This window comes from Biomphalaria glabrata, chromosome 8, assembly GCF_947242115.1.
Source record: "Biomphalaria glabrata chromosome 8, xgBioGlab47.1, whole genome shotgun sequence".
NCBI lineage: Eukaryota > Metazoa > Mollusca > Gastropoda > Planorbidae > Biomphalaria > Biomphalaria glabrata.
Genome location: NC_074718.1, coordinates 836,631 through 908,719, shown reverse-complemented (window position 1 = coordinate 908,719; position 72,089 = coordinate 836,631). Strand labels below are relative to the sequence as shown.

Here is a 72,089-nt window from a genome sequence, read left to right as displayed (position 1 = left end):
AAAAAAAAAAGTTCTAAATATCTGTTCCCTTAAAGACATAAAATTTTTTGAAAATGTATATGAACAATAAAAAACAATACATTGGACTTACTATTGTTTTTTTTTTCTAAGAATATATTTATATATTTAGACAAAATTATCATTATTTACTTACGATTTCGTTGTACAGATTTTTGTTTTTTGTTTTCGACAAAAAAAATTTGTATATGTTTATGCTTACAGAGAGATTTGAACCTCGTACCTTTGGCTCCAAAATCCACCATTTAACGGACAAAGCCACACGTCCTATATGAAAATTTAAAATTTGAGTCTATATAAATTACTTTCAAATAAATTTTCTTTTTGAATGATAAATCTTAATCTTCTTTTTCGGCTATACTTCATAAACATTTTTTTTTAAATCTGTAACTTTAAATAACTAAAACGTTATAGATTATTCTAAAAGAATAAGCAAAACATAAAAAAAAAGGTTTTATGTGTCATATTTTCTTACGGTTGACCTTTAAAATTGTTAGTCTAGTAATACTTATACATATTAAAAATAGATAAACCTTTTTTCCAACAGTTATCTACCTTTGAAGGTTGACCTTTCCGTACATTATTTTCGTAACAGAGTGAAATAGAGAACTCTATTGACATTTTCTAAAGAAAATTTTTGCATTTTTCATAATAAAAAAATATTTGTTTTAGTTTTAGAATTAAATAGGCATAATAATTAGATAAATATTTTACAATTGTATATTATAAAAAATCTAAAGCATCCATTATCTTCTAATTATTTTTGAAACCTACAATTAAAAGTTAATAAAACTTGTACGTTTTTATAAACAACCAAATATACGTTTTATACGTTCTTTATATATCTTGAAGAACCTGATGTCCATTCTTTTGCAGAGTAATACTACATAAAGAGTAACCAGTCAACCGTTTGGATCCCGACACTGAAATCTTGGTTTGATATCTCGACAAAGTTATTACAATTTCATAATTGTCCTTAGCTATTCTAAGTCCATCCAAACCCAGTATTGTATCGTAATTTGGGTAAAAAAAAACACTTTCAGACTGGTGCTGGCAACATTGTTCGTTAACGAAGCAGATGATCAGATCATTTTCTACTCTATAGATCGCAAATTCTGAAAGGAAATCCAACTACTATAATTAATAACCAAACAAAACAAGTCGTGTGTATTTTCGAATGACTGTAGAAGGGCCACTAGTCTTAACTTTTTACAAACATGGAATGTGATTGATTATTTGAATACAAAACAAAGACTGAATCTTTATAAGAGTATACTTTAAAAAAACAAGTTGAAGGGCCAATCATACTTGAAATATACAATTTTCAATACGTTCAAAATACAATATCTCAGATACACTTGTATTTATTACGATCTAACTTCTTGTTCCACAAAGAGATATATAGATATAGTTCGTCCATCGTGGTTCGAGGATGACCACTTTGTCATCCAGGGGGCTGAGGGCTTTGCACTGGGGTTTCATGCCTCCTCTTGTGGCTGGTGAGACCTTTGTAAGCCCGGAATGTTCGGCCGCACACTTGGCAGGTTATTCCAGCTAGAGCTAGTGTCGTTTGACTTGCTTTTCTTCTCTGGCGTTTTTCTTCTGCCAGATTATTCTTTTTTCCTCAGCAACCTGTGAGCCAGTTTTCACAGCGCGACGCCATGATGCTCTGTCATGTGCCTCTGTCTCCCAGGTGGCTGGGTCTATGCTAAACGCCTTTAGAGAATCTTTGATCGTGTCCCTAAAGCGCTATCTTTGACAACCCTGAGAGCGCTTTCCTTCGCTTAGTTGGCCATACAAGAGTCGTTTAGGGATGCGGTGGTCTTCCATTCTGCAGAGATAACGAAGGACAAGCATACTTACTCTTTCTCAAACACATAGAAAGAAAATTAAGAAAATAAGTTTACATCACGTGCAGACTTATCACATTCATAACCTCAAAGTACATAAAACATGGATATAACTCATACCAAAGTTACAACAAATAAACAATGCATTTTATTATTCCATATATAACCCTGACATTAACTGAACACACCAATAAACTTTGGACAATGTTCAACGTCTGTTTAAACAATGAAGAAAATAAGTTTGAATGTAGTGGTGTGTGTGTTTGTATAAGTAATAACTATTAAAAATGTGCATGTGTATGTATTTAATACATCATTTATTTGCTTTAAAATTATAATTACTAAAAATTACCTATAAATTATTTATAATTTTTTTTTTCAACAAGAGAGACAATTAGGACTGGAAGATGCAAGCTGGCAATTTCTTTTGGTTAGATCCCTTTGACCAAATTAATAAATTTTCAAGACAACCCAAACAGGACAGGATTTTATAAAAATGGACCAAATGGACTACTAAATTGTTAAAAACAATAAAACAGAAACAGAAAATTAAAAAAACAACAACACTATTACAATGAATAATAATAAAAATAAATTTTATCTTAAAATGAGTTATATGCCAAAATGAAATAATTTTTTAAGCTCTTCATACATATTTTTACTTTCAGCTCTGTACTTTAATAGAAACCAAATTGCTTCATTATATGTACATTTTTATAAATCTAGCAGACCCCAGTAAAATTCATAAGGATATAGGATGGAGGTCGTTTGTCTTAGGTTTTAAAGAAAAAAAATGTTGCAAAAATAATATAAATAAAAATGAATGCTAATAACTTATAAGTCTATAAAAAAAAAATTAAAATATAGTTTGGCATCACTTATTTTAAGGAACACTTTCAAAATATTTTGTGAATGTTTTTTTCACCAATTTCTGGACATTTGCTGTCATCGTTTTATGGACCTTTGCTGTCACCTTTTTCTGGACCTTTGCTGTCATCATTTTTTTGAACCTATTCTGTCATCTATTTCTGGACCCCTTGCTGTCACCATTTTATGGATCTTCGATGCAGCCTACTCCGCGATCATACTGTAAATCCTGGAATATGACTTTGATAAAAATGTTTTGTTTTTTTTTTAATGAAATTTTCCTTGCGTTATTATTAATTTAGAATGATGCTTTGTGTGTTTTCTTTGAAGAAAAATAATAATTAAAAAAAAATAAAAAAATAAAAAGAAGCCCAATAAAGAGGCCAAGAGCCCAAAAAAGAGGCAACGCCCAAAAAAGAGGCATAGAAAAGAGGCAAAAGCCCAAGGATTCCTAGGATGTACTAAGCTAGACAAGAAAAGTTCTAGATATCTGTTCACTTTAAGACATAAAATTTTTTTGAAAATGTATATGAACAATAAAAAACAATACATTGGACTTTCTATTGTTTTTTTTCTCAAAGAATATATATATATATTTAGACAAAATTATCATTATTTACTTATGATTTCATTGTACAGATTTTTTATTTTTGTTTTCGACAAAAAAAATTTTGTGTATGTTTATGCTTACAGAGAGATTTGAACCTCGTACCTTTGGCTCCAAAAGCCACCATTTAACGGACAAAGCCACACGTCCTATATGAAAATTTAAAATTTGAACCTATATAAATTACTTTCAAATAAATTTTCTTTTTGAATGATAAATCTTAATCTTCTTTTTCGGCTATACTTCATAAACATTTTTTTTTAATCTGTAACTTTAAATAACTAAAACGTTATAGATTATTCTAAAAGAATAAGCCAAACAAAAAAAAAAGGTTTTATGTGTCATATTTTATTACGGTTGACCTTTAAAATTGTTAGTCTAGTAATACTTATACATATTAAAAATAGATAAACTTTTTTTCTAACAGTTATCTACCTTTGAAGGTTGACCTTTCCATACATTATTTTCGTAACAGAGTGACATAGAGAACTCTATTAACATTTTCTAAAGAAAATTTTTGCATTTTTTATAATAAAAAAATATTTGTTTTAGTTTTAGAATTAAATAGGCATAATAATTAGATAAATATTTTACAATTGTATATTATAAAAAATCTAAAACATCCATTATCTTCTAATTATTTTTGAAACCTACAATTAAAAGTTATTAATTTTTTTGATATCGAATCAGGGGGAAAACGTCTTTTTATTCAGAGATATAATTGTAAGTGTGGAGTTTTTCCCTTCAGAACAGGTCTGTTGTTGTTGTTGTTTTTTTCTAAAGGATTTTTTTTTTGTATTTTCCTTGTTTACAGCTTCATTTCTCACTTCTTGGTACATAGTCATTGGTTATAAGGTTACTTTTCGTTGAAAGATTTGAGCCCATTGAAGTTTACCTGTTACGTGAACGGCAGTTTGGGTACGAGTATGTTGATGATAATCGAAGATACATACGGAATTATTGATTTCACCCCCTCTCTTTGTCTCTTTCTCATGCCCCCTATCTCTTTCTCTGTCTCTCTCTATATCTCTTAAATTCAGCCCTACGCATCAAGAGTTATGGTATAGGTCCCCTTTTCACAGCTAAGAAGACATGTTGATAAAGTCAATACAGGGGCGTAGCTAGTAATTTTTCCATCGTTTGCGGGCCCAGGGGGGGGGGGGGCTTGACCTCTTTGGGGACCTGCTTGATGCGTAATATTGTAATTTTTAATGTTAAAAAACCCCCACTCATTTTGCCCCCCCCCCTTTTCAAGTGGGGGCCCGGGGGGATTTTCCAATTTTCCCCCTCCTCCCCCACCCTAGCTACGCCACTGGGTCAATCTACCCTAATCTATTGTGTATTAAAATGGTGTTTAACACTTTGTAGTATGAATGAGCACGACATGTTATATACAATTACAGCAGCACTAAGGTACCAAGATTATTGAGAAAAGAAGCTAAAGAAAATATGAGAAAAAAATAATAAGCCCCCCCCCCTTTTTTCATTCGCATTTGGGGGCACCGTGAGTCAAAGTCTGGACAGAATGGTGCAGAGACGATATAAGATAGAAATATCTCTTTAATATGGAAAACAAATAGACGGCACAGCACGTAACGTGACAGTATACAGACGCATCAAACTGTATCCCACATGCATTTAGTTACGATTTGAATAACAGACAGATCGGTTAATGTGACGTCACTTCCTGGGGCTATAACTCTAAACAAAAACAGCATTCATGTTACTATTCAGGGCCGGCCTTATGTAATTGGAGGCCCTAGGCAAAGTGAATATGGTGGTCCCCAAATGAAATAGAAAAACAAATGAATTATAAACCGCACTGTATCTATATCTACATTAAGAAATAAGCTAAATTCATATAGCACCCATTGCACGAATTTGCTTCATTGACGATTCATGATCACCAGACTAGAAATAACGTTTCGACATATCACCAAAAAGAAGAAACATTGGTCTTCTAACATCTGTAGTCTAACAAGTAGATCTAAACATTTGTGGATAAACCTTGAACCATAGTAGTGACTTAGATCTAGGCTTGTAGACGTAGACCTCTGCTATGTTTGAACTTTGATCCATGTTTCCCAATTTTTTCTGTAAAAAAAATATTTCTTTGAATCCTGTGCGAGGCCCCCACTAATCGGAGGCCCCAGGCAGCTGTCTAGTTTACCTATGCCTAAGGCCGGCCTACTATGGCAGCCAATGTTGTTATTGATACAGTACACATAATTCGAAACATACAAACAAATTATTGTGTTGACATTGAAAAAAAAAAGTTTGGCACCACAAAACTTAATTAGACACAATTTAAAGTTGCAATTGAAAGTAAAATAATTAATAATACATGTACCACTAGGACATAGCAGGATACTATAGACTCTCCTTTCTAAACACATACAAAGAATTATTGAATTATCTATAACTACCACAGTCAAGAAATCAATAACATAAATGTACGCAGTGAGACTAGCTCGATAAAAGACAGGTCTTAACTCTTTCTCTCCGTAATTATTTACCACATTCTGGTGGAATCAACGTTGGTATCGTCAGTTAGGAGAGAAAGAGTTAAAATTGATTGCATACTACTGTGTCATCACACTATAAGTGTATAGAAGAAATTTCTATAAATCAAGTAAGAACATAAAACTAAAATGGTATTTAACCTTGGTTAGGCTGATAATAGAATGCATCCTCTGTTTGGGACCCCTCAACTCAAGAAAACAGAAACTGGAACAGACACAAAATAGAGCAGTGAGATTCATAACAAACGAATATTCACATTTGACTAGAGTAACACCTTTTAGTAAAATCACTAAATTTAGAAACCATTCAGGAGAGAAGACTCAAAATTAAAGTAGCAATTATGCATAAAGCACTGAACCATAATCTTCAAATAGATAAACAAAATTTAATAAAATACTCTAAAAGACACAAAGATAGAGCCAAACTAATGGTTCCGTATGCTAAGACGCATTTTTACAAATGCTCCTTCTTCCCTAGTGCTATAAGAGCATAGAATGGGTTGCCTGAGCCAGCCAGAAGACTGTAAAAATGTCAATGGGGCGCGGTGACTGAGTGGTTAAGCCGAACATGGGGTGCTGGGTTCGAATCTCGGTGAAGACTGGGTTTTGAATTTCGGGATTTTAGGGCGGCCCTGAGTCCACCCAACTCTAATGGGTACCTTACTTTAGTTGGGAAGGTAAAGGCGGTTGGCCTTTGTGCTGGCCACATGACACCCTTCTCATTAACCGAATTGACATAGAAACAGATGAATACTAGTGTTACATTTTTTTTCTAAAACTCTGAAGACTCTCACATATTGGCCTGCTCCATTTCTAGCATAAAGATTTTCCTTCAGTAAATATGATAGATTTGAGGTCACTAAGCTGCATACTCTATACACTGAGCCTTCTCTCTCCCCCTTTCACACACACACACACGCACATCAGCTCATAGATGCGCTTATTATATCACACACAATAGCTGTCAAGAAATATGCTATTTTGAAATATTTTATATAATATCCAATGTTGATGTGGCTTAGTTTCTTTAGCCCCAAGTGCATTAAATGCTTATCTTGAACATAGGTCAAGGTCAAGGTCAATATGACGACTAGGTTAATTGTTATTCTTAGTTTATTCCGAACACACATGACAAACTTGTTAAGGTTTTTGAGATAATTGTATATTGTTCATGATCATTTACACTGTTCATTGTAATATACACGCTGGAATTTATCTAAGAAGATAAGATAAGATAACTTTTATTGATCCAATCTAATGGAAATTCGGTTTGACTACAATTGACAACCGCGGTGTAACTCCTGTACAATAACAATATAGATGCACGATATAGATGCACATACGAACAACATTCACACACGAAAAACACATACACACTCATAACCAGCGCTTTATAAATAGACTTCTATGTACTTCTCGATGACAGAATGTTTATTTTTAATGTTGGTCATCCAGGGTCTATTATTACTGACTGTTTTAATTTTCTTCTTTGGTACAATCATGTTTTCACAGAACTGGATGAACGAATTAACAGTTGTGGTAACTTCATCTGTCTGGGCAGTTGTTTACAGACATGTCCCAATCTGTTTGCTCCAGGCAACTTTATAGCGTCGTCAGACCATGACTGGATGGACTGTACTTCGGGTTTTGTTGTTTTTAAAACCGGTTTGTACGTGGGTGTTAGATGGATTTATTTTACACCATAGTCGCAGATATAGGAGCATAAGCGAGTGGTCAAAACAAGATCAGTTTTGATGTTCATTTCAAACAACTAAGATCCAAAATTGTTCGTAGTTAATGATTCACAGGTGTACTTGTAATTATTGATTTTTTTTTTTTGTAACCGTAAACTCCATGTTCTCACAACAGTTAATTTAACATCGTTCTGAAAAGGTGCAAAACTTGACGACCATTAAGTTGTCTATTGTCCCCTGTTGTAGACACATTGTACGTACACGAACGAAGTCCTTGATACTGGGATTCTTTCGAAAGGAAACTGTCTTTAGTTTCTATGGAAGCTCAAAGGTGCCAACATTAATGTTTTTGTAGGTGCGTTTACCATCCGACACGCATGAATTCTTATTGTAGCAGATTTTATGTACAACAAAGTGTACTTAGAACCGAGCTAATCAACGCAGAAGATGTTCCTGTACATCACTCAGTCACTTTTTTTTACTATGACCGCTTTTTAGAAAAATCACTAGTAGAGAAACCTCCACAAGTTGACTTAGATGCATCAGTTTCCATTTTAACTTATCATCAAACCAAGATTGAGGCTAAAAAGCATAGCAGTGAGATCATGAGAAATAGTGAGGACTAGATATAATCTAAGTTAATTATGCTTTCTAATTTCTAGTATGTCTGATCTGATCAGTTGACACCGAGAGGTCCTGGAGTTCTGTCAGAGTGTAAAGATACAATATAGATAAAATATAGTATCTGTGAGTAACTATTTTTTGTTTAAATAGTGTCCAAGTGCGAATAAAACTCAAAGTGCCTTTCAGCCTTGACTATAAATCTCACACAAAGGAAAATTTTTAAAAAATAATAAATTCATCACCATGTAACGCCTCCATTGAATCAAACCCTTACTTGACAAATCATACAAATAATAATAAACGTTATAATTTACAAGCAAATAAATAATATTGACACCTTCAGAGTCAGAAATATGATACTAGGATTAGCATATCAACAACTAAAGGATAACTAACCGAGAATAAAAGTAATCACACACCAATACTTACACACTAATACAGGCATGACCGTACACACATACTAAACATACATATATACACACAATTATCTTATGACCCAAAGGGCCACCAAGCAAGGTGACGAAGACTTCTGAGGGCAGTCTGTCAAAATAGGTAACTACCCAAGAACACTTAGAAATACATCCTAATAGAAGCACAACATTTACTATATTACACAAAGATAAAGGCACATTCCTCTTCCCATATGCTAGGACAAATTTGTGCAAATACTCCTTCTTCCCTAGTGCTATTAGAGCATGGAATGGGTTGCCTGAGCTAGCCAAAAACTAGTGACTTGGCAGAATTTAAGTCATTGGTTAATATGCATGACTAAATGCATGACGCGTAGGACGTAGTCATCTTCTTTTTTGAAGTAACGTCTGTATTATATAAGATAAGATAAAATGTAAATAAATCCATTAAGTCAAATACATTTTCAATTAGAAAACCACTACTGTAATACTAAAATATACATACATATATATCCCACAAATTATCATCCAGCATACATATATTTGCATAAATGTTTTTACATATTTCGGATGTTCCTTCAGAGTTGAAGATAGTTTACTTCCTAGTCCAAACCTCCCGCAGGACGACGGGGGATGGGAGCGGGCAGGGTTTGAACCCTCGACCGTCGATAAATCCGAACGACAGTCCAGCGCGCAAACCGCACGACCAGGCAGCCATCCTACATACATATACATATACCCACAAGCACACATATATATTCACCAATATACAAACCCACAAAATTCCCCTTGACCAGTAGCTAAGATATGAAGCAATAGCTTGTGCAGGGAGGTCTATCCCCCTCACCACCACCCATGATAATGTGTGGTCAAAATAAATTCTCCTTTTCTTCACCCCCCTCCTTTTTTTTTACAAGAAAAAAACCCTCTAAGCTAATTTGTTTATCTAATCTTATCTTATATAATACAGACGTTACTTCAAAAAAGAAGATGATTACGTCCTACGCATCATGCATTTAGTCATGCATATTAACCAATCACCTAAATTCTGTCAAGTCACTGGTTTTCCTGGCTGACTCAGGCAACCCATTCCATGCTCTAATAGCACTACAGATCTACATAGTAACGGAAAACAAAGGCTCTATGGCCATATTAAAAGGCCTTTGGGGCTTGCAAGGGCGTTCCTTCATGGAAAAGTACCATGAAAAAAAAAAGAAAAGACAGACAGAGAAAGCGATTAAAGACAACATAAAAAATGGACGGGCCTGCCATTGAAAGAGTTTCTATTCAAGTCAAAAGATAGAGAGGAATGGATAGAGACGGTTGAAAAATCATGTGTGGTGCCCCAACGGTCCAACAGACTAAGGAATAGGTGAAGGTGAAGATAATATAGTATCCGAGATGATTCTATTGTCACGATGACAGTATTTAGTTCATAGATGTTCTACTTCTGCGTTGCAATGTCAAGGTTGTAGCACACCAATGGCGGATTATAATAATAATTTTATTTATAGAGCGCTGTTAACAAACAAAATGTAGGCTCAAGGCGCTGTAATAACATTACACACACAGTGGGTCAATGTGTGTTAAATAAGAATTAGTACATAGAGAAAGCTACGCAACTTGTGTAAACAAATTAGTTAGCTAAACGAATTATGCTACTCATTACAATTCCTCTTCTCAGCTGCCAACTTCTTCATTGAAACTGGAACCTGCATGGACACGGATCTCGAAAACGTCTCTAACGATTTTCATAGATTTGACAGTTGATGTTGGCCTGTATAAGAATAACTAGCTTATTAGTACCATTAGGAAAACTCTCGGCTAAGTGGGGTATTGTAAAAAGGGGTCGCCGAGCATAAAAGGTTGAGAACCGCTGATCTAGACCTAGTTAATCTATCCCACACTATGTTAGGTACAAATCGATCTAATTCTTTTAACCTTGTAGAAATCTTTCTCCAGAATAAAATCAGTAATAAGGAAGATGTTTCTTATGTAAATGTTATTGCACAATAAATTTAAATAAAAAAAAACACCTGATAAGTAAGTGTATATTTTTGTCTTGAATTAAAACCTTTATATAAGAAGGGTAGTGCCTACTTTTTTAAAAAATTATATTGATTTATTATATAATGGAAAACCTCACAGTAAAATTTAAAATCTCATAAAATAGCTAGATCGACAGTTTCTTATTTAGATCTAGTAACCAAAGAAATTAAAACGAAATTGCTGGAGTTTTCAGAAACATTTGACATTTGTAATTATTTTAGTCTAAAGATAAATCTACATATATGCTTGACTACCCATGTCCATGTGTTATTTTGATGTCTGACCTTATCTTGTCGTATCTTATATAATACAGACGTTGCTTCAAAAAAGATGATTACGTCCTACGCGTCATGATTACTGGACATACAACAAACACTATTGCATAAAGTGCAAAGGAAATACGCAGAGTAGTCTTGTCAACATTGACTACACACTACAGTACACTAGGACCACATGTGTACGTTTATCTGACCAGGTTGTTAAAATCAGCCGGACACACAGTCTATTTACTTTGTGGACAGAGAAGGGTGTGGATTATTTTTTTTCTCCCTTGAGTTGGTTTTCTTAATGCTCTAAGATCTATATAGGCCCAACAGTAGATTATTTAGACCTAGATCTCATTAAAGATCTACAGACTAGAATCTTATCTTGTCTTATATAATACAGACGTTACTTCAAAAAAGAAGATGATTACGTCCTACGCGTCATACATTTAGTCATGCATATTAACCAATGACTTAAATTCTGCCAAGTCACTGGATTTCCTGGCTAGCTCAGGCAACCCATTCCATGCTCTTATAGCACTAGGGAAGAAGGAGTATTTGTACAAATTTGTCCTAGCATATGGGACGAGGAATGTGCTTTTATCTTTGTGTCTTTCAGAGTATTTTATTAAATTTTGTTTTAGTATTTGAAGATTATGGTTCAGTGTTTTATGTATAGTTGCTACTTTACTTTTGAGTCTTCTGTCCTGAAGGCTTTCTAAATTTAGTGATTTTACTAAAGGTGTTACTCTGGTTAAGTGTGAATATTCGTTTGTTATGAATCTCACTGCTCTATTTTGTGTCTGTTCCAGTTTCTTAATGTTATCTTGAGTTGAGGGGTCCCAAACGGAGGATGCATATTCTATTATTGGCCTAACCAAGGTTAAATAACATTTTATCTATTATCTAGTATAGGCTTCGGCATCATCTAAGGTTTAAGCTATACAGAAAGTTAATGTTCCTGCAGTTAATAAATTATCGCTGAAATGAATTGATTAAAACCAGTAAATATTGATCTAACACGCTTATCATATTCCCAATATAAACCAACAGGTACTGAACACCACTAATTAGCTCTATAATAAGTCTTGTCTTAGAATCCGAAGATTAGTGAGGAGTGCAGTATTTCCTGTGGCTGCGCAGCCCCAGCTGTGACCTTCATATTTTGCCACATCCAAGGCAAGCATAACCATTGTCCGCAGGTGGTCGATTTAGATTTTCTTTTCGCCGTCTGCGAAATATAGAAAACCGCCATTTATTACATTCCATAGAAGCTTTTGGCAAAAAATAAAATGTTTTAACAAGATTTTATAATGCTGGTACGTTGAAGCGTATTGACTCCATAACGTCTGCCAGCATCTTAATTTACCGGTCCATCATTTTTTGTTTGATAATCAAAGTTGTTGATATCACGTGACCAGAAAACAGTGATTTAGGTTTTAGAGGTACCGCTTGTGGAAACGTTTTTAAAATTTTAACTGAACTTTATAGTTTGTAACTTTAAAAACATTCCATAAAATAAGAATGTAACTAAACTTTTTCTTTCCAATTAAACTTCGGCCTTAATTTTGTTGTTTTTTTAGCTAAAAACTAAAAGCTTCTAGGGTTAACTCTTGCCCGTCACTACATGCGTCTAGGCCTTATATTTATTTATTTTTTTAAATTGCTTTTTATATTTGCTGGGTTTAACGATTGCTTGTTCGTTTTGTTTTCCCTGATTGTTTAGTTGTTTGTTTCTAAGTTGGTGGCTGTTTTTGTTTGTCTGTTTTTGTTTGTCTGTTTTTGTTTGTATGTTTTGTTTGTCTGTTTTTGTTTGTCTGTTTTTGTTTGGCTGTTTTTGTTTGTATGTTTTTGTTTGTATGTTTTTGTTTGTATGTTTTTGTTTGTCTATTTTGTTTGGCTGTTTTTGTTTGTCTGTTTTTGTTTGGCTGTATTTGTTTGTCTGTTTTTGTTTGTCTGTTTTTGTTTGTATGTTTTGTTTGTCTGTTTTTGTTTGTCTGTTTTTGTTTGGCTGTTTTTGTTTGTATGTTTTTGTTTGTATGTTTTTGTTTGTCTTTTTTGTTTGGCTGTTTTTGTTTGTCTGTTTTTGTTTGGCTGTTTTTGTTTGTCTGTTTTTGTTTGGCTGTATTTGTTTGTCTGTTTTTGTTTGGCTGTTTTTGTTTGTCTGTTTTTGTTTGGCTGTTTTTGTTTGGCTGTTTTTGTTTGTCTGTTTTTGTTTGGCTGTATTTGTTTGTCTGTTTTTGTTTGGCTGTTTTTGTTTGTCTGTTTTTGTTTGGCTGTTTTTGTTTGGCTGTTTTTGTTTGTCTGTTTTTGTTTGGCTGTTTTTGTTTGGCTGTTTTTGTTTGGCTGTTTTTGTTTGTCTGTTTTTGTTTGGCTGTTTTTGTTTGGCTGTTTTTGTTTGGCTGTTTTTGTTTGTTTTTGTTTTGCTGTTTTTGTTTGGCTGTTTTTGTTTGGCTGTTTTTGTTTGTCTGTTTTTGTTTGGCTGTATTTGTTTGTTTATTTTGTTTTGCTGTTTTTGTTTGTCTGTTTTTGTTTGGCTGTTTTTGTTTGGCTGTTTTTGTTTGTCTGTTTTTGTTTGTCTGTTTTTGTTTGGCTGTTTTTGTTTGGCTGTTTTTATTTGTCTGTTTTTGTTTGGCTGTTTTTGTTTGGCTGTTTTTGTTTGGCTGTATTTGTTTGTCTATTTTGTTTGTCTGTTTTTGTTTGGCTGTATTTGTTTGTCTGTTTGCTATTTAACGATCGAATGTTTACGTAGAGGAATTCTCGTTTTACCTCCCCCCCCCCTCCCAGCCCCAAACTCTTTTCTTTTTGCATTCAAATGTTGCAGTAGGTGAAGATAACCCTTGATGCTCTTTGCAGACAACTGTGACACGTGTGTGTGCGTGTTTATGTAAGCTTGGATGTGTGTATGTCTTACGTGAGAATGAGAGAAAGAGAGAGAAAGAGAGTGGAGAGAGAGGAGAGGGTAAGAAAGAGATGGAGAGAGGCGAGAGAGAGGATAACAGATATACAGAGAAAAGAAATGTGGAAGTATGGAGAAATATAGAGGGAGAGAGAAAGACTTTGATGTTTGTAACAGTGTTATGGTTTTATTTTTGCTGCTCTAGAATTTTATTTGTATTTGTGTACATCTGAAAACTGGACGTCTGCATCTAAATGAAACAAGTAGCTTCCCCTGATTACTATAAATAGTTTTGAAAAAAAACAAAAAAAAGATAAACTGTTTTTACAAATAATTTTTACATGTAGATTGTTTCTTTCGTTAAAATATTATTTTTTTTATCTACTGCAATTTTTGTGACGTTTATAGATTTCAATGAAAGCCTGGCCAGCGAGTGTGAGCAGACGAGGAAAGGCACCATGGCGGATGAAAGAGATTGGAGGAAGTCTCGCATCTTACAGTCGGGTAGCGAATTGAAAAACCGGAAGCTCTGCGGAGACGCGCGTTTACGGACCATGGGAACGTCATGACAACGAGACACTTGCCTCGCTTTGAGTGCTTGGAAGCCTCGATCTGGATGAGTCTTGAGTTTTAACGAGGCATGTCTGGCTTAAAGTGAAGGCTTTGAAACACGGCATGGGAGTGGAGAGAGAGAGAGAGAGAAGGACAGAAAGAGTAAGAGAAAGAAGGAAAGACAGAGAGAGAGAGAGAGAGAAACTGAATGGAATCAGCTCACGCTATTTCGTTGTATCATTTGTATTCCATATAGCTTTTTGTGTTTTATGCATTCCGCGTGTCTAGTGTAGTTGCTATGTCCTATAGCCTGTATGTTATGTGTAGTTGTGTCCTATATTCTGTATGTTATGTGTAGTAGATGTGTCCTGTATCCCGTATGTTATGTGTAGATGCTGTGTCCTATATTCTGTATGTTATGTGTAGTAGCTGTGTCCTGTATCCCGTATGTTATGTGTAGATGCTGTGTCCTATATTCTGTATGTTATGTGTGGTTGCTGTGTCCTATATTCTGTATGTTATGTGTAGATGCTGTGTCCTATATTCTGTATGTTATGTGTAGTAGCTGTGTCCTATATCCCGTATGTTATGTGTAGATGCTGTGTCCTATATCCCGTATGTTATGTGTAGATGCTGTGTCCTATATTCTGTATGTTATGTGTGGTTGCTGTGTCCTATATTCTGTATGTTATGTGTAGATGCTGTGTCCTATATTCTGTATGTTATGTGTAGTAGCTGTGTCCTATATCCCGTATGTTATGTGTAGATGCTGTGTCCTATATCCCGTATGTTATGTGTAGTAGCTGTGTCCTGTATCCCGTATGTTATGTGTAGATGATGTGTCCTATATTCTGTATGTTATGTGTGGTTGCTGTGTCCTATATTCTGTATGTTATGTGTAGTTGCTGTGTCCTATATTCTGTATGTTATGTGTAGTTGGTGTGTCCTATATCCCGTATGTTATGTGTAGATGCTGTGTCCTATATTCTGTATGTTATGTGTAGTAGCTGTGTCCTATACTTCATATGTTCTTTGTAGATGTTGTGTCCTATATCCCATATGTTCTGTGTAGATGTTGTGTTATATACTCCATCACTCCATATGTTTTGTCTAGATGTTGTGTCCTATACTCCATATGTTCTGTTTAGATGTTGTGTCCTATACTTCATATGTTCTGTGTAGATGTTGTGTCATATATCCCATATGTTCTGTGTAGAAGCTGTGTCCTATATCCCATATATTCTGTGTAGTTGGTGTGTCCTATATCCTGTATGTTCTGTGTAGTTGATGTGTCCTATATCCCATATGTTCTGTGTAGTTGGTGTGTCCTATATCCCGCATGTTCCGTGTAGATGCTGTTCCAATACAACACATGTGTTCCCTGCTGAGGGTGCTTCCGATTCGTTTTGTTTTTCTTATGTATCAAGTTTTTTTCATTCTATAGAACATCTCTGTAATGAATCGTAATGTGATGACAAATAAGATAAGATAAGATAAGATAATTCCACAAACTTATCTACGTATGAAATATATCGTTGACTGTCTAGGACTTCATAATCTGATCACCATTTTACCTACGTCTTAACTTTTCGCCTCTTTATATATGAATAAGACTTTTGCCTCTTTACATGTGTGTGTATGTGTGTGTGTGTGTGTGTGAGAGAGAGAGAGAGAGAGAGAGAGAGAGAGAGAGAGAGGTAGGGTAAAAGATCTATATCATTTTTTTTTTCAATTTTTTTGTTATTTAGTGTTGATATATGTGATATTTGTTTCGTAGTCCGCGCGGTGGCTTCAAGACATGGATTTTTTTTTAAATTTTTATGTTTTGCTTTTTACTATCTTGAAACAAATAAGATAGAATGAGAGAGACATATATATATATATATAGAGAGAGAGAGAGAAAGAAAAGTAAAGTAGAAATCCAATAGAGTCCTGCTATGAGCCTTTGTCTCGCTTCAGTCTGTGTTAAAGATACTATTTAAAAGATGTGCACTATTTGTCATGGTCACTAAGTGCTCGGCACATCTTCTGCTGGTCATCTGGCCCCAGTCAAGGAACCCACTCTCAGCAGATCACGTCCGACGATTCCTAGACCGGAAGTCGTTCCTGATGAGGCAATCTACTTATTGTGGCAGCAATTTCTTTCTGAAGAATATCCTCAAAAGTGTTAAGATTTAGTGTAGAAAATTGTGTCTGTCGTGTCTGTCTTGTGTGTCTCTTGTGTGTCTCTTGTGTGTCTCTTGTGTGTCTGTTTATTGAGTGGCTAAGTGTTTAGCTTGTCTCTTGTATGTCTCTTGTGTGTCTGTTTCTTGAGTGGCTAAGTGTTTTGCGTGTCTCTTGTATGTCTCTTGTGTGTCTGTTTCTTTAGTGGCTGAGTGTCTTATGTGTCTCTAGTGTGTCTGTTTCTTTAGTGTCTAGTCTGTCTCTTGTGTGCCTATTGATTGAGTGGCTGAATGTCTTTTGAGTCTCTGTGTCTCTCGTGTGCCTGATTATTGAGTGGTTCAATGTCTTGTGTGTCTCTTGTGTGTCTATTTATTGAGTAGCTCAATGTCTTGTGTGTCTCTTGTGTGCCTGTTTATTGAGTGGCTCAATGTCTTGTGTGTCTCTTGTGTGTCTATTTATTGAGTGTCTCAATGTCTTGTGTGTCTCTTGTGTGCCTGTTTATTGAGTGGCTCAATGTCTTGTGTGTCTCTTGTGTGTCTATTTATTGAGTAGCTCAATGTCTTGTGTGTCTCTTGTGTGTCTATTTATTGAGTGTCTCAATGTCTTGTGTGTCTCTTGTGTGTCTATTTATTGAGTGGCTCAATGTCTTGTGTGTCTCTTGTGTGTCTATTTATTGAGTGTCTCAATGTCTTGTGTGTCTCTTGTGTGCCTGTTTATTGAGTGTCTCAATGTCTTGTGTGTCTCTTGTGTGTCTATTTATTGAGTGTCTCAATGTCTTGTGTGTCTCTTGTGTGCCTGTTTATTGAGTGGCTCAATGTCTTGTGTGTCTCTTGTGTGTCTATTTATTGAGTAGCTCAATGTCTTGTGTGTCTCTTGTGTGTCTATTTATTGAGTGTCTCAATGTCTTGTGTGTCTCTTGTGTGTCTATTTATTGAGTGTCTCAATGTCTTGTGTGTCTCTTGTGTGCCTGTTTATTGAGTGGCTCAATGTCTTGTGTGTCTCTTGTGTGCCGGTTTATTGAATGGCTCAATGTCTTGTTTGTATCACCAAATTTTTTTTCCTTACCAATTCAAATAATGTTCCTCTAATATATTCTCTTATCTAGACTCTTTCGTTTAGTATTTTCCCATTTCATTTCACTATCTAAAATTCTATACATGGGGCCCAGCAGTGAGAAGGGCCCTAAAAAATGTAATCAATTAACTTTCTCTTTATATCTACGCATCTTTATAATCTGCACCCTTGTCTGAGAAACACAGAAATTCGCCTATTTAGAGCTTTACTTTCAGTGCTACTGTTGAGAATTTATTGCAGAAACTGCGATCCAGTGCGCTAGAAAACTATCACCATAGTGCTTAGGCCTTCTGTAAAGATTGGTCTCGCTCTATCACACGGTTGGCCTATTTAGATTCACACAAACACACTAACAAAACGAACTCACAATTTATAAACAAATAACAAATACATTATTTTTATATGTGCAAGTGAATTCCTTTTTTTTTTGTACCTTTAATTCTCTCTTCGTTTTAATGTCTCCATAATTTGTACTGAAATGATACCAAATGAATACAAGTACTATTTCATTATCATCTGTCTTATATGACTTTGGTCGCAAGTGTGTTGTAAGAGTTCGCGTATTCAAATCCTTCTACTCTTCCAAGTCAGAAGCCGTTCTTATATCTTCTTCAACTGGGTGGCTGCCTGGTTGTGTGGTTTGCGCGCTGGACTGTCGTTCGGATTTATCGATGCTCCCGGGCTCAAACCCTGCCTTCCCACACAACCATTCGTCCTGCTGAAGGTTTGGACTAGGAAGTATTTGAAATGTACGTTTATTTGCGATGCTAATAAAGAAGATCAGTTCCGGGTCATCCACCGGAAAGCGTTGTAAACACTAAACATATTATTACAGTTCACGTAACCTTCCATATTCAAGAGCCAAGTCCCGACACCACAATTTTGTCATTAGTTAAATCTTGGGCTAATCATTTTAACAGAAGATGAACAGATTTTTTAAAAAGACAGATTAAATTTAAAAAAAAAATAATTTTTGCTTCCTTTATTATTATTTTGTTCCAAATATGTTTCCTAATGGACCTCATTCCCCACTCGTAAACAAACAACGTAAAGCCACGTACACAGGCTGTCACGTGATAGTTTGTTTTTTTTTCATTCTTTTATCAATATGATCACGTGGCTAAATGTTGTTCGCTTACGATTGGTGAATGAGGTCCATTCCCTCTCCTATAATGTAGTTCACACTTTAACGGTTAGAAAGATGTCTTTCTGTCTACGAACTTCTTACCTTGTCGTTCAACATGTACAAAGGAAAAAAAAAAAGGGAGGGGGGGGGGGTATTTTGTTTTTGACAGAGGCTCAATACGCTGTGAGACTATGACACCGACTTAGCTGTACTGGTCATAGAGATATAGTAGGCATGTCCAGTCCAGTCAAGCCAAGAAATCGTGTCACTATTTGACAATGCTTACAGAAACACAGACGGGAAACATGCTACCCAGAAAAAACATGTCACCCAAAGAAAACAATTTAAACATAAAATCAACATACAGTTCCCATAACTTCTGGTCTCAATGAGATGCGTAGATAAAGACAACAATTAAAAAAAAATGATAATGGTGTCCTTACGTTCATTATCTATTGTACAAGTTTCGTTTGTTTTTCCTTCGGAATTGAAGATAACTGCTTGCTCGGTACCTCTAGACGACAGCCCAGAGCGCGTAATACACGACCGCCATGTTCTCGCGCCCGCCTTACCCCTCACTCCCAGACCGTGACCTCCGTGACGAAGGTGCCGCCCAGACACACGCAGATAAAAGGGGATAAATAATTTACAGAGAAAAAAAAAGTTTACAAAGACAGTAAAAAATAAAAAGTACACAAATAAATTATGATCAGTATAGTAGTTTATAACAATGATAGTGTTGATCATAGCCCACAGAGAAATTTAATCTAGATCCTAAACCCTAGAACTATGTTGTTGTTTTTTTTATAAATATATAATATTCTATTGTCGTGTGTGTATTGTTGAGAAACTAATGGGATTTTATTCATCTGGTAGTGACCGTAGCCTGATTAAAGTCTGCTAGCTAGAAACTTTCAGAAATAATCTCCTCGTCTTGAACAATTACGACGGACACGCCGTTTGGGTTGATCACAGAACTAGACTTGAAAGTCTTTAGAAACTTGAAACCTTATTAATCAAACTCTAGATATAACGCACTCTGAATATAACAAACTCTGAATATTTTAATTTCTTATTTTCTGAGTATGACACTTAACTCTTTCTCTCCGCAATTATTTGTCCACGTTTTGAAGGAATTCTTCCTTTCGCTCATTACGATTTCACTTCCCTGTTATGATTGGGATTCAATAGCTTTGTTGTTTGTTATCAGAAAATGTTGTATTTTGTATATAATTAAAGGGGAATTGATGCTCTTTTTATATAATTCAAAGTCAAGTTTAAAAAATTAAACATTAATTTGATTTAATGAGGTCAAAATCAATGATGGTATCGTCGATTAGGAGATAAGGAGTTTAAGATCTAACAAAATATGGATATAGCAAACTGGATATCGTGAACTTATCATTAGGGTCAGAATTTTTTATTTTTTTTTTACATTTCAGTTTTCTATGCTCAATTGTTTATGTTTGAATTCATCTTGAAAATTAAATCATCCATATTTGTCCAATATTAATCTGTGATGTCAGCAGGAGAAAGAAAAAATGTAAGCCCATAAATACCTTTTGACAATCAAGAAAGTCTGGAATATAGCGTCGCAAGTTTTCCAAGTGATGTTATGCGCATAAAGAGAGAGAGAGCTTTCTAAATTCTTAACGGCTGAAATGCTGTGTTCAAGCTTTTGGAGAATGAATAATAGTGTCATAATAACAAAGTACAAGTGAAATAAAGAAGTGTGACGGGCAAATTGTTGCATAGAGGTGTCCCCAAGAGCCCACACTGAAGTGTGAGAAACAGAAACATGAAAACTGTTCCGCAAGGTTGCCATGGTCCGAAGTGATAATGGATATAAGTACTCCACTATCTATACATTGCTTTATAACGGCATGCGTTTCAAGTAGCTTCTGACAACCAGTCCAACTCCTGGCCTTCATGAGTTGAGTCCGGCGGAACTGCTTTCACTAACAGGAGAAGGGGCAAAAGCGAGTAACTGGCCTGTAAAACAGTAAGCCTCGGGCAGGAGGGGCTAGTTAGCCTTGGCTGGCTACACACCCTTTACCTTACCTTTACCTGCCCCTTAGTCTGTTGGACCGTTGGGGCACCAAGCAAGACTCGTCGACCGTCTATCTCCATTCCTCCCTGTCTTTTACATTAATAAGAAACTCTTTAAATGGCATGCTCGTCCATTCTTTAATGCTGTCCTCCCATCGCTTTATCTGTCTGCCTCTTCTTCTTTTTCTTGGTACTGTTCCCTGAAGGAAGGTCTTTGCGAGCCCCGAAGATCTTGTAATATGGCCATAGATTTTAAGCTTGCGTTGTTTGTTTTTTTTGCTATAGTTAGCAGGTTATCATGGGGTCGGATCGTTGCTAGAGGAAGGCTGGACTCTGAGAGTTCCAAGTCCTCTCAATCTTGATGACCCAGATACAGAGATATCCGTTCCTGAACCCTTTCATCCTATGGCACTAGTTAGTGGACAAGTAAACATCTTTTTTATGGTTTCTATGATTTTGTATAACGACTTGATTATTTTCAGTTTCTACCACATACTCATATACTATCTTGCTACCACTATTGTACTTGACTGACTTTTACTTTACTAACTCTTCTAACTAATTTAAGTCAACTTCTTCCACTAACTCTTCATCTCTCATACCTTACTTCCAGTCCTAACTAACTCATGTTCACTATTTACATTTTTCTGCTCTGTATACACTATATTCTCTAAAGTACCAGTATAATGAGGTACTATAAGTTATCTATTTTGTGTTTGTAAAATGTTTTACATGTTTCGGATGTTCCTTCAGAGTTGAAGATAGTTTACTTCCTAGTCCAAACCTCCCGCAGGATGACGTGGGATGGGAGCGGGCAGGGTTTGAACCCTCGACCGTCGATAAATCTGAACGACAGTCCAGCGCGCAAACCGCACGACCAGGCAGCCATTTGTATGTGACAATACTCATGCAGTAAATTAAAACTCAATTATTGATTTAAAAATTTGGTATCACAAAATTATCTTTCATTGTTTTCATTCTGGCCAGATTTTTCTGACTTTTGACATGCATTTGTTTTATTTTTATATTTAAAAAGAAAAAGTTATCATTTTGGTTTGTCTATACAGGACCAGTTTTTTTTTCATTAATTCAAGTGTAAGGTTTTATGTCAAATGTTCCACCATTAGAAAGTAATACTGTGTTTTTTTCACAACTAATGGCTGTCTAGTCATTTGGTATGTGTATCATTCAATGGGCTCAATGGTTCCAGGCTCAGTCCCTGCCCACCGCCATAACACCTTTAGTAAAATCATTAAATCTAAAGATCCTTCAGGATAGAAGACTAAAATATTTTTCAGCGCATTATGATATTAACAGGCTTATAATAACATGGAGTGAAATGTATTTATTTGTTAATTACTCTACATTCCCAACAGTTTTTAATTTAATGTAGACACATTAGTAGAATCTAGTGTTGTCTTAGACATTCTTCATTTGAACCTATACCAGTGTACCATTTTGTTGAGCAGATATTAAGAAAGTATTTCATTAAATTGTGCCATGGTTAACTAGGTACCTTTTGCTTTGGCTTATGGACAGTTCTGTTAATGTTAAGTATAGGACAATTCTGTTAATGTGAGTTTAGGATAATTCTGGAAATGTCAAGTTTAGAATAATTCTGTTAATATCAAGTTTAGGATAGTTCTGTTAATGTCAAGTTTAGGATAGTTCTGTTAATGTCAAGTTTAGGACGGTTCTGTTAATGTCATGTTTAGTACAGTTCTGTTAATGTCAAGTTTAGGATAGTTCTGTTAATGTCAAGTTTAGGACAGTTCTGTTAATGTCAAGTTTAGTACAGTTCTGTTAATGTCAAGTTTAGTACAATTCTGTTAATGTCAAGTTTAGTACAGTTCTGTTAATGTCAAGTTTAGGACAGTTCTGTTAATGTCAAGTTTAGGACAGTTCTGTTAATGTCAAGTTTAGTACAGTCCTGTTAATGTCAAGTTTAGGATAGTTCTGTTAATGTCAAGTTTAGGACAGTTCTGTTAATGTCAAGTTTAGTACAGTTCTGTAAATGTCAAGTTTAGGATAGTTCTGTTAATGTCAAGTTTAGAGCAGTTCTGTTATTGTCAAGTTTAGGGTAGTTCTGATGATGTCATTTTAGGGTAGTTCTGTTAATGTCAGGTTTAGGATAGTTCTGTTAGTGTCAAGTTTAGGACAGTTCTGTTAATGTCAAGTTTAGAGCAGTTCTGTTAATGTCAAGTTTAGGATAGCTCTGTTAATGTCAAGTTTAGAGCAGTTCTGTTATTGTCAAGTTTAGGGTAGTTCTGATGATGTCATTTTAGGGTAGTTCTGTTAATGTCAAGTTTAGGACAGTTCTGTTAGTGTCAAGTTTAGGACAGTTCTGTTAATGTCAAGTTTAGAGCAGTTCTGTTAATGTGAAGTTTAGGATAGTTCTGTTAATGTCAAGTTTAGGGTAGTTCTGATGATGTCATTTTAGGGTAGTTCTGTTAATGTCAAGTTTAGGACACTTCTGTTAGTGTCAAGTTTAGGACAGTTCTGTTAATTTCAAGTTTAGAGCAGTTCTGTTAATGTGAAGTTTAGGATAGTTCTGTTAATGTCAATTTTACGGCAGTTCTGTTATTGTCAAGTTTAGGGTAGTTCTGATGATGTCATTTTAGGATAGTTCTGTTAATGTCAGGTTTAGGATAGTTCTGTTAATGTCAAGTTTAGGACAGTTCTGTTAATGTCAAGTTTAGGACAGTTCTGTTAATGTCAAGTTTAGGATAGCTCTGTTAATGTCAAGTTTAGAGCAGTTCTGTTATTGTCAAGTTTAGGGTAGTTCTGATGATGTCATTTTAGGGTAGTTCTGTTAATGTCAAGTTTAGGACAGTTCTGTTAGTGTCAAGTTTAGGACAGTTCTGTTAATGTCAAGTTTAAAGCAGTTCTGTTAATGTGAAGTTTAGGATAGTTCTGTTAATGTCAAGTTTAGGGAAGTTCTTATGATGTCATTTTAGGGTAGTTCTGTTAATGTCAAGTTTAGGACACTTCTGTTAGTGTCAAGTTTAGGACAGTTCTGTTAATGTCAAGTTTAGAGCAGTTCTGTTAATGTGAAGTTTAGGATAGTTCTGTTAATGTCAAGTTTAGGGAAGTTCTTATGATGTCATTTTAGGGTAGTTCTGTTAATGTCAAGTTTAGGACACTTCTGTTAGTGTCAAGTTTAGGATAGTTCTGTTAATGTCAAGTTTAGAGCAGTTCTGTTAATGTGAAGTTTAGAGCAGTTCTGTTAATGTCAAGTTTAGGGTAGTTCTGATGATGTCATTTTTGGGTAGTTCTGTTAATGTCAAGTTTAGGACACTTCTGTTAGTGTCAAGTTTAGGACAGTTCTGTTAATTTCAAGTTTAGAGCAGTTCTGTTAATGTGAAGTTTAGGATAGTTCTGTCAATGTCAAGTTTACGGCAGTTCTGTTATTGTCAAGTTTAGGATAGCTCTGTTAATGTCAAGTTTAGGGTAGTTCTGATGATGTCATTTTAGGATAGTTCTGTTAATGTCAGGTTTAGGATAGTTCTGTTAATGTCAAGTTTAGGACAGTTCTGTTAATGTCAAGTTTAGGATAGTTCTGTTAATGTCAAGTTTAGGGCAGTTCTGTTAATGTCAAGTTTAGGGCAGTTCTGTTATTGTTAAGTTTAGGGTAGTTCTGATGATGTCATTTTAGGGTAGTTCTGTTAATGTCAAGTTTTAGTTTTATTGACTCTAAAATAATTTATAATCTGCTTTTCAGGTTCAAGGTAGAGAAATCATTCAAAAGTTTTATCCAAATGGAACTCCATTTCTGATAATATTTCCTGATGGAACTGGAAATGTTTTGTATCCTTTGCTAAAATTAGAATTAAATAATTTGAACTGTTGGAGGTACCAGAATTTACTGTCAGAAACCTGTTTTGGTTTGAATGATCTGCCATAATTTTCTTGTGTTTGCAGTATGTTTTTAAAGATTGATGTATTAAAACATATGCAAATGTGCACACGTGGTGAATTACAATTCTTTTCTATGTCCTTAACGTATTTAAAGTTATCCTTCTGGAAGAATTGCTATTTTAATCACCAGTGTGACACTAGGACAGAATACTTATGTTGTTCTCGATGATAGTACAGAATCACAGATACTCGCAGTCTTGGATGCAACTGGTTGTGGAACTTTGCTATTTCATGGGATGGAAAAATTAGGTATTAGTTTCTTTTTTAACTTGAGATGTGTTTCCCTGATTTTTGTGTGAAATTATTGTAAACTTTCAATAGGGAAGGAAGTTGAGCTTCACCTTATGGATCATATAGTACTTATTTAATTGATATGTAGATACAGGCATTAAACTTAGGATTGTCAAGTTTATGAGTTGGTTGTTTGTGTTGAGCAGTGCTGGCAGAGCCTGAGAGGAACATAACAATATGATCCATAACATCCAAGGATTTAAATACACTTGAAGTTTATTTTTTAAATATAATGTATTTAAATAGAAAGTTTAAATCTTTTGATGATAATCATGCAGAGTTAGAGTTAGGGTTAGTGCCTCCTAGTTATTGACTATATTTAAACTTAGGAATGTGTCAATGCACGTTTTGAGACGTGGCGTTGATATTGTGTGACATGTATTTCTATCACACACATGAGGGACTGGTCACTACTACTGTGTCGCGAATGCGTAGAATGCTGGGTTTGTGCGTAGAATGCGTAGAATGCTGGGTTTGTGCTTCCTGGAGTACTCTTGACACGTGACAAAAATAGATACTACAGATTGACTTAAGTCCGTTTCAGCAGACAAAATATAAAGTTTATTTGATAACAATAATAATAATACTGCACTCCTTGTTAGTTACACAAGTCTACAAGAAATAATCCTATCCACATGACAGTGGTATCAAATATATCCAATACGTTAAACTCTCTAGAGTATATTACAAATCACGTCCGTATCTCAGCGGGTAACACTGTACAGAATAATACAGAATAACTACTAGAAATACATGTCTCAAAAAGACCACTGGCATCAATTGCCCAAAAGTTACTACCTAACTGACATTACTACTCGACTTTCTAAGTCGCTACTGTCCGTCCCGGACCAAAAATACTACTTGACTGCCCGGTCCAAAGTATACCACTTGACTGCTTGACTGAACTCAAAGTCAACTTTTTTATTCATTCTACTTCCTGTTTTCTACATCAGGAATTCCACGTGTCTTTTAACCTCTTAACCCGAGGTGAACATTAAATCAGGCAATGTCAACTGAGACTGTGACTGAATGAAATAAGAAAACAAATAATTATATTTTTTAAATATTCACCTATCTAGCCTCATTGACAATTGGCATATACTCTTAAAACATGGATGATCTTTTCATTTGTATTTCTTTTTTACAGAAATAGTAGTAATGTTCCTTTTGAGTTTTACTTGTTATCTTTATTAAATAGTCTAAATGAATGCAATATTAACACCTGTAAATAGATAATGAACTAATGGAAATTAAAAGATATGAAAGTAATGGCAATACAAATGTGAGATTTCATAGTAGTACCAATATTTTGTCTAAATAAGTGATATATTGTAGGAGAGCTATGCTACATTACTCATAGACACTTTTCAGAAAGCAATGTTCAAAATTCAGTGTTCAGAGTCAACTCAGGAAATGTGGGTTTAAGTCTTGTTCCTATTACTTTGTATCACATTAGTGTAGTGTTCCAAGCTGAAGTCAAAATAAAAGGATGATACAATTGACTTTAAAGCTTTAATGCAGTGATGCCCAAAGTACGGCCCGCGGGCCAGAACCGGCCCGCGATGTGGTTCCATCCGGCCCGCCGAAACGTCGGCACAAAAAGTAGATAATCCTTCCCCCCCCCCTCTTTGTATATGTATGTTGTATATGTATTTTTACCCCCGTTAGTGCCCTCAAGTTTTCTGTGATGGAACTCTGAATGTAGAATCTACCAAGAAAAGGGAATGGATCTTTTTTTTTTTTGTGGAACATGATAGTAAGCCAACATATTTGTTTTGTAAAGAAATCTCGTCGGGGTCGCCAGTTGGGAAGAAACAAGTTCTTTTAAAGTATAAACTGCCTTTTATTGTGAAGCATTCAAACCTAACCTATTTACAAGGCGAACATTATCTACAGATAACCAACTCCACTAGATGACTTCCTTCTGCATATTTTCAACACACTCGTCACTACCCGCAAGTCCCCTAACTCTCCGATACCCAACCCTTGACCTTGTGTCACGGTTGACAACACACATAGTAACCGTGTCACAACAGCCTGGCTGTTTCAAAGAGAAAAAAAACATGCACAGCGGCATTATAAAACAAATATGAAGACCTTCTTGGTTTGAGCCGCGTCTTAAAGATTGGTTAAACTACGCCTAGAGATTGGAGGACCGATGAGAATATTTACCGAAGAGAAAACAAGAAAATAAGTTGGTGGTAAAGGTAGTTAAAATGTTGCTCACATTTTAAGTAGAGAAATGAAACCATTTTAAGACGCGTAAAAAATGATTGACTTTAACTATCCCATTAATAAATGTAAGTGCTAGATCCAATAGTTTCAAATAGTTTCAGGTGAATTTTTATTTCATTTTTCGTACCTTTTTGTTGATGTGGCCCGCGACACGCGTTTCGAAAGTTAAAATGGCCCGCAGGTAGAATTAGGTTGAGCATCACTGCTTTAATGTATTCCTATCTATTTCTGTTTATTGCATTATTCATTTTTTTTAAAGTTGGCCTTAAGCTATTTCAATATGCTTGCATTATATTATATTTACCCAACTTTTTGGGTATCTGACTTTAGTTGGGTAAAGTAAAGGCGGTTGATCATTGTGCTGGCCACATAACACACTTCTCATTAGGAGACCTTAATATCATCTGCCCTATAGATCACACGGTCTGAAAAGGGAACTTTACTTTGACTAATTATATTTAGAGCAGTGTCATCATAATTTACTGATAAAAAACAAAACAAAATGTATCTTACATAACTGATAGAACAATAAATAAAACAATGTATTAGGCAATAAAATTGACAAGTGATCAACATAGGGTTTTATTCTATCATTTTTTGTTTCATTATAAGTTTTGGAAGTTGTAAAACAAATTATAAATATAGAACATGTTTGAAAATAACCTAAATATGAACAAAGTGATTTCTTTCTTTCAGGTTAAATTATGATCAACAGGTCGGAATTGAATTAGATTTTACTGGGTCAAGAAGAAGATCTTGGATCTGGAAGGATCATGAAACCCACGTCCATGCTCCGCCTTTCCAGCCCATAGTTTTTGGCATGAACTACTTTCTAAGTGTTCGAGTGATGTCACAGGAGAATATAGCCTTATCCCTAACTGGAAAAAAAAGAAGCTGTAGATTTAATGTAGGCACCAAATTAAAGGTAAAGGTCATTTCTTTCATTATAGGATGGAGGACAGTTCTAGATGGATATTAGACAATCCTCTATTTCATAGTACTTTCTTTTTTTTTTTTGTTAACATAGACATATTTCCTTTTTTAGGGTGGCGGGTGTGGGGCATATTGTAACTTGACCTGCTTCTGTCTTTTTGTCCCTTCCACCTGGTAAAAGCAACATGAAGGAGCCAATTGAACAAAATTCTATCTCCTGAAATCATCATCATCAAACTTTATTTCAGTGAGGGCTTAAGAGGTTCAAATCCTCTCTTATAATAGCTTTGGACAGAAACCTTGATGTTTTGCGAAGTGCATGTATGTCACAATATAGGTCAAGAATTAGTGGTTTCCCCAGACCTGTCGAGCATGAGACATGCTAAATATAAGCCAACGGGACAGTGACCCATCCTTCACTATGCTATTATAACTAGCTCAGGCATTGGCAGCCTCCACCTCCAGACTTCACAGGCTTATGTCCCAGCACTCAACCATTTTTCCATTTCTATTTTTTTTTATTGTTGCCAAAGCATGCTGGAAACTCACACCCAAGGAGTCTGCAATGATGTTGCCAGTCACTCCTATGTGACTCGGTACCCACTGCATTATTACCAGGGTGCCTTAGCATTGGTTAATATTGTGTGAAGCCATGATGACCGTGTTGATATAGGGGGGGCATAGTCCAGAGCTTTGCAAAGCCTGTAGCACAGGCTTCGAGCCAGTGACCATAACAGTCTGTGTTGCCCTCGTAATGACTTTTAAGGCTTTACAGATGACCATGGCCTCCATATTGAAACTGCAAACACTACCACAAGATCCAAAGATTTTAACTGAGTCAGAACCAAGAAACTCAATTTAGGCTCCAAAACCTGCTCTTCCAGAGTCTATTGATGCTGACCTATCAGTATATGTAAAAATAGCATTAGGCTTGAAGGCATTGATGGTGCTATTATTCAGTGGCAGTAGATGAATGCCTTAGATTAGTGGCATTGGAATCCACTAGTTTCAAGTGAATGTCTGGGTCTGTGGGGCAATACCAAGGGGGAAGGCAGTGAAAATGTTGAATATTATGCCTGTTGATGGAGAGGCCATCTTTATCAGCTAATCTTGTGGCATGATGCATGAAAGACTATATCCGGATACATCTTCTGCATCTCTAACCATCTACTAGTTTTCTAGCTGGGGGGGTATTCATCCAGTCTTTTGTATCAGTGGCTAATTGTCTGGTTGCAAAGAAAGTGCCCACAGATGTAGGTCAGGGGAGGACAGACACTTTGGTGTTGGAAATCAGGAAAAACAATATATGCTTCTAGTGCATCAAGACTTATAATCTTTCAGAACTGGCTTAAGATGATAGAATAATGATAGGCACTAGACACACCATCATAGCTGGAGACTTGAAAACCCATTCACCTTCCTGGGGCTATGATGACACTGAGCTCCCAAAACAAAAATGTCTCTAAATTACAACAAATATATGTGTCAAAGGATTTTAATCTATATGCAAATGAAAAATGTAAGTAATGTATCGTAATTGATGTCAGGCTGAACATGAGTATGCATACTAACATACATTAGTGGTGTGTGTTCATTTCTAATTTTTTTAAAGACATATAAATCAAAACGAAAGTGCATATGAAATAATATAAACTGAGTAAATGAGAAATATGTACACACACATATAATCATTCACATACTTTGTCTCTATTTTAAGATGGTGATGCCTGAGAATTATCTTGACAAGTTCAATGAATATCAACTTTACATAGATGAGCATAAACTCCACATTCAGTAAGTTCTTTGAATTATTTGTATTTATATGAATGGCTGCCTGACCATGTGGTATGCGCTGTAGACTATCATTTCGTTGGTCACAGATTTTAGTGCTGTCCACTGCGTCATCCTGCAGGAGATTTTTCCGAGGATGTAATTAACTTCAATTTGGAAAAAAACATCTGAAAAATGTAAAAAAAAAATATTATTCTGGGTTATCCTTTCTAAATCAAAATATCATTGCAAATATTTCTGACTTTTGATTTTTTTTTTAAGATGTAAGACTTAATCTTTTTTTTTTCTTATTAGCAAATTATTATGTTGAAAGTTTTTATTTTTTTCTACACAGGCATCTTTTTAAAACAGAAATTTAATATAATATGGATTGTTTTCTAGGGTTAGGCAATGGTTACCTTCTTAGGAATAACCTTAACCCCCAAAAAAGTACAGTACCCTTGTGATCTATAGAGTAGATGATTTAATTAGGATGTAATGATGAAGGAATGACCAACTGCTATTGCTTTCCTTAACTAATGTCAGGTACCCATTAGAGTTGCATGGAATCAGCGGCCTTCTAAAAATCCAGAAATTCAAAATCCCAGTCTTCTTGGAGATTTGAATCCAGGATCCCTAGGTTTAGAATCCAAGCATTTTACCACTCATCCACCACACCCCCAAAATAAATAGCAAAAAAAATTTAATTTGTGAAATAGGTTCAGATTTACTTTGGGTTCTGCTACTATTCTCTTGTGCACACTCCATTGGCTTCCTGTGAAAGTAAGAATCGACTACAAGGTGGCCACACTATAATAAAGAAATGCCCCTGTACCTTAGCGAACTGATCACTTCATATGTCCCTCAGAGAGCCCTGCCCTCAATGGACTCAATGCTTGTAGTGGTGCCATGTTTCTCCCTCAAAATCTATGGTCTGTGGGCTTTTTCAGTGCACGGACAAAAGGTTTAGAACTCACTCTCTATTGATCTCAGACATACATTCAAGAAAAAAATCAAGACCTAACTGTTTAAATTTTTTTAGATTAGTTTGTCATTTTAGCTCTCGTGTTTGTGTTTGTAATGTTATCACAGCGCCTTGAGCCTACATTTTGTTTGTTAACAGCGCTTCTTAAATAAAATTATTATTATTATTATTATTATTATTATGGTCTTCCAAAAGTGTGCCCTTTGGTATTTGAACACTAAGCATGCATATCGCATGCATGTATAAAATAATTCGTACTAATCTGCAAAACCAATAAGCAATATTTGTATGTATATGTGTGAAATTTAATCTGAGAACTACTTTGTTTTTCTGTTTGATTGAAGTAAAGAAGTAAGGTCATCTAATTATGTTACATGTTTCTAGAAAGGTAAATTGTGTTTTGACATTTTTAAATCACAGACTAACAAGTTCAATTTTTTTTTTCTTAAATTTTTTCTAACAGAAGTTTAATGATCAAAGTCAACAATTTATTGAAGTTTCCCAAGTCTCCAAAACTGGACTCAATGTTACCTCCTGTATCTCTAACATCTAAACAATTCAAAGTCAATCAGAAACGACAACAATTGAATTCCTTACCTCCAAGAAATAAAGAAAAGAGAATAACAAAACAGCACAGATTACCTCCCTTAGACCAGACCTCTGTCATTGTAAATTAACTAAGGACTGGATGCTCCAAAAATACAATGTAGAGAATCTTTTCTCTGGAGTCTGTGAGAACTCTATTAAACAGTCTAAGTTTTCAATAGCTTCTAAAGTTACATAAGTTGAAAATAGTCTCTTCTTGAAAATGCATCATTTGGTCACTATCTGACTAGTCTAAAATGAGACCAAACATGTTATTTTGTTACCAGTTTTAACTAATGCTTTTTGTATTTATTATGAAACATATTAACATTTTGTTTTTAGTAAATTATTTCATATAAAAAAATATTAATTTTTTTGAAGAGCTACATTGTATATATTTTAAACTCATGTTTTTCTTGTCTAATTTACATTAACATTTTTTTATTTTAAAAATTCATTCCTGTTTGTTTTTGTTTTTTTGATTCTTTAAAACCTGTAGATAAAGTGCTTTATTTTTACCCAGTGACATGGACACAAAAAAAAAGATTTTTTTAAATAAATAAAATAACTACACACTAAGTTCCATCAGTCAAAGAGGATGTGATATTTTGTAAGCTTTATGGCATATATCAGTATACTTGTATTAGGAAAAGTAATTTTTTCTTTTTTTACTTCTAAGCAGCAAATGTTTTGCCATGTGGAATATCTTGAAATGTGACTATATAATAAATTTATTGTTCAATGTTTGATGTGTTTCAAAGAATGGGCTCTTCTTCGACATTATTATATAAGTTAGAAACATTCCTTCGGAAAAGATCATCCTGTGTGTGCCCGTGTCACTTAGACACATTTGTCGCATCAAAATGAAGACAGGAGAATAGAAGTTTAGTATTCTCTAGAATAACTATGCAAACAATTAACTTTATTTTACTTTGCCCTTCAGCTGGTATCAGCCACTCTATAGTTAACTGACCCATGCTAGACAGTCACATATGAAACTTGATCAGCAGTTTATTCCTCCAAACAAAAATATCTAGGGTCACCCGGTGTGTCAATACACACTATACCAATATTGGTAATAATTTAAAACGAGCACACCTACTGTCACTGATATCTTATTTTGTTTATATGTAAATATAAACTAAACCCAGTTACAAATCAACTTTCAATATGCATTGTAAGACTTTACTTCTCTGCCTATGTTTGAATTGACTTTAGCCAGTCCTCTGCAATAGGAATTGTAAGACTTTACTTCTCTGCCTATGTTTGAATTGACTTTAGCCAGTCCTCTGCAATAGGAATTGTAAGACTTTACTTCTCTGCCTATGTTTGAATTGACTTTAGCCAGTCCTCTGCAATAGGAATTGTAAGACTTTACTTCTCTGCCTATGTTTGAATTGACTTTAGCCAGTCCTTTGCAATAGGAATTGTAAGACTTTACTTCTCTGCCTATGTTTGAATTGACTTTAGCCAGTCCTTTGCAATATGCATTGTAAGACTTTACTTCTCTGCCTATGTTTGAATTGACTTTAGCCAGTCCTTTGCAATAGGAATTGTAAGACTTTACTTCTCTGCCTATGTTTGAATTGACTTTAGCCAGTCCTTTGCAATAGGAATTGTAAGACTTTACTTCTCTGCCTATGTTTGAATTGACTTTAGCCAGTCCTCTGCAATAGGAATTGTAAGACTTTACTTCTCTGCCTATGTTTGAATTGACTTTAGCCAGTCCTTTGCAATAGGAATTGTAAGACTTTACTTCTTTGCCTATGTTTGAATTGACTTTAGCCAGTCCTTTGCAATAGGAATTGTAAGACTTTACTTCTCTTCCTATGTTTGAATTGACTTTAGCCAGTCCTCTGCAATAGGAATTGTAAGACTTTACTTCTCTGCCTATGTTTGAATTGACTTTAGCCAGTCCTCTGCAATAGGAATTGTAAGACTTTACTTCTCTGCCTATGTTTGAATTGACTTTAGCCAGTCCTTTGCAATAGGAATTGTAAGACTTTACTTCTCTGCCTATGTTTGAATTGACTTTAGCCAGTCCTTTGCAATAGGAATTGAACATGAAACTAAACAAAAAAATTGCCACTTCATGTCACATTCATTTATATTTTGTAATGGAACTAGTGACGCGGGTCAGGGTAACCATGTGTGTGATCAGCTGACTCTTGTAAACACTTTCCATGTAAATTATCCATGATATGGTCATTGGATGATCTAAAAAGGACTGACAATCGTCAACATGTTATCAAGTAGATCTGGGAAAAGGTTTGATGGAACAAGCAATCTGTCACAGATAAAATAATAACCTTTTTGTACTTAATCATATTTCATAAGAATTTGTTGAACTAAGAGAGTGAAAGCATGAACAGGTGAACATTAGTTATGAGATGACCAGAAGGACTGGTGAAAGAGATTAAAGTCATTTGAGTTAGCACTGAAGTAAAACTATGATTTATGTAAGAGAGCAGTCATGTAATTGTGAATATGAAGTAGTACTTAAAAACTGTATAATTCAAGACATTGGTTAACTTGTCTCATCTACGGTATTATGTTCATATTTGGATTGAATTGCATTATTGGTACTATTGGATGAAGTAGGTATTTTTAACATGTGTGTGGTGTGTTGTCCATGTACTTGAGAGAACTTCAGTCACTGGAACTACTTGCATACTCTCTAACATGCCACACACTCCTTAGTTCTGAATACATAAAAGTCCACAGTCGAAGCAGAAGAAGGTCCACATCAATAGACTCCATCAGTACCATGGACAGACATATCTAAGAAGGGGGCATTGTTAAAATTGAACTAGTGATGCTGGTGTGATCATCTGACATGTTACACAGACCTGCATATGGGAAGCAGGTTTATGTAAACACTTTCCATGTAAATTACTTGTCATATGGTCATGTGATGATCTAATAAGGACAGCGACTTTTGAAAAAAAGCCTTAGGGAACCTAAGAAAAAGAGAGTGTCAAGTCAGTCCAATTACAATTGAGAACAGCTGAGCTCAAGACGACACAGAAATTTTAGTACAGGTTCAGTACAGCGAAGTCAGTCAGACGTTTCTGTTGCCTATTGTTAATTATTTGATTTTCTTATTTATTACACTTTTTGAGTTATTTGCCCAGTATTTTTATAACATATATTTATAAATAATTTTGCTATATCATGAACAGGATTGCATCGGAACTATGATTTGAACACATCAAAACACACTAATAAACAAAATTGTTATAAAAAAAACAATAAGATGTATTTAAAGATCTCAAAAAATGTGGAAATATATTGATAATATCAACTTTTGTTTTTCAATTGTAACGATAACAAGTTAGGATAAACATTGTCAATTAAAATAAACAACTGTTTAGATAAATGATACAATACATTTTCTGAAATAATAAAAAGATGGATTCCCAAGTAGTAGCATAATATAAACGCAAAGATTTACCAATAAACAGACATGATATCTTCCTTGACAACATAGCATTTAACAATTTTCTGTCAGATTATTGGTAGACAAGATCTTATACATTTCTTATTTTCTCTGTTCCAATGTATAAATTTAGTCATTTAGGAATCCATCTTAGTATTTTAAAGTTATTTTTAAAAAAAAAGAGCAATGCAAGGCTTAAGAATCAAAGTATATTGTGGCTTTTTAAAGGAAAAAAGGCAGAATGGAAAGGAAAATGATCATGCATAGTAACATTCAAATCAACATATGATGTTGGTAAAAACTTTAACATTTGAGATCAACTATTTCAGTAAAGACGCTTTCAGGCAAAAACAATGGTGACCAAAAGTCTGCAGTTGAAATATGTAAAAAAGAAAAAAAGTTTTCTTCTATTTACTCTTTTTCCATAAACCAAAACTCTATTGACATGTTTCTATCATTAAGTTCACTGTAAAATGACATTGCCTGTCCTACTGAAACATACATTTTGTTTTCATGACATCAAACATAGAGAACAGTGACAACAAAATGAAAAACATTTTACATCTTACAAAGTGTTTTTAAACAGATGGTTGTGGTTCCAGCCTTGTTGGTGCAGTCCCTTATTTCATTTCATTCGCTATTTTCTCTTTATATGTGTGCTACGAGACGTTAAGGAGACTGATATATGCATCGAATACTTTTAATGCTCTTTAAAATCATTTCTATCATTAAATTCCAAACCTGGCAGAGAAAACTTAGAAGTATTGCTAAGTTTCTGAAACCTTAATTAGTAGTTGATAGAACATTAAAATACAAGAAAACTATTTGTCTTAGTAGTTTGATTCATAGACATACCATCAAGTCTAAGCTTGTACTTTATTGTGAAAAGAAAACAATGATTGTTTTCATTTTCCCAAAAGTATTAAACATTGAAAAGGTTGAGAACCATTGAACACATACAATGAATCACATCCATCTCATGGAAACACTATTCATCATGAAAAACCAAACCCTAACCCTAAGAAACTTCCATTTCATGTAAACAAATAGAAAGAGTCAGATCTATCTTGAACTTTAATTTCAAGAAAAAATATCAACATGTTGATCTGTACAAATCTTTCACATAAGTGAATGATGAAAATTATATAGTGTCATGTAATCCAATTAGATGCTTAAACATTATAGAGATTAAGTAGTACATGAGAAAAAAATAATTAACAATTAAATTATTCATTTAATTTATATGAGAACAATTAGCTGATAAATTATTTATTTTTTTATAACTGCTTTCATTGAAGTGTTCTGCAGTTGCTTATTTTTAGTTTTCTCCAGTTATTGATAATTTCACTTCTTGCTGACAAAATGTAAGACTAAAGAATAAAAAAAACAAAATGAAAATACTAAAAAAATTTTGACATAGTTTAAAATTTAATTATTGACAAGCTTTCAATCCAGACACTTCAACTATCTCCTTGTTATATAATGCCTAAATATTGAAAGACAATTTTTGACATCTCAATATTAGTCAAGATAAATAAATAAATGTGTTAGTTCTGCATCATTTGATATACAACATTAAACAAAAATACTAATAGTTTTATCAGGCAATACAAAAGCACATCATAAAATCCTAAATTGAAAATCACAGCATGAAATTCTAACTCAAAACTCAAGTTAAAGAACCCATCATTTCACAACTCAGATACTGCCCTCCATAGCATATTTGATTAAATCAACTATGAATAACAGAAATGTAACAATATAAGAGGTTAGAACTAACTAGATTGCACATTACAAGCAAGGCCTTCATACAAGATATTGCCAAAATAAAAAGTGAAGCCTTGACCAGCTTAGAGAGATTATTTACAGAAAATTACAATGATGGTTAGAATTAAAAGAATTATCAAAATGTGAACTACTAAATCTGAATGAAGTCAAGCTGTAGAGAATGAGTTGTGTTCTTATTTAGGTCTACAAAAAAACTGTTATACTATCAATCTCAGTCAAACATCACAGCCCAGTGGTTTATCAGTCAGAAAACTCTATTTCACAGAATGACTTTAGCCTGATCAAGTTCAACACCAGCATGCCAGGACAAACACATGCACATTATGACTTTAGCCTGATCAAGTTCAACACCAGCATGCCAGGACAAACACATGCACATTATGACTTTAGCCTGATCAAGTTCAACACCAGCATGCTAGGACAAACACATGCACATTATGACTTTAGCCTGATCAAGTTCAACACCAGCATGCTAGGACAAACACATGCACATTATGACTTTAGCCTGATCAAGTTCAACACCAGCATGCCAGGACAAACACATGCACATTATGACTTTAGCCTGATCAAGTTCAACACCAGCATGCCAGGACAAACACATGCACATTATGACTTTAGCCTGATCAAGTTCAACACCAGCATGCCAGGACAAACACATGCACATTATGACTTTAGCCTGATCAAGTTCAACACCAGCATGCCAGGACAAACACATGCACATTATGACTTTAGCCTGATCAAGTTCAACACCAGCATGCCAGGACAAACACATGCACAGTATGACTTTAGCCTGATCAAGTTCAACACCAGCATGCCAGGACAAACACATGCACATTATGACTTTAGCCTGATCAAGTTCAACACCAGCATGCCAGGACAAACACATGCACAGAATGACTTTAGCCTGATCAAGTTCAACACCAGCATGCCAGGACAAACACATGCACATTATGACTTTAGCCTGATCAAGTTCAACACCAGCATGCCAGGACAAACACATGCACATTATGACTTTAGCCTGATCAAGTTCAACACCAGCATGCCAGGACAAACACATGCACATTATGACTTTAGCCTGATCAAGTTCAACACCAGCATGCTAGGACAAACACATGCACATTATGACTTTAGCCTGATCAAGTTCAACACCAGCATGCCAGGACAAACACATGCACAGAATGACTTTAGCCTGATCAAGTTCAACACCAGCATGCCAGGACAAACACATGCACATTATGACTTTAGCCTGATCAAGTTCAACACCAGCATGCCAGGACAAACACATGCACATTATGACTTTAGCCTGATCAAGTTCAACACCAGCATGCCAGGACAAACACATGCACATTATGACTTTAGCCTGATCAAGTTCAACACCAGCATGCCAGGACAAACACATGCACATTATGACTTTAGCCTGATCAAGTTCAACACCAGCATGCCAGGACAAACACATGCACATTATGACTTTAGCCTGATCAAGTTCAACACCAGCATGCTAGGACAAACACATGCACATTATGACTTTAGCCTGATCAAGTTCAACACCAGCATGCTAGGACAAACACATGCACATTATGACTTTAGCCTGATCAAGTTCAACACCAGCATGCTAGGACAAACACATGCACATTATGACTTTAGCCTGATCAAGTTCAACACCAGCATGCTAGGACAAACACATGCACATTATTGTAACTACTCCTTGAACATGCTGCGACACAAACTCTACTCTCTACGAACTGCGCAAGTCTTGGTCATCGAATGGACTTTGAATGATTCCCAGATAAGAATGAGAGTAAAACTTTAAAATCTGATTAACAAACAAAATACCTCTTTCTTTCTGTCTCTCTCTCTCTCTCAAAAGTTTTTGAAAGAATACAAACTATACTTTGGGTAAAGGATGGGACCTTTTATAACATTTATTACAAAATAGAAGTACTTCAACACACACAATGGATTCAGCAAGAACTTTACATACGCTCGTACATGTGAATGCTATCAGTGTGCCTTTAAAGATTCAACCACCTTTTTAGCATTATAGATGCAGTCATTGATGCAGTCATTGATGGCTGGCCCTCTATATGAGAGTAAAACTTTAAAATCTGATTAACAAACAAAATACTCTTTCTTTCTGTCTCTCTCTCTCTCTCTCTCAAAAGTTTTTGAAAGAATACAAACTATACTTTGGGTAAAGGATGGGACAAGAGGAAGGGTGAGGTAGGGCAGAAAAAAATATTACAAATATTTCATTGCAATCTTTAGAATGACAAAATTGTGAACAATGGCACTCAATCCTGGTATTATGATTAGAACCACATGTGTGTAATAGTGAACAATGCCACTCAATCCTGGTATTATGATTAGAACCACATGTGTAATGTTTTTTTCCATACCTTTTAAAACATTTATTACAAAATAGAAGTACTTCAACACACACAATGGATTCAGCAAGAACTTGACATACGCTCGTACATGTGAATGCTATCAGTGTGCCTTTAAAGATTCAACCACCTTTTTAGCATTATAGATGCAGTCATTGATGGCTGGCCCTCTATAGGAAGAGCCCACTAGGTGCAATGGAAGGTTACTCTCCTTGATTTTCTGTTCCACTTTCTCCACCCAAGAAACATGTCCAACTTTATACTGAGGCAAGCACTCCTGTAAACAAAGTAATAAAATCTATTAAAGATAATAATTAGTGCATGAAACACCTTCAACTTCATCTATCCCTTAGTCTACTGGAGCACCAAACATGATCTGTTAATCGTCATGACACAAATACTTGACAACACTTTAAAGAAATTAAGTTCTACAAGTCATGACACAAATACTTGACATTAAATATGCACACTGTAGTATGGTGCTACCCAGACAACACTTTAACGAAATTAAGTTCTACACAAATACTTGACATTAAATATGCATACTGTAGTAACTGGTGTTACATTCATATGTTTATTTATGTTGAAGTTATGTTGTGTGTTTGTTTTGTTTGATTTCTTCGAGTCTCCCTTGGTTCACTGTGTTCACAGGTTTTTCTCAAGTATGTGTGTCTCACAAGTCTTTTATTAGTTGTTCATCTTCTAGTTCATGTCAGTAAAATGGAGGAGTTGTATCTTAAACATCAGTGCTGTCATTAAATCCTAATTGATACTATCACAACTGGTACTCAGAAAACATGTCTCTTTCCAAGGTGGTACTGAAAAAGAAGGCCAAACCAGATCATAACAACACAGCACACACACACACAGACTCTAAGCCAGCATTGCACACCAGTACAAAAATACAACACTCAACGTAAAATACACAACACACACAATCCACAAGTTATAACACATTAGAGACAGCTAAACAGAAGGTTTAGCATTTAGAACGTGATAATGTTCAATGGTCTAAAAAGTCACAGAGTTTGCATTCAACTACTTATTGTTTGGCACTTGGTTTGACACAAAAACAGAAAAGAGTGCTATTTCAAATTTACATGTTAAACATTGAGCGTTAACGGTAAATGTTTTTTTGCGTTTATGTTTATTATTTTAACTCTTTCTCTCCTAATTGACAACGTTGATTTGACCCCATTAAACTAAATCGATTTTGAGAGTTATAAACTTGAGCATTCCCCTATTCGATACCAAATATAACAAACAAAAAAAATATGGAAGTTTAATCCTAACAGGGTAGTGAAATACAAATGAGCAAAATGAATAATTCTATCGAAACAAGGAAAATAATTACGGAGAGAAAGAGTTTAAAAGTTTCAAATTGAAGCCCAGACTTGCTTTCCATCCTTTCCAAGCCACAAACATGTCTATTTTATGTTTATTTTATGTTTATATGACACATTCAGTTTCATTTTATCTTTCATGTTAATGTTTTTTGGCTATTATCTTTACAGCAAAGCCAAAACCTTTAGTGCTTAAACAGCATTGTCATATCTCCAAGAAATGGCAGAAAATAGAAATCAATAACAAGGACTACTTCTTACCTTCTGCAATGTTACATGGGATCTGATTGGATGAGATTTTATGCCCAATTGTTGAGCAGCTGCCTGAGAAGCCATCCATACAATGTCAGAACCAGAAGGCAGAGTTCCATCAGGAGACAGTAACTTATCATACCAAGATCCTCCGAGCATTACCTGCAGAAACCACCGGTAAGTAATTGAAACACACTTGAGTGTATAAAATCATGTTGGCATTAAGGAATTGTGAAAAGAGATGCTAAGAAAAATTTGAAACCACTACTCATACAACCCTTTAAAGAAATTAAGTTCTACAAGTTTTATTTAGATTATCTATGAAAGAAAACTTACAGTAATACGAGTGCTTTCTGGACAGCCTTTTCTATTATGTTCTGGGTAGGTGCATGAATCATAGACTACACCCAGAATGGGTCCACTTTCAAATGATGGCAGAAGGTGACCAAAACCCTACAAGGCAAAAATATAATTCAAAACTTATAGTCATTCATTATAGGCTTACAATAGAACTTAATGTGGTGTACATTAAATGAAGATGACAAGTATAAAAAAAAGGTGTACATCAGCATTTTTCAAACTGTAAACTGCACACCCCAAGATGTCATCTTGAAAGGCCCAACAAAAGAGGGAGAAAGGGGGGGGGGGGGGCAAAACCTATTAATATATTTTTTTTAAGAATTACATTTTTTTTTCTAGTTATCAATCTGTGTTTGAATATAACAAACGAATATTCATATTTGACTAGAGTAACACCTTTAGAAGAATCACTCAATTTAGACAGCCTTCAGAACAGAAGACTTAAAAGTAAAGTAGCAGTTATACAGACCTGCCTACCAAAAAAAGTCCAAATGCGTAACGCTGATGGTCAAAATGCGTATTTTGGCACCAGAATGCGTAACACTTACGCGAACCACTATTTTGTCATATATATATATATATATATAATATTAGATCTAGATGTCATGATTAGATCTACAATCTAAATCAATACGACAATAGAGATGATATCTAGACTAGATTTGGATCTATGTCTATATAATGAATATAATCTACTCTAGATCTGGGCTCAAGAGTATTACCCATGCCGTGGATCCACTACAAACGTAGGTCTACTTCAAACTTTCGTAGGCCTACCTTCATCCTTGATCTATTCTATACTATGACTAAGAATTTAATCTAGTCTAGATCTAGACTAGATGGTAGTAGATGTTATCGATCTAGATTTAGTCAATCTAAATCATACTGCAACTAAATTGGATCTAGATTATAGAGTAATGTAGAGACTCATGACATTAAGTAATCATCAATCGTAATGTCTAGCTAGATCTATTCCTGTATAACAAGTTATCTAGATTCTAGATCTATAATCCAGATCTAGACTAGATATCTACAATGTCACTCAATGTGTTTTGAATCGATAGCACTTCGATATTTCTTTTCGATACAAATGAATACGGGAATCAGGGATTCAACATAATTATTTTCTACTAATGAACTTACAAAAAAAAAAGTCACGTTGGTGTATCAGCTGACGGTACCAACCCGCCACTCCCTCACTCTCGCGTTCTTCATTTCTAGACTAAATCTAATTGCTTTTAAGAACCAATCAACGTATAGATCTGGACACAATGTGTTCCCCCACCTTTTCTGTCCCCCCCCCCCCCCATGTGACCGCTCGTAAGCTAGTCAAGAGAGGGGGGAAAAAAGGATACGAAAAGCGTAACGCGACGGGTTCAATGCGTATTTGCGTACTGATGGTCATTTTTGGGAGATTTTGCGTAACGAATGCGCATTTTGCGTAACGGTAGGCAGGTCTGGTTATACCTAAAACACAGAACCATTATCTTCAAATACAAAAACAAAATCTAATAAAATACCTAAACACAAAGATAAAGACACATTCATTATTCCATATGCTACAACAAATTTGTACAAATGCTCCTTCTTCCCTATGCTATTAGGGCATGGAATGGGTTGCCTGAGTCAGCTAGGTAAACCAATGACTAGGCAGAATTTAAGTCATTGGTTAACATTACCTAGGAACACACATAGGATGTAATCATCTTTTTTGAAGTAATGTCTGTATTTTATAAGATAAGATATTAATGAAGTATAATTTCCTTATTACTAACGTTTAAAAAATTACAATATTTTTAGTTAAAGACGTTATTTCATATTCCAACAAGAACCTTGTAAAATGAACGACCCTTTCATGAGAGGCATCTGTAACAATATTGTCTCAAAACTATTTGAAGACATTTAAAAATATCTACGCTAACATGTTTATTCACAACTTTCTTGTGTCAGAGTGGTTGATATTCTATTGTTGTACATTGTTATAATGACTTACTTAACAAAATATGATTTTATGACAATTACACCAACTACTGACATATTTCACTATATGTACCTCAAATGTCCATTGCGTAATAGTACTGGCAAGTGCTGTCTCTTTCTTTATTAGGTATACTTTGACCTATAACTTTATTTTAAAATGATGAATAGTGCAGTCTGATTGCAAGAAAGTACTTCAATATAGGCCCATCCCTACACTTTTTACTGCAGACTTTTTTTTTACATTTGCTTTTCTTAAGATACAATAAGGTTTTGTAGACGCCAGGAAAAGAATTTCTGAAGCTCAGAACATGCTCCCTATTGTCCTCTTGCTGAAGAGAAAAAGAACCTGCTGCCTTTCCAATACTATCCCCAAAAAGAACTTTTCTAGCTAACAAAGCACTTAAAAATTATCAAAAAGCACAAACGGTCTAACATTTAATATGTAAATTTGGATTCTAAACATATGATGCCAAATAAAACTGAAAAACAGTGTGGTAATTATTTCTATTCTAGTCTAATATATTCTTAGAACCTTCCCAGAATCCACTGGGGGAGCCTATGGGGTTGCCCCAATCCCTAGCTGGCTAAGGAGAGGCGTCAAAGAAGTTTTTTTTTATTTAGGGTGGTGCGCTGGTAAAAGTTTGAGAAACACTGGTATACATGGAATGAAGCAAAAAATCATCAATGAAATAAATCAGATTGAACCAATACAACAGTTTGTGCATTATTAAAGCATTAGGTCAATATGGAGACACGTTTATCCATCAATTTCTATTTTACCTTGACTGGCAAAACATTTTCCTTGTTCTCTTAATTGACCACCACAACATTGACAGAAGGAAGGGCAGATAAATCTTCTTTTAAATCTGTCATGCTCTTGGGAAGTGCAGCTGCTAAATCTATTTGGATAAAAGAAAACAATTTTTTTTGAAAATTCTGCTTTCTTTTTACACTAATCAAAAGTGTTTCTTCTCAATATTTACATAGTAACTTTAACTTATCAAATTAACAAAAATACATGAAGAATGTTGTATATATAAACATCTCTTATATTTTTATTTTATCATGTCCTAAATAGAACAATCAATAATTGGAATAGATATATTCAAATCAAATGCACAAGTGCTCTTTACAGATTTCTTCATGGCTTTCAATAAAATACAGCCACAAACAGGGTAATTTAAATATCAGCCACTAACTACAATCATGGGTTCTAAATTTCCTAATTCTATGTTCCCAGTTTGTAAAAGTTAATTAACTCCAGTTCAATGTATATGGACCCCATGAGGTAGTGTACTTTCTTCGATTTTGTACTCTTAACATTAGTGACATAAGAAGCCTCTAAGACTCAGTTAAATTTACTAAATTGGCTGCTGCCATAGTCTGTCTAATTTTAGAAGATGAAATTCACTATCAAAGTTTGATTCCTTGTTGATGTCTAAGAGCTGAGCCGAAGGCTCTTCGAGCTCTAAGTTTGAAAAAAAACCTGTTTGGACGTCCAGCCGAACAGTAAAAAAAAAAAAACCTGTGGGAACACAGTTCTGTTTGAGAGGGACCCGAGTCAATGCCTATGTAAAATATTGCTGTTTCCAATGCCTTTGGCCCCGACGCATGCTTGGCTGCACATGGCCGAAGGCCGAGGGCACCGGGAGCCACCGTAATTTTCCTTCGTTGTACCAAGCTAGCTGTGTGGGAACCGCCATTGATGTAACGGTCCTTTTGAGGAACAGCGCATGGATATGGGACGTGTTCGTGGGGACTTTTTTACAACCCCGCCCGTGCAAGAGGTTGACTCTCGTCTACCCGTGGGCATCCCCACGGGAGTTATGTTTCGCCATTCATTTAGCCTAGCTACCCCCTCAAGTAGCCGTTTCCACCCAGGTGCCACGATGAGGCAGAACAGCGTACCCGGGAAGTTTGATACCAACTAAAGCACTGGTACCTTTTTTGAACTGAATCTCACAAAAACTAAATAAATCATATTCTTCAGAAGAAAAAAAAGATTGATACTTGAAAACAAGATAAACAATATACCAATACAACAAGTGAACTAATTCAGATATCTGGGTGTCATAGTAGACAACAGGCCAAAAAAAATTCAGTAGCTATTTTTCTTATACAAACAGCTTTAAACTACAAAAGAACCTATTGGTTAATTTTTACTGTGCAACAATACAAAATCTGCCAACATATGCAATAACTTTTAGTCAAGGCAAAATGTCATCCAAGCTGTGGCCCTGCTTGGCCAGTCTTATAAAAAGAGCATAAAAAGCACAATCCTACCATATTTAATTAAGCTTTTGCAACAAAAATCTTAGAAGACAACCACCAATATCACTATATCACATAGCTGCGAACTGAATGGTACAATTTGTTTGTTCCTTATTCTGTCAGACTGTATCAGCACTACTAATTGACTAGGGAACCTGGAAAAGAATCCTTGTAATCACTACAACTTTCCAAAAAGGATCAATAAAGCAGTCTTTGTCTTACCTTTACTGTAGACAGCAGATATAACAAGAGAAGCTTCAATAGAATCTGATGGGGTAGAGACCTAAGAATAAAACAGATAACTGAATGAGCCACAAAAATTAAAATAGAAGTAATAACATAACCATAAATAGAGAAAATACATTTTCCAGCTGATGATGTCATAAAAAGAATTAGAAAAGCCTCGGCAATCTCAAAATTCTCTCGGACTGGAAAAATGCTAAATTGACCACGAAAACAAAAATGCCAGTCTAAAAATCCTGTATAGGAAGCAATCTGTTTAATAGAAGTGAAACATATGTCTAGAGCATAGATTGACTGGTTTTCATATATGCTATCTGCAATGCATTGTGAGCATCTTCTGGAAAGATCATGTTTGCATCCAACAAAAATTCAATAAAGCAGTGTCTATGTATGACACATAGAAGACAATGTTGGCTCAGACATGTCGCGACATGCTAGATGGCAGTTCTCAAAATCATCCTTTATGCTGTGCAGACCCGAAGGACATCCACAACTAAAACAAGACTAAGCAGGACCTAAGAACTATGACTATGTGGGTCGAAATAGCCCATAATCAGGCAGCATGTAGACATCTGTACAAGGAGGTATGATCCTTGCAGAGAGCAAAAGGGTTGAGGTGACATTAGACAGGAATAAAGCTGAAATAAGAAAGATTCATTCCCATTTACTAAAAGTGACTATCCAGAATTTTCTTGTTTAATCACAGTAGAGTCTGACAAACTTAACTAGAATCAATCTTAACCAGTTATTTATTAGGGCACATCTATTGTCCAGCCAAAATGGGGCCATTATAAATCAAATTTTTTAAAAAATTCACTTACTATAATTTTACCATTTTGATTTCGCTTGAGAGAAGTGACCTTAGTGTCCAGCCTTATTTCACCTTCTTTTGTGTTCTGTATTGAGGCAGCCATAGCATCGATCAATTGTTGAAGCCCTCTAGATAATGACCAGGAGGCCCACTTATCTTCAATAGCTCGCCTGACTAAGCCAGTAGCTTCAACTTTGGGATCTGAGGAAATAATAACTGAATTAGTAACTTCCACTTAAGTTGAGTGAAAATAAATACATAATGTTAATGAATTTAAATGTTATGTTAAAGTTTGGGACACCAAAGTGTTTTACTCTTCAATGTTGGATCTCAATACATCCTGGCATTGCCAAGTTCCAAATGATGAAATTAATAAACACTTTCCAAAATATTAATTTTTAGATGAAGACATTAGCATATCAGGCATCTATGAGAAAAGTCTTTACCAAAAAGTCACCGAGCATTTGTTCCTAAATTCAAAATCACTTTATTAGACTTTTAGCGATATTTTTTATTCGTGCTCAAAGTGCTGGGTCCATGGATTGTTTAATTCTTATGTCAATTCTGAAGAATTCAGTCTTTTTTGGTACATAACTTTACTTGAAAGTTACGATTTATTTGGGGAGGCTTCCAATTCGGCATTGAAGTTCAGTGTGTTTGGTTCCAATATTTACTCTAAAGTTACAGAGACATTTAGAAGTAAGATGTGAGGAAAGTTTGATCTGTTAAACATTCTATTAGATTTAGAAAAATCTCAAACTGAAATGAGCCTATTTAGATTTAGAATTCCAGTAAAAATATAGAAAAATAAAACAATTTGACAAAAGGGAGGTTGCTACAAATTTTTAGGTAGCTTAGCAAACTCACACATTATAAACAAACTAGCTCGTAGGGTTAGAGTTTATATGTAAGTGTAAACAATATGAAAACATAATTAATTTTTTTATAAACAAAACACTTTGAGAAGACCAAAAGTTGCACATATTTAGATCATTTTAAGGTAATGTGAAATGTTTTTTTTTGAGATATAAATGTGATAGAAAAATATGGCACAGCTCAAAAAAAAATTTTGCAGCTTTTTCCACGGCAAGAGTGTTTTTTTTAACAATCAGATGTTTAACTTGAATGCATTTTAAAAAGTCAATGAATTAGTTAACACTTTCAATTATGTAAAAATTAAAACTAAAAATTGCAAAGGACAAAAGTTTACAGAGAGCTAGGCTACTTTCATTCATTGAATCAAAAGTATTTAGACAGGGTTAGTAGCACTTTTCCATGACAAAATTTTAGGAGGTTTTTAAGGATGAAATGTATGTATGTATGTGTGCATTAGAATTGCACATATATATATATATATATATTGTTATTCTTTATGTGATAAGCCTTGAACTGATGTAACAGAAGCTATATATCAAAATCACAGAGCCAATACTTCCTATTTACCTTTGAAACCAAAAACAGCTCCAGCTATTAAGGAGCCATATTTTTTCTCCATTTCATAAAGAGGTGGGAAACATGCCTGAACACTAAGCTTTCTGCAGTCACCTGCAAAAATACCTCTGCAATGGGCATCTATAGCAATATCTGCAAACTAAAAAGATGTTTTCAAAAATATAGAAACAGAAAGTAGGATTCTTTACTACTTCTTATATCAAGCAGATCATTTTTTGTATATTATAGATCTAGTATTATTCCGCTACATTACATCCTTCTATATAAAACCTCCCTGACTCAAAAAAAAAACAAACAAGAATATACCTCTGGACCCAATCTTCGCCTTACAAAACTGTAAATAGACTCATCCTGTTCATTACTCCTTCTATGAAAAGGTTCCTTCCAAAGTGAGGTTATTAGAGGCTTGGTGAAAGGAGGCAGTTTTTTGAACATGCTCCACGCATCTAAGTGTAAAAATAAAATATGCTTTAAAATAGGCCAACAAAAATCAGTTCTCATTTCAAAAAGAATGTTGTAAAACATGGATAAATTGATAATGACATGAAAAAAAAAGTGCAAAACACTTATCAGTTTGAGTTCATGTTTCTTCTATTAAAGATAGATTTTTTTAAAATCAGTTTTAAAAATAAAAAGCTTCTTCAGTATATATATATATAAGTTTTTAATTTGCTAATGTCTTACTTTTTTGTAATGTCTAATGAAGCACAAGGCAAAAACTTACTGGTGGGTAAAGCGCATAGTTTCCCATCAACAAACAAATATCTATTTTTAGCTGCAGGATCAGAAGGAAATATTGGTAAAACATGCTTGGTTAGGCCAAGCTCTTCAGCCTGTAGAGTATACAAAACATATTTCAATTACAAAAGAATGAGGAACATGGAATTATTCTTTATGTCTTCAAAGCTATTGTTTTAAAAAATCTGAACAATTATAATCAGCTAATAGCATAACATCGTTTTCATATATAAACAATTATTGAGCATCAGCTGCAAAAGGCGAAGGTGTGATATTTTAGTTTCATTAGCTGTATGTCTGATCAATGAAAACCAGAAGTAAAAATAACATAAATATAGGTTACTGACTGATGTATTGTAACATGTCTGTTCAATCTGTGTCTTTAATTGCCAAAGATATAGTGTATTAGTAAGTCCATTGTGGACTTTTGACATTTTTTGAAGATGTAGACCTATCTAACCATGTGTGAGATTTCAATCCTTTTTAAGTAGGTAAAATGAAAGTTAAATTGAGTAATTACACAAAACAATATTTTACTTTAAGATGCGATTATGGGAATTTTTTAATTGTTAAAAAGATATAATAAAAATTAATATTTAACTTTTTAAAAACTTATTCTTCTTTGATCCGTTATGGGTTTTTTTTACACCTTTTGGAGGTTCCTTTATAGATTTAAAGATAATTACATCACAGCTTTAACCTCCAGCAGGATTGTAAGAGGCGGCAGTGCACAGGGTTCGAACCCGGGGCCATCAAGACCATCGAATGACTGTCAAGAGTGCATACAACATTAACAGGCAGCCATCCATTCTTCATAACAAAATTTTTTTTTAAGTAATGTTAATACGAATACAGAGTTACATTTTGTAGGAATGTCTCAAGGAATTCTCTAAATTGAAAAATAAAGTCTAACCTTAGAAGCAATAAGGCGGTGAGATGGCTGAGTGTTAAAGTAATTGGCTTTCGAACTTGTTGTGATCTTTAGGATGCCTCTGAGTCCACCCAGCTCTGAGTGCCCAACATTAGACAGGGAAAAGTAAAGGCGGTCGATCCTTGTGTTGGCCACATAACACCCTCATTAACCATGGACCACAGAAATAGATGACCTTAACATCATCATTGGCCCTCTAGACCGCATGGTCTGAAAGGGAAACTTTACTTTTTGTTTTCCCCACAAGCCATTGTCTTGATGCAACTATAGTTGAATAATGTCAGGGATGAATATGTGTATTTGTATGTAACCAAATTTGACTTATATATGTGTCCTAAATGTGTAAGTTTGCATGAGAACAGTTGCCAGTGTGTGATGAACTAGAGCAGTGTTTCTCAAACTTTTGACCTATATGTACCCCTTTTATAATTTTTTGTAATGCTGAGTACCCCTTGCCCACCCCCTCCCCCAAGAATATGTGGAATTGTTTCAATAACCCATATAATACTGAACAATTATTTTGCATACTGCACAATCCACCAATCCATGTTCTAATTATAACTACAAATTGGTTATTGATATTTTCCACTCATATACCTATGCGCACACACACAAACACACTTTTAAAATATATTTTTCAATCAAATCAATTTTTTTAAAGTACATATTTCAAAACTAAACTCCAGAGTTAATCAACAAGTATGCTTTTCAATAACATTAGCTTTTATTTGGGGAGGGGGGGGGGGCTGTGATAAAAGTGTGAAGGCTATTGGAATGTTCCATTCTAAATTGCAACTGTTACACTTATTGATCAATAGAATTTTAAAAATGTTAAAGAAAATAATTGAAATTGAACAATGAAAAAAACAAACTTTTCCATTTTCTCAGAGTGGGGGCCCTTGGTTTTAAACTTGCACTATTACTGCAATCAATCCCTTTGACTCACTTCCACAATGTTCATATCTGACACATGGAAATGTTTACTCAAGTCAAATTATGGTATCATCAGATACAGTTACTCAAAGAACACTAGCTTAACTACTACTCTGGTTCTGAAAAGCTTTAAGTTTACATCATTATGTGAAAGAATTGTCATCAATTTACCAACAAAAGTGTGTTTCTGCCAGCCTCACCCACTGGACTTAAACTTCGAGGACCATGTTCGAAAATAGCTCCATCAGGATAGGTGGTGGTATTAACCCATCCTCCTACTCCACTGCTGCCTTCAAGTAGAATTACCTACAATAACATAAAAAAACAATGTAATTATGTCATCAAACTATTTAAATTTAATAAATATAACTTAATAAATATTACTGCTAATTTGTTTATTTAATACAGAATCACCCTACATAATATTATTAGTAAATATATAAGATCGATTTTTCAAGACACTAATGATATACAATCATTTACTCAACGAAAAAAAAAATGTTTGTACAAATCTCTCCATAATTAAATTATCTAAGAAAAATTCACTTTTTTGTCAATCTATAAATCTTAGGATGTTTCTTTTAATTATTACCTTTTTTCTTTGAATTAAATCTTTTTAAATTGCTTTAAATTTAAAATCAATTCCTATAATATAAAGATTATCAATCTAAGCAACCTACATTCAATTCAAACATACTAAAGTTACTGTGGGAAAATAAAACTAATTTAAAAAAAAAAAAAAAAAGAAAGTGAAATAAGAAAAAGAGTGTTACAAATAAAAACTAAAATCAATATATTTGTACAAGTCAAAATGTAAGGCCATCTCTTTTTAGTTTCAAATTAAAGGTAATAGAAATAAATTTTATCCAATGAAAATAGTGTATGTTCAAAATTTGTTTAGATTTAAGGAAGATTATAGACATCTGGAGAAGCACACATTGCCACTCCCCAACATGTTACCAAGTAATAAAATAAAGCTCCTAAACTGTCAACATATTGGTAAGAGAGATCAACACTTCAATGGTTTTTGTTTCCTAATCCTGTATTTGAAGTTAAATCTTTAAAAAAAAAGTATTTTTTTTTCAATAACTGGTTTGACCAAAACCCGCAATAGCAGCAAAGTCAGTATAAAAAGAGCTAAAAAAGCAGGAATTAATTTGCACGAAACAAAATATTTAGTTGTCAAAATGTTACTAATCCAACACATAGATAAACTTTTATAGCAGACATGACAATTTCTGATATGTAAAAAGAAGACAGACTCATGTAGAGTGTTATATGTAAAGTTGTAAACAACTTGTAAAGTATAAAAAGATGTAAAAAGTAATAATTAAACAAGGATTTTTTAAAATCACAAAACAAAACAATGTAAAAAGCATAGATGATATAAATACATCCCTTGATGAAGATCTCTTTCAAAACAATTAGCTCAGACAACTATACTGACCTTAGAAAATTGTGGCAAAGATCTCTGTATATACAATGCTGAGGCAAGACCACTAACACCTCCACCAATAACAACAGCTGTTGCCATGTTGCATTCAATATTATGCAATAATCATCTAGAAAAAATAATAACACCAATTGCTCTGATTAAAATAAAAAAAAACACCTATACAATTGATATTGAAAGATGTAAACAGGAAAGAGACAAATATTGAATATATTGGAACTAATTTTAATCTAAAAGTAGCTAGAGTTGTGCTGTTATCATTTAACTTGTGTATTTACAAAATTGTGTGAGAGCTTGCAATAAACTTAATGATCACAGTTATCTTATAAATTCCTTTTCTTTTCTTTTTATTCTTCATATTTATGTGCACTTCATCCCGATGTAGGCCTATCTTATTCTGCATTAACAAATAGTCTTCTTTATACTGACTACTCTTCTGCTTTTCAGTTATTTTCAGTTATTTTGAAATATTAGATCAGGCTCTATTTATGATGATTCTTGGGCTAGTACTTTTTTTTACTTTTCACATCCTGCTCTGTCCTGTCCCCCCTTAACTCTTTCTCTCCGTAATTATCTACCACATTCTGGTGGAATCAATGCTGGTATCGTCAGTTAGGAGAGAAATTTATAATCATCCAATTGCCAATAGCATAGTACAGGTGTTCTCAATTATGATTTTTGCAGGGGCCACCCAAGACCAATAGAAATATGTAATATTATTAAAGTGTAAGACTTGAATTTTTTCCCCATTGGTAGTTACTTTATTTTATTGTTTAAGGATAGATGATGCAGAATCAGAATGATTTCTAACATTTTTATTGTTATAGAATTAAATCTTTTTAAATCATAGATTTTATTTCTATAGTAAAATTTGCACTCGTCGTGAAATATATAAAAAGCATTTTCGTTTATATTTAATTGTTTCATTGTTTCACCATTGTTTAAAAGTCCATGTTAATATTTTTATTATGAAACATTCCAAAGAACGTTAAGAAAAGAAAATGACAATTTTTTAATGGTATGGTTTCACTTTGATAGTTATATTAAAATTGAAAAACCACAGTATGTTATTTGTAACTAAGTTCTATAAGCCAGATCTATGATAATGAAATATCAGTAGCTTCATTTTGATAGAAGCTGCCGAACTTTAATGAAAATGATATACACTCTATTTTAGACAATTTAAACAAGGCGTTTCTTTTTAGGTAGGAAACCTGTTGAAACAACTACTACAATATGTGATATGTGCAAATTTGATAAAACTGGTTTATTTTTTAAAACGTAAAAAATCTCTTGTGATTTCATTGTTATGACATTGATCTGGATTTCAATGTTTGGTACAATATGAGTCACCAAAACTTATCGGACATCATTTTATGATTCATCGACGATGTTAGTGATGAATATACTGCCAAAAGAATTATAAGAAGCAAAGAAAAACATCACTGCAATGATCAAATGCAACATTCCTTGATTTGTCTTAAAATATCCGATACTTCCAAATGACACTTTAGTTTTGGCAGAAAAAAATTGACGAAAATTAATAGTTTTACATTTCCAATATTTTCTATAAAAATACAATTGTAATTTCTGTGAAAGAACATTTGCGCATGATCCTGGATGAAATTTCATGCTTTTCAAATCTGCTGGATTTATACAAATTGCTAGGTATAATAGTGATGCAGTGAGAAATGATTTCTCTTCAATATCAATTTCACAATTCTTGATCTATTTCAGTGATATCCCCTTTAGCTTGTGTTGCGTCTTTTTTTTTCCATTTTCAATAACATATTTTTGAGAAACACATTTGTATGATTATAAGCAATGCTAATCAGATGTCTTCTATATGATCATTATTACTATGGTAGAGTTAGATTTAACCCAATAACTGTAAGTATGGGTAAGAGTAAGACTAATAGAAAAATAGGTAATAGATCTAGAATCTAGACTAGAACTAATCTATTTTGGACTAAATTTGAAAATATAAATTAAAATTATAATAGATCTAGAATCTAGATCTAGCTTATTCTAGATTTACTAGCTATAATTATAAACTAGTATAGAATTTAAGCTTATAATTATAATAATAAAGATTTATTATTAATTAATTAATTATTATAAAGAATTATAATAATAAATTTAAATTATAATTTATTTGCCAATTATCCAATAAGACGCATTGGTCATAAAACATAAAATTTAAAAAGATTTGGTTCTGATTGGGCAATCATTGTCATTCATTTCATTGAATCACGATAATCATTGATAAAAATTAAATGCCTAGGCAGGCTAATCATACCTAAAAAAAAAAAAGGCTAATGGCTAATGAATGTCACACTAATCATTCACTAATTGTGACTAATGATAATCATGGCATGGCTAATGACTAATGTCAGTAATGTCAACTCTATGATGCCTAATCAAATCAGTCTTATGATATGCTAATGACAATGACTAATGACAAATGTCAACTCTATGATGCCTAATCAAATCAGTCTTATCATTTATGATATTGATTATCAGATCATTTCAGATGTCTAGACTCTAGTCACTAGAGTCTTAGTCCTTAGTGCCTTAGTCTAGTCACTCTAGACCTTGTCAGCCTTGTCACCTAGACTCCTACTACTCCTAGAGTCCTAGACTAGACTGAGTAGACAGTGTAACGGCGTGTAGACCTACTTGATTAATACTTATACTGTATACTTTAAACTGTAAGTAAAGGTAAGACTAATACGCGTACTTGTAGAAAGTCTTACGTAACACGCTGATAGTTAAGTTAGGTCTAATCAGTTGCTCAAAGAACTGGAAGTTGCTAAACAAACAAAAAAGCTTTCAACGTTTACAAAATTAAAACGGCTAGTTATCGTTTAGTATCTACTGTATGTGGGGATATATATGAAATCTAGATCTGGTTCACAGACCTATATATTATATAGAGTCTCTATAGGTCTGTGATCTTCTAGAGCTACTTTGAATAAAAATAGATTAATAGACAGTTTAGATTCTAGTTCTTTATCTATCTATGTATATATAAAGTAAAGTTAACTAAATATTCATTAAAACAATAACTTTTAATATAGAATCTAGATATAACGATGTTATAGATCTAGATCTAAAGTTACCTAGTCCTAGAATATAACAAATTTACGAGAAAAAAAAACTAGGCCAAAGTTAGTCGATATAGAATCTATATAATATAGTATATTCTAGATTCTCAACAATATTGTAAATAGGCCTACTTAGGGTTAGGTTATTTCAACTTCAGAGTTACATTTAAAGATATATCCATTGGATGACTAGATATGGAAGGTCATGATCTCATCTTGTGATCCCTGCCAAACTCTGGCTTTTATGGGGAGCTGTGTCAGTGTGTACTTGATAGCACTCACAACGGGGTCAACATGCGCACATAGGGCCTACGATAAAAAGACACTCAAAGAGTGTCAAAAGACTCAAAATCCTCCTATAGAAGGAAAATTATAGGAGAACTGTCTGATCTGGAAACCACTGCTTGGCTCATCTCATAAGATTACTAATATGAACCCTCCGACATTACAAAAAAAAGGAATGATCGAACCTCGTGGCTTGAAGCCGTGAATGTCGGTATTCTGAGAAACAAGACAAGGGGATCAATTTAATACAAATAACGCAGATCGAATCAAAACGGGCAACCTCAACAGGCCTAAATAAATTCCTATGTGTGATGCCGGCTTTTTAAAGCGAATATAGAACTCCATATAGCCACAGGAAATGGGATTGTGCTGATCATACATCACAAAGGAGGAGGAGTTACTATCATGTCTCCGTCTAGGTGAAGGTCACATAATGATCACTTCCGGACTTATATAACATAGATCTATAAGCCAACAATATCATGTCGTGATCTCAGCTTATCTCATCCAGATAATGTCTCGATCTATAGACCAACGTCAAGACCATATCGTGATCTTTGACTTATGCCCGGCTAGGCCTATGCCATCATTAAGACCGTCAAGAAATGCACACACAAACATTTAGACCTGTATAGATATATCCAGGATATATCCTACATAGCTTGCACACAAATACACATATAGCCCATATATATAGGCCTATATGGATGCGCGGTGGCTGGGTGGTATATACATGACACTTGGCTTCCGGAATAGATTGCAAGGTATTGATATGTAACGTGTACGGGTAATTTATGTATATATATATATATAAATCTAAATCGACCACCTACGGACAATGGTTATGCTTGCCCTGGGTGTGGCAAAATATGAAGGTCACAGCTGGGGCTGCGCAGCCACGGGAAATACTGCATTCTTCACTAATCTTCGGACTCGAAGACAAGCCTTATTATATATATATATATATATATATATATATATATATATATATATATATATATATATATATATATATATATATATATATATATATATATATAAGCCTATATATAGATATAGATAGATAGATAGATAGATAGATAGATAGATATAGATAGATAGATAGATAGATAGATAGATAGATAGATAGATAGATAGATAGATAGATAGATAGATAGATAGATAGATAGATAGATAGATTGTTATAACTCTAGTGGGGAGGCGATTTTATATTACAGTAGGCCCGACACATATATGTGACGTGATCTGTGGACAGTGGAGACCAATCGCTCATGGCCACGTCCTGTGTTCAGGATGAGAGAGAGAGACCTGTAGAGCTTCGTACAACAGTACCGTACTGTTATTTTAAGTGAAGCATTTTGAAGTCAGTGTGGTATGTAGTCCATTGTAGTTTCGGCTGTTGATTAAACTCTTGCGTGGAAATGCTGTGATTAGAATGAGACTCTGCTAACACCCGATTCACTATAAGCCTATATTTAAAGTTAGGTCGCAGCCGGGGCTGCGTAGCCACGGAAAATAGTCTTCTCACAGATGTGTAGGTCTAAACAAACTCTCTAAACAAACTCACTCTGGGTAACAACTTTTATTTCTGACCAAGGAAAAAAAACACAAATGTTTCAATGTTGACCAGCTCCACTAGCAATCTGTTAAACTCCACTAAAAAGAACAAAATCTATTAGCATTTTTAAAAATATAGCCTATATTTCTAACAAAATTGAAAACGCCAGAGTAGGCCTAAAGGAGCGAGATGAGATAAATCATAATGAATGGGGCAAAAAAAAAAACGTAATGTTTTCACCGTCTTTAGAACCAAGGCGCACATACATTCACCTTTTTTTTTTTTTCGACACACCGCACTTCGCCAAGATTTTTCAGTCTTCAATTACTGTATAACAATTCTAAATCAAAATTCAAAGCCCTACTTTATATAAAAGAGTTTTGATGATTTGATTACAGAGAGAGTTCTATTAAAGCCTAGATACTAGATCTATAGACTATTCCAACCGATTAGACATTTGTGTCGTTAATCCTGACCTCTACTGCGCTAGGGAAACCATTTGTGAGATATTTTAATCCTTGACGTCTGCAGCGGTTAGTTTAAAAATATTTAATTGCCGCTGAAAGTTAATTGTGAAATTTATGACCCATTTTTTAAAAATTATTTGCCTATTGATAAATGTATTAAAGGCGACTAGTAACAATGCACTTTAAACCTAGATCTATATAAATGGGAGAACTTAGTGGTTGACTTAAGAACTTAGGCCTACTGATACTTGCAGTTGGTAAGACTGTGTCCAGAAAATGGTACGTGTGTTAAGCTAAAATGTGTTTACAGAACTCTTTAAGAAAAAAAAAAGACTTCGAGTCCGAAGATTAATTATATAAAATAACTATATATCTGTATCAATTTATATTAAATTTGTACATTAAATGTAAATTTTGTTCGTATAAAATAAACTTCAAATATTTTTGTTTATTTATTTTCTTGTCTCTACATGTTTAGATTTGTACATCTCTAATCACATTCGCTGCAATTCTGGCCACATCGTATTCGAATCCTATTGGTGAGTTAAAAGAAAAGAGATCGTCTGTGTAGGCCTGTATGTGTGTGAGTGTGTGTGTGTGTAACAGACAGACAGTCGGCATATAAGAACAATAGAGTGGAAGAAAGACACTGTAATAATTCTATTGTTCTAAATAAATTGATTCATCTTTTTTTTTTAGATGTATATTTTAAAAAAAATTCACATTAAAAAAATTCCAAAAGGATAAGTCAAAAGTAAAACCTGAAGATACAAAATGAAAGAGCTTGTTGTAGAAGTAGAATATAATTGCAATCTACCATTAGAAGCACAGTATCTTTTTAAAAGTTGTTCCCCTGGCAATCAAATCATTAAATAAGAACAATCTGGTATAAACTTTGTCACATCTAAATTATGAGTGAGTCTGGTGTCAATGTACACTTTGGTTTCTTCTTCTTATTATTATTAAATCAGGGGCGGACTGGCTATATTGAGTACTTTGGGCAAATGTCCTGTGGGTTGCCACCAATATGGACCGGTGTGGTCGCCATTGAGTGGGCCGGAAGGCATGGGTCTAAAATTAGTCTCTTCTTTACTGCATATTGACATATTAGCAGCAATCTTTTGAATTTTCTGGATTAAACAAACTCGATCATACATAATAATAATGATTTTTATTGTCCGTAAGGAAATTTGTCTTACAATTTGTGCATTACACCAAACAAAACATTGTAACTATTAAAAAACCAAAACATACATTCACACCAGAAGAGTAAATCACGCTTTTTTTTTATAATTGCCTTCATGTAGGCCTACAGTTTTTATATTCAAGGCTGCTTATAGTTAGACCTACTTATAGTTAGACCTACTTATAGTTAGACCTACTTAGAGTTAGACCTACTTATAGTTAGACCTACTTATAGTTAGACCTACTTATAGTTAGACCTACTTAGAGTTAGACCTACTTAGAGTTAGACCTACTTATAGTTAGACCTACTTATAGTTAGACCTACTTATAGTTAGACCTACTCATAGTTAGACCTACTTAGAGTTAGACCTACTTATAGTTAGACCTACTTAGAGTTAGACCTACTTATAGTTAGACCTACTTAGAGTTAGACCTACTTATAGTTAGACCTACTTATAGTTAGACCTACTTAGAGTTAGACCTACTTAGAGTTAGACCTACTCGGCAGAGGCGTAGTGAGCAAAATGTGCGCCCGAGGCAAGGTACATTATTGGCGACTCCCCCCACTTTCCATGAAAATCACATAGACATATAGGCTGATTGTGGGGCCCCATTGAGGGTGGCGCTCGGGGCGTCGTGCCCCCCCCCCTCACTACGCCTTTGCTACTCAGTGATTTTGTTTTATTTCTTTTAATTACCGAGTATAATGCCAACGCAGAAAGTGCGATTGCGTTCATCATTGCACAGTGGAACGAAAGAAAAAGAATAGACTCACTGTTCAGACAGACTCACTGAAAGGCGATTTCGTTCATCATTGCACTGTGGAACAAAAGAAAAAGAATAGACTCACTGTTCAGACAGACTCACTGAAAGGCGATTTCGTTCATCATTGCACTGTGGAACAAAAGAAAAAGAATAGACTCACTGTTCAGACAGACTCACTGAAAGGCGATTTCGTTCATCATTGCACTGTGGAACAAAAGAAAAAGAATAGACTCACTGTACAGACAGACTCACTGAAAGGCGATTTCGTTCATCATTGCACTGTGGAACAAAAGAAAAAGAATAGACTCACTGTTCAGACAGACTCACTGAAAGGCGATTTCGTTCATCATTGCACTGTGGAACAAAAGAAAAAGAATAGACTCACTGTTCAGACAGACTCACTGAAAGGCGATTTCGTTTATCATTGCACAGTGGAACAAAAGAAAAAGAATAGACTCACTGTTCAGACAGACTCACTGAAAGGCGATTTCGTTCATCATTGCACTGTGGAACAAAAGAAAAAGAATAGACTCACTGTTCAGACAGACTCACTGAAAGGCGATTTCGTTCATCATTGCACTGTGGAACAAAAGAAAAAGAATAGACTCACTGTTCAGACAGACTCACTGAAAGGCGATTTCGTTCATCATTGCACTGTGGAACAAAAGAAAAAGAATAGACTCACTGTTCAGACAGACTCACTGAAAGTGCGATTTCGTTCATCATTGCACTGTGGAACAAAAGAAAAAGAATAGACTCACTGTTCAGACAGACTCACTGAAAGGCGATTTCGTTCATCATTGCACTGTGGAACAAAAGAAAAAGAATAGACTCACTGTTCAGACAGACTCACTGAAAGGCGATTTCGTTCATCATTGCACTGTGGAACAAAAGAAAAAGAATAGACTCACTGTTCAGACAGACTCACTGAAAGGCGATTTCGTTCATCATTGCACTGTGGAACAAAAGAAAAAGAATAGACTCACTGTTCAGACAGACTCACTGAAAGGCGATTTCGTTCATCATTGCACTGTGGAACAAAAGAAAAAGAATAGACTCACTGTTCAGACAGACTCACTGAAAGGCGATTTCGTTCATCATTGCACTGTGGAACAAAAGAAAAAGAATAGACTCACTGTTCAGACAGACTCACTGAAAGGCGATTTCGTTCATCATTGCACTGTGGAACAAAAGAAAAAAGAATAAACTCACTGTTCAGACAGACTCACTGAAAGGCGATTTCGTTCATCATTGCACTGTGGAACAAAAGAAAAAAGAATAGACTCACTGTTCAGACAGACTCACTGAAAGGCGATTTCGTTCATCATTGCACTGTGGAACAAAAGAAAAAGAATAGACTCACTGTTCAGACAGACTCACTGAAAGGCGAACCCTTCAATCCGAATAAGAAAGACATGCCTGGAGATCCACAAGTAACTTTGGCTGCGTGAATGATATATTAATGTAAAAAGTCGCTTTGGCCCCGAGATGTTGTTAATATATTGCAGCCGTTGATACGTTTGTGCAACTAAATTGAAAGCTTAGTTGTTGTTGCTGCTGTTTTGTAAAGTTTTGCTTTGTCCTTTGTTTATCTCCCGTTTTTTAAGGGTTTGTTTTCCTTTTTGTCCTCCTCTTAAAGTGTAGATGTCTGATAACTCTAAAATCACCGTACTAGTTAGGACGTAACGAAAGAACAGTTGACGACACTTTTCTTATCAATTACAGACGTTACTTCAAAAAGACGCTCTACTCGTTTCATGTGTGTAGTCATGCTTGTTTTTTTTGTTTTTGTTTTTATACAGAGCAACTTTCATGTTTAGGCCAAAGCATGCCCAGTGCGTTACGGTCCAGTTTCGTTTGTGGACCAGTGGGAGAGGGGGTATATGAGGGGTTTTCTGGCGCTCAGTAAACAATCTTCTGCTCGAGTCGGGTTTTGAACTCAAGCCCCCCCCCCCCCCTTTTGATAAACAGCCAGCCGAAACCTCTCAGCCACACATCGCAGTGATTAAAACCGAGACCAATCGTTATAATAGGACTCAACACTGACCTGCGACGTCACAACGTGTGGGCAGGTCAATGACTCGTTGCCACGTCGAACAGACCTGTGACGTGACAAGGAGCTATTGGTCTCCACTGCTCATAGTTTGCAACGTTGCAGGTCAGTGCTGAGGCTGGTCTCAGTTAAACTCTTGCTAAGTCATTGGTTATCCTGGAAATCTTATGTACTTAGATCTTATCCACTTCAAGTCACTTATCTTCTTGGAACATAATTGTTTGTGTTGACATAAAGTTATTGTCACCTACAATAAAGGTTTATAACATATTGTAACGAATGTAACAAGTTGTACTTATTGTATTTCTATAGTACCTTGATAATCTTAGATGCTAGGGTATCTTGTATAGTGTATTACTAATACGAGGTCGATTGCTAAGACATACCTCACGTCACAAAGAAATAACCAACAGGATCAATGCACAGCAACAAGTTCACTGGAGATGAAAATAGAGTAACAAACTCTAATACAGACTGGGCCACAGTCGAGTCAAAAAACGATGTTAACCCTTCAAGAGCTTAGCAGTAACTGTCCTGCAAGTCTACAATAATAATCTCTAACCCAATGCCTGTGTCGTAACTATAAAATGTCGCGTTCAAGGTCTGTATACTACAGTGGGTTCCTAAACTAAACTAAGTATCTAACAATATGTAGTTACTTTCTGCTGTATGTAGATGATATCAGATACACATACGAATTTTTTTATGAAACTCAGGAATATAGAGTCTAAGACTCTCTTTTTTTTTTATATTTTTACTGGAAATTTGTTGTCATTACAAGGGCACTTTTTTTTTTAATGAAGCTGAAAAGTAATATTCCACTACAGAGAACAGACAAAGGGAAGTTCAGTGAGTGACTGCCAGCAGAGGTCTTAATCCCTTTCATGTTCCCAATATAGAATGATTGAGAACATATCCATTTTATTTATTTTTTTTTTCAATTATTCAAATTATTGAATAATTGGGAGTAACACTTTTATTTTCATTTTGTAGGAAGAAACTCTTGATGAGGGCTTATTGAATGATTGATAGTTTATTTTTGTAGGGCGTTTTTTTTTGAAGGAAAAAAATGAGTTAACAATCTCGTTGCGTTGTATTTTTCAGACTCTTGTGTTGCTTACCGGCAGGGAGAGATTTTTACATTACCTGGTTTAACGTCTTGCGTTAAATATCGATGTGACCATAATGTAGCACTTTTAGTTGACGAAGGTCAGTATACATCTCATACACTTCCTGTCCTGTTGTCTCAGTGCCACCTGTCCTGTTGTCTCAGTCTTACCTGTCCTGTTGTCTAAGTCCTACCTGTCCTGTTGTCTCAGTTCTTCCTGTTCTGTTGTCTCGGTCCTACCTGTCCTGTTGTCTCTGTCCTAACTGTCCTGTTGTCTCAGTCCTTCCTGTCCTGTTGTCTCAGTCCTACCTGTCCTGTTGTCTCAGTCCTTCCTGTCCTGTTGTCTCGGTCCTACCTGTCCTGTTGTCTCAGTCCTTCCTGTCCTGTTGTCTCAGTCCTACCCGACCTGTTGTCTCAGTCACACCTGTCCTGTTGTCTCGGTCCCATCTGTCCTGTTGTCTCGGTCCCTCCTCTCCTATTGTCTCTGTCTTACCTGTCCTGTTGTCTCGGTTCCACCCGTCCTGTTGTCTCAGTCCCACATGTCCTGTTGTCTCAGTCCTACATGTCCTGTTGTCTCAGTCCTACCTGTCCTGTTGTCTCAGTCCTACCTGACCTGTTGTCACCGTCTTTCCTGTCATGTTGGCTTAGTCCTACCTGTCCTGTTGTCTCAGTCCTACCTGTCCTGTTGTCTCAGTCCTTCCTGTCCTGTTGTCTCAGTCCTACCTGTCCTGTTGTCTCAGTCCTTCCTGTCCTGTTGTCTCGGTCCTACCTGTCCTGTTGTCTCAGTCCTTCCTGTCCTGTTGTCTCAGTCCTACCCGATCTGTTGTCTCAGTCACACCTGTCCTGTTGTCTCGGTCCTACCTGTCCTGTTGTCTCAGTCCTTCCTGTCCTGTTGTCTCAGTCCTACCCGACCTGTTGTCTCAGTCACACCTGTCCTGTTGTCTCGGTCCCATCTGTCCTGTTGTCTCGGTCCCTCCTCTCCTATTGTCTCTGTCTTACCTGTCCTGTTGTCTCGGTTCCACCCGTCCTGTTGTCTCAGTCCCACATGTCCTGTTGTCTCAGTCCTACATGTCTTGTTGTCTCAGTCCTACCTGTCCTGTTGTCTCAGTCCTACCTGACCTGTTGTCACCGTCTTTCCTGTCATGTTGGCTTAGTCCTACCTGTCCTGTTGTCTCAGTCCTACATGTCCTGTTGTCTCAGTCCTACCTGTCCTGTTGTCTCAGTCCTTCTTGTCCTGTTGTCTCGGTCCTACCTGTCCTGTTGTATCAGTCCTACCTGTCCTGTTGTCTCAGTCCTTCCTGCCCTGTTGTCTCAGTCCTACCTGTCCTGTTGTCTCAGTCCTACCTGACCTGTTGTCTCAGTCCTACCTGACCTGTTGTCACCGTCTTTCCTGTCATGTTGTCTCAGTCCTACCTGTCCTGTTGTCTCAGTCCTACCTGTCCTGTTGTCTCAGTCCTTCCTGTCCTGTTGTCTCAGTCCTACCTGTCCTGTTGTCTCAGTCCTACCTGTCCTGTTGTATCAGTCCTACCTGTCCTGTTGTCTCAGTCCTACCTGTCCTGTTGTCTCGGTCCTACCTGTCCTGTTGTCTCAGTCCTTCCTGTCCTGTTGTCTCAGTCCTACCCGACATGTTGTCTCAGTCACACCTGTCCTGTTGTCTCAGTCCTCATTGTCCTGTTGTCTCAGTCCTACCTGTCCTGTTGTCTCAGTCCTTCTTGTCCTGTTGTCTCGGGCCTACCTGTCCTGTTGTATCAGTCCTACCTGTCCTGTTGTCTCAGTCCTTCCTGCCCTGTTGTCTCAGTCCTACCTGACCTGTTGTCACCGTCTTTCCTGTCATGTTGGCTCAGTCCTACCTGTCCTGTTGTCTCAATCTTTCATGTCCTGTTGTCCATGTCCTATGTGTCCTGTTGTCAATCGAAGTTCATATCTCCCTCTCTCTTTCGCAGGTTGCGAGCTGAATGAAATGTGCTATGACGTAGGTAGTACTTGGGTGAAGGAGTGCAGGACGTATAGGAGTACCAAGATTGTACAGGCTGACTCCAGCAAATATTCAATCTCTCTGGAAAGTTCTCGTAAGTAGGCCTGCATCATTACTTGTCTGTAAACTAAGACTGAAGTTCATCGTCTTAAAGACTTTCTGTTTCCGGACCCTCTTTCACAATATACTTAAGCAGAACATGAAAAAAAAAAAAAGAGGGAATCGAAAAATCTAAATACCAATTTATGAAATGTCCTAGATAAGTTTGTTTCTTTTTTTCTGCATATTTCGGGTGTTTCTTTATAACATTCTAGCCCATTCCCAAACTTGTTTTCTTATCGGAACACTTCGCACATTCTGAGTATTTAGCGGAACACTTTGCTTTATTTATTGTTTTTAGAGATTGTTCACGTGATGACCTACTAGTTAATTATTCCAGTAATTCATGGAACACATATTCTGGCCTCGCGGAGCACAGTTTGGGAGACACTGTTCTAGCCCACTCACTAACCGTTATGTACACACCCCGTTTGTCTGCGTGTGCACTAGAATAACTCCATTGCTAGTCACAGTCCTGTCTTTGGAATGTGACCCCAACTGACCTCTCCCGCGTTGTCTTCTGCTTTGCTATTTTAGAATGTTTTATTTACTATTATTATTTCTGTTTATAATCTAAGTTATTTATTTGGGTTTCTAGTTATGTTTTATTTCATTAAATTAGATTTATTTTATTACTGGGGAAGGGAATGATAACGTGTTTATTTTTGTCCTGTCTTTATTTTTATTGTCACGTGACCTGGTCTTGAACGAGGCTGGATGACCTGGTAGTTATTTTTAAATATCATTCTGATGTCCTGAGCTATGTGTTCGTGATTAATATACATATACACAACTATAACAAAGCCACAACTTGACTCTACTAGAGCAGTACATCGCGACAGGGCTAAACCACTATATCTACATCTAGTTCCAGCGTCAACAGTCGAGACTCAGCCATATTACCTAGACAACGACCAGTTGAAACAGGCGCCAGAACACTGCTCACGTCATCAGCCGTCTTGTAACACCAACACCTCCCGCAGGAAATTAGGGAATGGCGGGGACTATGGTTCGAATCCAGGAACATCGATATGACTGTCCAGGGTGCATACCACACGACCAGCCAGCCATTCAAGGATGGTTGATAGTGTGTTTTGATTGGTAGCCACTACCAGCTAAGTTAAATCCCCTTGTGCTAGAACCAAAGTTTTCAGCTCAAATGCAAAGATCTTTAAATACACTTAAGTAAATCTAGAAAATAAAAGGCATTTCTTATCTTATATAATACAGACGTTACTTCAAAAAAAAAGAAGATGATTACGTCCTACGCGTCATGCATTTAGTTATGCATATTAACCAATGACTTAAATTCTGCCAAGTCACTGGATTGCCTGCAACCCATTCCATGCTCTAATAGCACTAGGGAAGAAGGAGTATTTGTACAACATTTAACATAGGATCCAGTTACGGATAAATTGTTTTAGAACGTATGTGCCAACAGGGCTTTGAAGTAATGTCTCAATAATCTCCAGGTCCTTAATGATAAAAGAGATTATTATGATGTCCATTTCTTTTAAGATTGTATTCGATTTCTAAGGCTATAAATACTAATAAGGCATTATCTTTCCGTAAACTAGGATGAGTGTAGTATTTCTCGTTGACCCAGTTGCGACCTGCATATTTTGCCACATCTAGTGCAGACAAAGCCGTTGTCCCCTCTCCCCTGGGAGTCAAGTTTTCTTTTAGTCGTCTGCGCTTGACTACGACAAGGGTTCTTCTTTGGATCTAAAAATGTGTGTCACGCGACTCTCGTTAGAGCTGCCCCTGATGTTTCTTTCAGAGGTCATCTGCTGCCAGCTGCTTTTCTCTGTTTTGAACTTTATCACTTCCTGGGGGGCGGGGGGGGAGGCACCTCTGTTACGCCTTCCTCCTTTAAGCTAGCCAAAAAAAAAAAGACCGCCTTTGGCATCGGTCATCCGCCATGTATTGAACTGTGAAAACGAGAAGCAGTTGCTATGATGGGTGTTCTTTTAATTGTTGATTATATCTATGATAATTATTCTCTTTAGCAGTTTCAATATATATTAATTATTCAAATATGTCTACAATACAACTGCAACTCAATTCTCCTTACAACTCCAACTTCTACACACTTTCATGTCACTTTCTACTCTTCGTTCTACCAGCTCTCACTTCCTCGCCACAAGTTCTAGATCTAGCTCTACTCTCGCTCTCCAAATAACTCTCTTTGCAAGCACAAGTTCCAACAAACTAGTTCAAACACACCACGTACACACTTGTATTGTCTCGCGTCTCACACTCGCGCCTCACAGTCACCCATCCGTAACGTTTCAACAAACAGCATGCTCTCATCCAGACATTGACACATGCGGCCTCTTGTATCTCCAAATCTCACAGTAATGTGTAAACAAAGGTTTTAACTTTTGTGTTCTGTGTCGAGCTAAAAAAAAAAAAATGATATTTTGAGACTTGGATAGTTTAGCCATAAGCTAGACTGCAGGGGTTCTCAACCTGTGGGTCGCGACGCCTTTGGGGGTCGATTGACGATTTGCCAGGGGTCGCCTAAGACCATCGAAAAAATGAATTGTTTTTGTCCATTCTTCTATTGCTGTGTGTGTTATGCGGAAGGGGGGGGGGGGGTCGCGGCAGAGTGGGGAGTTGTAAAAAGGGGTCGCCGAGCCTAAAAGGTTGAGAACCGCTGAGCTAGAGTATGCCTTTAAAAAATTAGGCTACGATCGAGAAAAAAAAACAGCACATGACCTTCATAATGTCAACTAGACATCGCCATTCGCTTACACGTTTTTGTTGGTTATTGTAAGATTTTGTTGAACATATTTCTTTGTGTTCTTTCAAAAGTGGAGTTTATTTTATGGTAAAACTTCCCATCGAAGGCCCCTAGTTTTTCAGGTCAATTATTTTGGCAACTGTCTATCCGCACGTATGATGATTTTCCTTGCCCAAACCTATCGCAGTACAGCAGGGGGGGGGGGTGGCAGCGAGTTGGGTTCGAACCTGAGACTGTCGAGCCGATAGATCACAGCGCTTACCACATGACTAGGCAGCTAAGTTAAAGGAGCCGCAGTGGCTGAGTAGTAAAGCGCTTGGCTTCTGAACTGGGGGTTTCCGGGTTCGAATCCTACTTTAAAACTGTGATTTTTTTTATTTCGGGATCTCTAGGGCGCCTCTGAGTCCACCCAGCTCTAATGGGTGCCTGAGATTAGATTGGGGGAAAATAAAGGCGGTTGGTTGTTGTGCGGACGCATGGCACCTTTGTTAACTGTGGGCCACACAGTGGCGTAGCTACCAATGTGCAGGCCGCACAGGGCACCAAGTGGAGAGGGGCACCAAAATTCTCCCAGCGTGTATTAATTTCCTATTTCCGTGGGCTTTTCAGTAAAAACGACTAATTGTATGGACACGAAGAAACATAAACTACTGCATTTTAAACATGAACTAACGATTTATAAACTAGTCATGTCGTTATTTTGTTTCATCTCCTTGACTATTTCTTCCATACAATGTAAGCTATAGAACAGTTTGAATCTAATTTACTAGATTTATTTCAGACACACGGTACATGTTGTTACTACACTGATCAATGCTCTGTAATATAAAAGAAGAAGATAGGCCAACCTTTTTTTACTTCATTGTTTAGTCCATTGGTTTAATCTAGATATTGAGTTTACAAATATATTTCTAAACTCTAGCTCTAAACAATTGTCTTAGTTAATTCATTTCTTTATGATTCTTTATAGTTTAATTTTTGAAATAATTCTATTGTAATGTCAATATTTTAAAATAAGCCAACCTTTGTTTTCTACGAGTTTTTTTTTAAACTAACTAATTAATTGTAATACTGTAACGAAAACAAAAGGATTCCTAGGATGTAAACAGCTCGACAACTGAAGTCAAAAGCTAAAAAGCTGAGGTATCCTAAAAAAAAAAGGAAAAAAAAAATAATAATGTTAAGGCAACTTCAGATATAGGGGCCTATGCTTTACATTTGCTATGGCGGCAATGTCTTTTTTTTTAAATAACAGATTCTCTTTCCTTTATACTTATCTTTGGTCTGTGTGTATGATTAATTGAGTTCAGTAAATGCAGGTCTGATTGTTGCATGAACTATAATGTGTATGATTAATTCAGCTCAGTAAATGCAGGTCTGATTGTTGCATGAATTATTTTTTTAACTGTATGCCCATTGTTTATCATTTTATTCAACTGGTGACCCCCAGGTCATAATTACTTTGTATGACGCAGGCCTGTTAAGTCAACGATGTATAAACTTTGAACTTCATTCGGAATTGAAACCAAATGTCTTTTGATAACTATTTGATTTCCATGCTACCTGATGTAAATACAAACTTGTAGACTTGAAAATCAAAAAAAAAATAAATAATAATATTAATTGATTATTGCTTAACAGCCTAAGCCAATTCTAATCAAACGATAGCTAATGGAATACATTTACCATAATGAAGCACAATAGTATTGTTAATACTTGTTGTTTCCAACTGCTGGTAGACAACTAAACCGCAGTAAGCGTATCATATGTTAACTTAAATAACTTCTTTGTTAACAATATTAAATATAACTTTTATTATAATAAAGGCAAATTCAATTTGTGATAAAATAAAATAAATGTAGTACACTTTAGTGATATTATAAAATGATACATCCATTTCCCAGAGGCGGCTTTAGGCGTGGCAGGTGGGACAAACACCCCAGGCCCCACGCCTCAGGGGGGGGGCCTTTATAAAGAGAATCTTTTTTCACCGTCACAGTCCGTAAGCCCATCATATTCGTAGCCCTGATATAACTAACACTCTCTCAGTGCCGCAAGCACTACTAAGGTCGCCTCTGAACCAGTGGCGTTTCTAGAGTGGGGAGAGGAGAGGGGAAATTTTTGAACACCCCCCCCCAGGCACCCACTTAAGCGGGCCCTCCAAATAAGTGTTTTTCACATTTGAAATTAAATATTACGCAAAATTGCAGGGGCCCACGATGAGTCAAGCTCCCCGGGCACCCAAACGATGGAAAATTCCTAGCTACGCCCCTGTTCTGTACATTGATTCCAGATTCCATGTCGAACTTTTGAATATGACCAGATTAAGTGTCAAAACAAACGCTACATATTAGCACGTAGAAAACACACGTTATGGGGCTACCTGCTACAACATCACCCTCCATCCTCATTGATGAAAACATCTAGTTTTGTGCACCTTTCGTATCATCTACTTTTGTGCACCTTTCGTGTCACCTAGTTTTGTGCACCTTTCGTATCACCTAGTTTTGTGCACCTTTCGTATCACCTAGTTTTGTGCACCTTTCGTATCACCTAGTTTTGTGCACTTTTCGTATCATCTAGTTTTGTGCACCTTTCGTATCACCTAGTTTTGTGCACCTTTCGTATCACCTAGTTTTGTGCACCTTTCATGTCATCTAGTTTTGTGCACCTTTCGTATCACCTAGTTTTGTGCACCTTTCGTATCACCAAGTTTTGTGCACCTTTCGTATCACCTAGTTTTGTGCACCTTTCGTATCTCCTAGTTTTGTGCACCTTTCGTATCACCTAGTTTTGTGCATCTTTCGTATCACCTAGTTTTGTGCACCTTTCATGTCACCTAGTTTTGTGCACCTTTCGTATCACCTAGTTTTGTGCACCTTTCGTATCACCTAGTTTTGTGCACCTTTCGTATCACCTAGTTTTGTGCACCTTTCGTATCACCTAGTTTTGTGCACCTTTCGTATCACCTAGTTTTGTGCACCTTTTGTATCACCTAGTTTTGTGCACCTTTCGTATCACCTAGTTTTGTGCACCTTTCGTATCACCTAGTTTTGTCCACTTTTCGTATCACCAAGTTTTGTGCACCTTTCGTATCACCTAGTTTTGTGCACCTTTCGTATCACCTAGTTTTGTGCACCTTTCGTATCACCTAGTTTTGTGCACCTTTCGTATCACCAAGTTTTGTGCACCTTTCGTATCACCTAGTTTTGTGCACCTTTCGTATCACCTAGTTTTGTGCACCTTTTGTATCACCTAGTTTTGTGCACCTTTCGTATCACCTAGTTTTGTGCACCTTTCGTATCACCTAGTTTTGTGCACCTTTCGTATCACCTAGTTTTGTGCACCTTTTGTATCACCTAGTTTTGTGCACCTTTCGTATCACCTAGTTTTGTGCACCTTTCGTATCACCTAGTTTTGTGCACCTTTCGTATCACCTAGTTTTGTGCACCTTTCGTATCACCTAGTTTTGTCTTTAAGTGATATCATTTTCCATACTCTGAACTGTCAGAGATAGAGTGACCTCGTCTTGCTTGGGGAAAAAAAAATCTGAATATCTTCCACCTCAGGGCAAATAATGTAAAGGTCATCTGTTTCTGTGGTCCAAGGTGAATGATGGTGTCATGCGGCCAGCACAAGGACCAACCGCATTTATTTTTCCCCCCACTAATGTCAGGTACCCATTGGAGCTGAGTGGACTGAGAAGCACCCCAGATAAGGAATCCTTTTTTTCACCGAGGTTCGAGACCGAGTCCTCAAATTCAGAAACCAGGTGCTTAACCGCTTAATCATGAAATCTACTTAGAATGCGTTAACTGTAATTGATTTTAATATTTAAAATGGAATATCAATATATTATATTCCTAGATGAAATATAAGACAGTAATGAAATACAAAGCAGATAAAAATATATATATTGCAATCAGTACACAGAGAAAGTAAGGGTGTTTGAGAATGAAAATTAAAAAAAAACGTCAATTTAGTCATTCTTACTTTCTCTTTCTATGTCAGATGATTCTCTTGACCCGAATTGAACATACAATAGGCAATGTCAACCGAGACTGTGACAGATATTAGTTTTGTTAGGCGCTCCCGCTCCTATGCAGATAAATCAACCGGAGGCAGGGAAGTAACACTCAAATAAAACAATCTAATAACACAGGCGAAAGGCCAACTTAGTATAAAATAGTCCACGCCGATAGCGAATGTCAAACATGAAGTGTAGTAATAACGAACAGAAACGGTCGAGCTAAATCTCTACGCTTCCTAAAACCTGCCTCTCTCTAAGGCCGTCAAAAGTCGTCTGCTAGCATTCCACTTTTCGCTTTTCTTCCTTAAATCCTCGTCTCGCTTTTTTACTTTTCGCGCCATTGTCTCTAAGTCAAAACTTGCCCTATTTATGAAACAAATAACTTTTCCCGCCAGATTCCTAAGCGTGCCATAACAGTATTATTGTCAATAAGTGGATTCGTATTAAAGGTTTCGAAAGTGTCAGGGTTTCCACAAAATTTTTTTTTACCTGGAGCCTCCACATACTAAGATCCGGCCCTGACCATAACTGTTCCGATGCCGCTTTCTAGTATTTCGTAATGAACTATTATTGAATGCCTTCAGCGTAGGAAGGAATGCGTGTGAAGATTCTGTGTGATCTTGAAAGGGGGGAGGGAGAGAGAGGAAAATGATTCTAAAATTCACAGGCTCGAAGTCTTTTGTGTTTGCGAGCCGCACCGAGTCAACGTAGCACAAGATTTTACTGACCAAAAGAGGGAGCATTGTAATGCGGGCGGTGTTATTGAAAGTGCGATATAAAACAATGGGGTGCTGGGGTTTCAAAAAATAGTTTGTCCAATATATTTTGAGGACCAGTGGAGGAGGGAGT

The 72,089-nt window shown here is 35.6% G+C and overlaps 1 protein-coding gene and 1 pseudogene across 2 annotated transcripts; one reads left to right on the top strand and one right to left on the bottom strand.

Annotated features, from left to right (window-relative positions):
- The first annotated feature begins 24,179 nt into the window (after positions 1-24,179).
- LOC129927651 (uncharacterized) lies at positions 24,180-32,228 on the top strand. 2 transcript variants are annotated; one of them, XM_056037569.1, is made up of 5 exons: positions 24,180-24,574; positions 24,780-24,934; positions 27,908-28,136; positions 29,862-29,938; positions 31,363-32,228. In XM_056037569.1, exons 3-5 carry the CDS (start codon positions 28,032-28,034, stop codon positions 31,574-31,576), a joined length of 396 nt encoding a protein of 131 aa, XP_055893544.1. In that variant the 5' UTR covers positions 24,180-24,574; positions 24,780-24,934; positions 27,908-28,031; the 3' UTR covers positions 31,577-32,228. The 2 variants fall into 2 exon arrangements, with proteins under 2 accessions (XP_055893544.1, XP_055893545.1); XM_056037570.1 differs by lacking the exons at positions 24,180-24,574; positions 24,780-24,934 and adding an exon at positions 27,064-27,183.
- Positions 32,229-34,718: 2,490 nt separating this feature from the next.
- On the bottom strand, positions 34,719-54,745 carry LOC129927643 (protoporphyrinogen oxidase-like; annotated as a pseudogene).
- Positions 54,746-72,089: the final 17,344 nt, after the last annotated feature.

Excerpts from the sequence above, each read along its gene's own strand:
- LOC129927651 (XM_056037569.1), top strand. The coding sequence starts at position 28,032 with ATGAACTACTTTCTAAGTGTTCGAGTGATGTCACAGGAGAATATAGCC. Across the intron at positions 28,137-29,861 it reads ATGTAGGCACCAAATTAAAG|ATGGTGATGCCTGAGAATTA; the intron begins GTAAAGGTCATT and ends CTCTATTTTAAG. Across the intron at positions 29,939-31,362 it reads GAGCATAAACTCCACATTCA|AAGTTTAATGATCAAAGTCA; the intron begins GTAAGTTCTTTG and ends TTTTTCTAACAG.